This window comes from Lygodium microphyllum, chromosome 9, assembly GCF_053477565.2.
Source record: "Lygodium microphyllum isolate KBCC chromosome 9, Lygodium_microphyllum_v1.1.10, whole genome shotgun sequence".
Taxonomy (NCBI): Eukaryota; Viridiplantae; Streptophyta; class Polypodiopsida; order Schizaeales; family Lygodiaceae; genus Lygodium; species Lygodium microphyllum.
The window spans coordinates 51,058,522-51,130,610 of NC_141143.1; the positions used below are offsets into that span (position 1 = coordinate 51,058,522).

At 39.3% G+C, this 72,089-nt stretch overlaps 1 protein-coding gene across 2 annotated transcripts; it reads left to right on the forward strand.

The window, feature by feature from the left end:
- Window positions 1-39,000: 39,000 nt before the first annotated feature.
- On the forward strand, window positions 39,001-43,664 carry LOC148031026 (polyubiquitin 9-like). 2 transcript variants are annotated; one of them, XM_087685659.1, is made up of 4 exons: window positions 39,001-39,099; window positions 43,032-43,220; window positions 43,322-43,361; window positions 43,477-43,664. In XM_087685659.1, the coding sequence occupies exons 1-4, from the start codon at window positions 39,097-39,099 to the stop codon at window positions 43,539-43,541; spliced, it is 297 nt and encodes a 98-aa protein (XP_087541785.1). In that variant the 5' UTR covers window positions 39,001-39,096; the 3' UTR covers window positions 43,542-43,664. The 2 variants fall into 2 exon arrangements, with proteins under 2 accessions (XP_087541785.1, XP_087541783.1); XM_087685657.1 differs by lacking the exon at window positions 39,001-39,099 and adding an exon at window positions 39,646-40,302.
- Window positions 43,665-72,089: the final 28,425 nt, after the last annotated feature.

Below are 72,089 nucleotides of genomic sequence, written 5' to 3' on the forward strand. Positions count from 1 at the left end.
ATGCCACTGTTGGTTGCTTCTTACTAATCCAAGAGAAAATTCCTGAACCCAAAGAGAAACAATAACCAGAAACTGACTTCCTGGAATCAATGTCTCCTGCCCAATCTGAGTCATAGTTCCCCACAAGAGAGGTTCCAAAACTGTATGTGATACCATAGTCAAGAGTTTTCTTCAAGTATCTGAGCACCCGCATCCCAGCCTTCCAATGACTCTCATGAGGTTTGTTTGAGAACCTGCTCAAAACACCAACAGCAAAACTGATATCTGGTCTGGTGTTACACAAGTAGATCAGACTGCCGACCAACCTCCTATACCTCCCAATGTCTACTAGTGCTGATGTATCCTCGACGGATAACTTTGCATTCACCTCCATGTGTGTAGCTATCTCCTTGCACTCGGTCATGCCAAATGCCTTCAAGATCTCCCATGCATACTTCTTCTGAGAGATGAAGATCTTTCCTGGCTCTTGCTAGACTTCAATCCCCAAACAATAGTGCAGCAAGCCCAAGTCTGTCATTTCAAACTCAGAACTCAAAGCCTTTCAAGTTTGGTTGATCATATCTTCATAGTCACCTGTAATAAGAAGGTTGTCCACATATAGGACAATCACTACAGACTTTTTACCATCCCTGTAAACATACAAGTTAGCATCTGAGGCACATCTTTTGAAGTTTAGGTTTAAAAAGAACCTATCTATCCACTGGTACCATGCTCTGGGGGCTTGTTTCAGCCCATACAATGCCTTCTTCAGTTTACACACTTTGTTCTCAGAATGGGGGGCCTCAAACCCTGGTGGCTAAGCCACGTACACCTCCTCCTTGAGGTCACCATTTAAGAACGCTGACTTAACATCCATTTGGTACACTGGCCACTTCTTGTGGGTAGCCACTGCAAGTACCGTGCGAATAGTGGTCATTCTGGCAGTTGGGGAAAATGACTCTTGAAAATCAAACCCTTCAAGTTGTGAAAATCCTTGGGCAACCAGTCTAGCTTTGTACTTTTCTAAGGTACCATCAGCCTTGTACTGTACCTTCCAGATCCACTTGGTGCCAATAACCTTCCCCTTTGCTGGTCGATCCACTAGCTCCCAAGTGTCATTCTTCAGTATGTTGTCATACTCCGCCTGCATAGCAGCCTTCCATGATGGATCTACAAGTGCTTCTTCTAAGTCAGTTGGCTCCTTTACTTCTCTCATAATCTCAACCATCAAGGCCATATTGACTATGTGAGCAGAAGCCCTCCTTTGCTCCTCTATTCTCTGAGACCTCCTTGGTCCGTCTGCCTTCTCCTCAACAGATGTAGGCATAGGATTATTGTGGTCATAGAGCTGCTTCACCCAGCGCGGCAATGGCTTTTCCGGTGGGGTGATGTCAGGTTGGTGAACTTTTTCCTCATCATCTGAAGATGATGCTTCCTCCTCCTTAAGGATAGGATAGCTCTCAGGACAGGTTCATAGTGGACTACTTTTTCACTTGATGATAAAGTGGAAGAACTTGCCTTCTTCTCCTCCACTATATGCGGCTCCTCCTTGAACACCACATCATGGATCGCGATGATCTTCTTTGCCTCTTGCTCATATAATTTGTAAGCCTTCTGCTCATCACTATAACCCAAGAAGATACATTTTCTGCTTTTTGGTTATAACTTGTTTCTCTTCTCATCTGGAACATGTGCATAACATTCACATTCAAAAATTCTGAAATGTGAGACAGATGGTTTCTTACCAGTGTAAGCCTCATGAGGTGTTTTTCCCTTGAGAGCCTTTGTATAGCTCCGATTTAAAATGTAGACTGCAGTATTAACAGCTTTAGCCCAAAAATGGTTAGGCAATCCCTTGCCCTTTAGCATGCATCTTGCCATCTCCACAATGGTGCGATTCCTGCGTTCCACAATATCGTTCTGCTGAGGTGTGTGAGGCGTCGTCAATTGACGCTTGATCCCTTTGCTCTTGCAAAAGCCTTCAAACTCCTTTGAGTTGAACTCACCACCACCATCTTGTCTAAATTTCTTCACACTTTTCCCTGTTTCATTCTCAACAAGTATTAGCCATTCTTTAAACTTACCAAAAGCTTGAGCCTTATCATGAAGGAAGTACACCCACATCTTCCTACTGTAGTCGTCGACAATCAACATAAAATAAGAAGATCCCCCCAAGGCTTGTGTAGGCATCTTACCACACAAGTCAGCATGCACCAACTCTAGAGGAGCCTGTGCTCTGATACCATGTAAAATATTACACGGCGCAACAAACAGAATTTGAGAAAGAGATAGAGAGTACACAACAGATAAGAGGAGAATCAGTAAATTCTTTAACTCCAAACAACTGATACAAAGATGGCTCTGTCCACCCGTGCGCTTCCACTGTGTGAAGCTTAGATGGCGATCTAGACAGAAGATAGGTGAAGAGCTTAAGGCTAGAATATTGTAGGTAGGTGAGCAACCATACCTTGCTTTTGCATCTCCTTCAATACTGCAAATCCGATGTGTCCAAACCTTTCATGCCAAAGCTTACTTGTGCCCACTCCAGCGGTGGCTGTAAGAGCACTTAGCTCATACACGTTGTTCCTTCTTTCTCCTTTGCCAACAATTGTGCCAGCACTATCAATAATTTCTACACCTGTCTTCTTGAACCTCACTTCATGACCAAGATCAATTATGGCAGCAACTGATAAGAGATTTCTCCTGATTTCGGGAACATACAACACATTTGAAAGCTTTTTGACTTCACCATTTGCAGCAACAAAAGAAATAGTACCTCTACCTGCAGCAGGGCATTTAGCATCATTTCCAACCGTCATAGTGATGGATTCTTGTAGAGGCTACATAGAACTATATAGACCTTTCTTGTTGGTCATGTGATGGGAGGCCCCACTATCCAACACCCATGAGTCAGTGGTAGATTCTTCTTGCGCTGAGGAGCACACTTCCTCAATGGTCGCCATGAATAATTCCAACTCTGCTTCAGCCATATTGGCTGTCTCTTTCCCTTTACTTTTAAGGGTACCATTCTTTTCATCTGCCTTCTTGACACAACAATCTGCAATTGCATGTCCTTTCTTCTTATAGTAGAAGCACTCTCCTTGAAACTTCTTCTTGCTGCCCTTCTTCTTTTTGTCACCATCATTTTTGGTGGAGGAAACACCTTTGCCTTTCGCATTGGCAGAGAATGCAGCATCTCCATTGTTGCTTCCTTCTCGGGCTTTCAGCCTCAACTCCTCCTCCATTAATAATGCACAAAACTCCTCAAAAGTCAAAGCTTGAGGTCTCATCTGAGTATTAAGGGCAGTTACTAGTCCATCAAACTTTTGTGGACAAATCCGAAGACACCTCCGAGCTAGCTCTTCACTAGTCTTTTGTATCCCAACGCCAGCCATCTGGTCGCGCAGATTCTTAATCCGAGTGATGAATGCTTCAACCGTCTCTCCTTCAACAAACTTCTCCGCTGCTAGTTGATTCTCCAAGTTTTGAATCCTTGTTTGGTTTCGTGTTTCATACTGACTCCTTAGTACATTCCAAGCATCTGACGCTTTGGTTGTATGCTGAATCAGAGTCAAAACAGTGTCAGAACAGCTTGTAACTAAGGCACACAATGCATCTGCATTCCTTCATTTCCAAGCTCGTAGAAGATCTGCATTCGGAGGAATCATCACACTAGGATTTGATGGGTTGGGGGTAGGCTGTGGTTCTGCGTCAGTCCCTAGCACAGTCTCCAGAAGCTCATAAGAATCAAGGATAGTTGTAATTTTGAACTTCCACAAGGTGTAGTTTGTACCATCTAACTTGCCTTTGCTGAAGGTTGGTGGACGAATCCTCAGTGTTTGAATAGTCGGTACAGGAGCACCACCTCCTGCACCGCTTCTTGATGCGCCAGAACCGCTTCCCGGAGTCAACATAGTTTCTCTTTGCTGTTGAAGCCTTTGCCTCTTGCATGCTCTCCGATCTCTAGAGCCCCTTGGACTCTGATACCATGAAAAATATTACACGGCACAGCGAACAGAATCTGAGAAAGAGATAGAGAGTACACAACAGATAAGAGGAGAATCAGTAAATTCTTTAACTCCAAACAACTGATACAAAGATGGCTCTGTCCACCCATGCGCTTCCACTATGTGAAGCTTAGATGGCGATCTAGACAGAAGATAGGTGAAGAGCTTAAGGCTAGCTAGAATAACAACTCTGACTGGGTGAAAGATGAGTGAAAGATGGCTGCGAAGGGGTTTAGCTTTTATAGCCTGCGAAGGTCGTTAGGTTTGCTGACCGACCTACCATATGAGCCTCCACTAGTCGGCCAAGGAATATTCCAGGGAATATTCCCTTTACCATTAACCACTCCGTCTAACCCAAAGATTAGACCCACAACAGTCACCTTTTTGCCATCCGGTCACATAGACCTCATCTGATATAGAAGTCAGGACTCAACCAATGTCCAGGCTCACATTTGGCTTCTCCTCATAATGGGGGCCTTACAACTTTGAGCACCATGGATCATTGGTAGCACCTAATGAGGGTGGGGCATTGATCATATCTAACAGGCCGAAGAATCCTCGAGTCAAGAAGGCCAAGACTCAAAACACGCAACAGGTGGCAGCGCTAGTGGCCTGAACCCCCAGCTCATGCCCATGCCCCAGATGCTCAAGGGCAGAAAGGGCAGCTCAGGAAAGAGAAGAATTTAATGAATTATTTGAAGACATCCTGGAGACGGTAGTAGGACAGGATTACACCACGGGAGTCCCACACTAGCAAAGCCCCAATCACCCGGCCATCCAGACTCGCCCCGCCTTGTACAAATCGAGTTGCCCATAATGCACAAGGGGCTTATCAAATGATAACTGGCCATGACTTTTTGTTTTTAAATGGTTAAGTGTTCCCAACTTGTTAAGTGTTGACATGTTCCTGACTTGTATGAACTTATCATATCTGCGTTTAATATATGCTATGTCTTTAGCAAAAGAAAAAGCTAATCAAGCGCAGGTGATAAATGTCTAGTCAACACCATAGAATTCAAATAAGTGATGTCTCCTTGCATTGTACTGGTTTATTATAGTTGCGGCATACACAATGTATATGCTCTTATGAAGGGACAAGTGGATGCAAGATAATACAGGTCCTTGTGCGAAAATGTTCAATGCCCAAATCACCGCAACACCCACAACCCCACATCGAGCCGCGGCAAAGCCACGCTACCAAAAGCACCCTTGTCAACCGCCCACATTGCATGGCCCGCAAAACATTCCTGGGACACGCCCCCTTTCTGGGTCAAGCTCTATAGTTGGCTCACGGCAGTCGTTACCTCAATTGTACCCACATCACATATGCCGCAAGGAGGGTTGCAATATCTCAAGTGTATCTCTCCCTTTCACCAACTGCTTCTCTAACAACAAGGCTAGGGCACCATCATCATTGTACTATTCATTTTCTGAGCCTTCAAAGCTTGACATTTTTCAACCCATTGAAAGGTTGATAGCCTCAACAGATTGTAATGGTTGTACTCAAGCAAAAAAGAAAAAGAAAAAAAAAGAGAAATGAATAAGAAGCACCCACAATCACAGCACAGCACCTAGGGGTCCTCAAATTAGGTACGTCTGGTGACCTTGGTCGACCGGCTTCATCCCTAGTCCCCTAGCCCCTTACACTCACCCACAATTGTTCAGGGCACATCAAGGGCAAGACATACCTAGGGAGCTTTTCATGCCTAGGGTTAGACCTATCACCCTAACCCACTTGCACAATTTTCTTTTGCACTCTGCCTTCGTACCATTGCAATCAGTAGTGATAAGCACCGCACGATTGGCCATGAAAAGTACATCGTACTCATCAAGCAAGTCCATTGGTTTCTAGCTACTGAAAGTGCGGTGTCCTTGTATTCCATTATGCTACATCGTGCAGTCACAATGCAAAGGATGTCTCATATGCCTTCACCTGTACTCCTTCTCCACATGGACAACTTTGCTTCATCCACGAATTGTTATGAGAAACTGGTCCACGGTCTTCTAACTATGTAATATCTAAGTATGCACGAGCACTCACATAATATTTGCACCAAAGTATATCCACTGTTTGGGTCCTCAAGTGCAGGACAACACTCTAGGCTTGCTTAGCATTCGACCTGTCTCCCAAACTAATCAAAAGATGTCTTGTGCACGATGAGAAGCCTAGCACTACCCCTTAAGGAGAGATCACAGGTGAGGTTTTCCAATTGCAAGTATAAGGTGTTGTTTGCTCTTCATCAACACTCAACTTTGATACTTGTCCCTTACCATCCAACAAGCCCGCAAAGAATCGTCATATGCAGAATCCCCAACAAACCAACACTTGTGCTGGCCATCAATCCAATCCCCAACACAGCATAGCCCTACCACCAACTCCAACAACCTTCCACCAGCCACCTTGGCCACCACTAGACCCCCAGGACCTTCTGCCACACCACCACCAACACTCCTCCACGGAAACCACAGGCGTCCTTGTCACCTACGTCTTCGGTGCATGCTACAGCCTGCTACCTACGACGGTGAGTGCCATGGGACTGGCACTCGTCTAAGAGGGGGGTAATGTTAACCCCAACACGAAGGATGCAAAAAGAAGTGGAAAAGACGCAAGGCAAAGGCAGAAAAAAGGTAGCGTGACTGAAGAAAGAAAAGGAGAAAAGGCCAAAAAGTGCAAGGGCAACCTTAAAATTCCAAGGCAAAGGCAAAAGGGGAAAGGCACATTTTAAAATAAAGAGACGCACCCTGAAATCTTGTAAAAGAGCGCCGGCCTCTCGCCCATGCAATTTGTAAATGTAGACGGGCGGTGGAAAGGAAGCTAGGAAGATAGAAGGACAATGGGAAAAAGGGCCTAGACTACGGCCGGCCATGTAAAAAGGGAAAAAGGGGATGACCGCCCAAAAGGGATTTAGGGTTTTGTATATAAAGTTGAAAAGTGAATGAGAAGCTCATTCTTGTGTGTGGCCAAAAGTAGCTCTCCTCTTCTTCTTCTTCTTCTTCTTCTTGCTTGCTTGAGCTTGTGCTTGAGAGAGGGAGTGTGAGAGTGAGAGGGAATAAGTGTGTGAGGGTGAGGGACCGAGGAGGAGAAGCTCTCCATCTTCTCCTCTCTTCTTCTCTTCTCTTCTCTTCTCTTATCTTGCTCGCGGTAATGGAGCTTGGAGCTTGGAGCGGGAGGATTGAGCTTGCTTGAAGCTTGCACTTGGATCGTGGAGCTACCGGAGTGCGCGGGAGAGGAGATAACTCAAACGGCACGGAGGTAACTCGAACGGCACGGAGGTAAGCTCACTTCACCCGTAGATATAGATGGCGCGTCGGTTATGTGAGAGGTAGCCATTAGTGCTTGGCTTGGAACGCTTGAAACAATAAGCGGTCCGTGGGTCTTAGCGGTTGAGTGAAAACTCCCACAAGAGCGATTGGCCAAATGACGGTCTCAAAGAGACCCCACCTATGTGGCACCAACTGCTTTTTGAGTGCTGACTGCCATTTGAAGTACGGACTTAGCTGGATCTAGTCAAGAGAACTCTTTGGCTGATAAGATTCTCACTGAGGAAGAGTTACATGTTGCAAGTAGACTCGGACAAGGTACCATGCTACTCAATGTTACAAAATATCTATTGTTATTGAGAATGTTGCCATGAGTATTGGACACATGTACCACAATCTAGTACAATTCGAAGTTCTACAATTGGTTTTTATCCTCGTGAAGTGACATGGATTCGTAAATATGTATATAAATAAACAATGAATTTTGCGACCCTGTATAGATAACATCAACACACACAGGAAATGAGAGTCAAATACAGGGAGGAGAGTTGGGTTTGACAGGCTGAGCTGCTCAGGTCCTCCTCTCACCACACATTTAGAAGTCGTGTGACCATTCCTGCCTCCAGGTGGAGGGCATGCAACCCTCATTACTGCCGTAGGAAGCCCTGACCAACATCTCTGATGGTGTAGATGGGGTACCATCCCTTTCTATACACATTTTTCCCTTTTTGGTCTATCCTTCCGAGGATGAGTCTTGCCCCACTCCATGACAACCAGTCCACGCAACTTAGCATAAGCCAAGATCTACTAATGGTTAGAGGCAAAACAAACATCATCTTGGGGGCCATCCCTCTACAACAAACACTGCATGCCTCACCTCTCCCCTCCTCATCATATGTGCTTGATAACCCACTATATAATCCCTTCCATGCAAATAGTTTTATCCTACCTAAAGGCCTAATCCTTGGTTTGCATTTTGCTGGTCCCCCTATGGTAGCCAACATGAAGCACCTAGTGCAGCTGGCATGCAAGGATGCTATACGTTGTCGAAGGGAGCATACATCACAAGCTCCTCTACTGGAATGCTATGTACCTACCCTTAAAAGGTATTCAAAGAAATAAGGCCCCAAGCAACATCGCCCCGGACGACGTAGGCCAAAAAATCCCTAGGCCAGGGGAATAGAAGCTCAAGGGAGCACATGGGGCGTGGAAACATCAGTCGTGCGGGCCCCCACCAGACGCTCGAGCACCAGGTGCTCAAAAGAGGAGAGGGCGGCTCGAGACAAGCAAGAATTTGATGCATTGTTCAAAAGCATTCTGGAAACAGTTGCAGCTAGGGACTACACCATTTAGGTCCCGGCCAACATATTCCCTGCCCAACGTCACAGGAGACCCTCACCAGGAGAGCCTTAGTCGCCCAACCACTCGGACTCGCCCTGCCTTGTACAAATAGAGTAGCCCCACGTTGTGTAAAATGCTTATCAAATGCTATCTAGCCATGACTTTTTGTCTCTAAATGGTTACGTGCTGACATGTTCCCCCAATTGTACAAACTTTTCATATTTGTGTTTACTATATTTTATGTCTTTAGCAAAAGAAAAAGATAATCAAGTGCAGGTGAAAAGTATCTAAGTCAACGCCATGGAATTCAGATAAGTGATGTCTCCTTGTGTTGCACTGGTTTATTATAGTTGCGGCGTGTGTCATGCATGTACTCTTACGAAGCAACAAGTGGATGTAGGATGACGCAGGTCTTTGTGCAAAAGTGTTCAATACCCAAGACACCACAAGAAAGCCAACCCCACAAAGAGCTGTGACAAAGCCACGTTGCCGAAAGAAAAAATCACCCTGGCCGATCACCCACAGCGCATGGCCCAAAGCATGATCAAAACCACTTTCTTTTTCAGGGTTACACTCTACACTAGGCACTCATGGCAGCTCTTACCTCAATTGTACCGACATCGCATGTTCCAAAGAGGGTTGCAAAATCTCAAGTGTATCTCCCCATCTCAACAACTTCTTCTCCAACAATGAGGCTAAGACACAATCATTGATGTAATATCCATTTCCTGAGCCTTCGAAGCTTGACATTTCCTAACCCAATGAAAGGCTGATAGCCTCAACATATTGCAATGGTTGTACTTAGGCAATTCCAAAAAAAAAAAAGGAAAGAAAGAAAGAAAGAAAAAAAAAAGAACAAGAAAAAGAAATTTTTTTAAAAAAAAGAAAAAACGAAAAGAAAAGAACGAAAAAAATAAGAAGCACCCACGATCACATTACAACACCTAGGGGTCCTCAAATTAAGTACGTCCAGTGACCTTGGTTGGCTGACTCCATCCCTAGTCCCTAGCCCTTTAACATCACCCAGAATTGTTCAGGGCACATCAAGGGCAGGACATACCTAGGGAGTTTGTCTCACCTATGGTTAGACATGTCACCCTGACCCATTCGCACGATTCCCTCTTACACTCTGCCTTAATACCATTGTAATCAATTGTGGTAAGCACCACACGAATGGCCATGAAAAGTACACTATCCTCATCAAGCAAGTCCAATAGCCCGGAGCTACCGAAAGTGCGGTGTCCCTGTGTTCAATTATGCTACGTCATGCAATCACAACGCAAAGGATGTCTCATTCACCTTCACGTATCTTCTCAACATGGACAACTTTGCTTCATCCACACATTGTTACAAGAAACCGGCCCGTGGTCTTCTAACTACGTAATATCTAAGTATGAACGAGCACTCACATAATATCTACACCAAAATATATATACAGTCTGGGTCCTCAAGTGCAGGACAATACTCTCAACTTGCTTAGAGTTTGACTAGTCTCCCAAACTAATTGAGCTATATCTTGTGCACAATAGAGAAGACTAGCACCACCCCTAGGGAGAGATCACCTATGAGAGGTTTTCAACTGCAGGTATTGAAGACTCCAACGAAAGTGTCATTCGCTCTTCATCGACACCCAACTCTGAATTATTATCCTTTATCATCCTGCAAGCCCGCCAGGAATCGTCATGTGTAGAATCCCCAACAAACCAACACTTGTGCTAGCCATCAGTGTAATCCCCAATGAAGAACAACCCTACCACCAGCCACCTAGGCCACCAACATGCCTCCAACAACCTTCCTCCACACCACCACCAACACTCCTCCACAGCAACCATCGATGTCCCTTTCACCCATGTCTTTAGTGCAGGCCAAAGCCTGCTACCTACGACTGTGAGTGCCATGGGACTGGCACTCGTCTACTAGGAGGGGGGTAATGTTAGCCCTCAAATGAACAAGGTGGAAAAGTTGGAAAATCTAAAGAAGAAGTCAAGTCCAAGGCAAAAGTGAAACAGAAGATGAAGGTGAACCAAGAAAAATCTGGAAACACAAGAAGCGCAGAAAAGTCCTAAATAAGGGAAAAAGGCGCATAAGGAAAAGCGCAAGTCAACAGTTTTGTAAAAGTGCGCAAGCGTATCATGGTTTAATTTAAAGAGCGTTGGGCTCTCACCCGTGCAATTTGTAAAGGTAGATGGGCAATAGGAAGGAAGCTAGGAAGATAGGAGGACAATGGGAAAAATGGCCTAGGCCACATCCGGCCATGTAAAAAAGGGGATAAGGGGATGACCGCCCAAAAGGGATTTAGGGTTTTATATATAAAGTTTAAAAGTGAATGAGAAGCTCATTCTTATGTGTGGCCAAAAGTGGCTCTCTTCCTCTTCTTCTTCTTCTTCTTGCTTGGTTGAGCTTGTGCTTGAGAGAGGAAGTGTGAGAGTGTGAGGAAGTGAGTGTGTGAGGGTGAGGGACCAAGGAGGAGAAGCTCTCCATCTTCTCCTCTCTTCTTCTCTTCTCTTCTCTTCTCTTCTCTTGCTCGCGGCAATGGAGCTTGGAGCTTGGAGCTTGAGGCTGGAGCTCGCTTGAAGCTTGCACCTGGATCGTGGAGCTACTGAAGTGAGTGGGAGAGGAGATAACTCGACCGGCATGGAGGTAAGCTCACTACACCCATAGATATGGATGGCGTGTTGGCTACGTGAGAGGTAGCCATTAGTGCTCGGCTTGGAACGCTTGAAACAATAAGCAGTCTATAGGTCTTGGCGGTTAAGTGAAGGCTCCCACAATAGTTTGAAATCCTATCCTTCGTATGTATCATTGAACTACTATAACCCTACTTGATGAATTTGAGAGCATATCTCTTGAGCTGATTCCACATTCTTAGAATCAGTTTGCAGATTCACTAGCCAATTTTGCTTATGAAGAGGACCTCTTCTTCAACTGTGGTCCTAGTCCAGATGTTGCTTTTGATAAACGAGATAGGACCTGGTCATTTGTGGGAAATGTTATTAGACCACACTTTACATGGCAGGTGATGGTTGATATGGATAATGCAAAGAGTAGCCGAGACCCATCTACCACTATTATCCTGGACCCATAGGTTGGTCAGACGACATGTTATGCATACACCTCTTGCTATATATGCAAGAGGTATGGTTCACAACTTGATGCATTTAAATTAGGGCTGAGAGCCCTATTTTTCCCCTTGGAATAGAGTGTATTTTTGTGTATCTGCCTTCTTCCAAGGAGGGATATATATGAGCTGGTTTGTTTGATTTCTTTAGGCCAAGAGGGCCAATTAGTTTGCATTACAAATATGTTATTTCTTTAGGCCAAGAGGGCCCTATGTCTGTTTGGTGCAAGTATGGTTAATGGTTTGTTGTTTTAATGATTGCATCATACAGGTTGATGAAGTCGCTGGAGGGAGCCTTTGCTACGAAGGAGCTTCTTGTGGCCATTCTAGGTGATTTCATCCCTTTTCCGAGTTTTTTTTCCCTTAAGAAAATAACGCTACATGTGTAAGGGCGTACTTTCTTTTTGTTTGTTGGGGACCGGCAATCAAGGCACGAAGTCCCAGGTTTAGGTTATGTATGTCTATGGGAGGCTTGAGTAGTCATTGCCTCCTGTAAAGGCATTGTCAAGCACTGAAATACCTGTTTTCAAAGGGAGTTTTAGTGACCCTGTTCTACTGACCTACTAGATGGCCGTTCTAGTAGGTCCTATTAGTGTGAGGCAGTTAGAGAAGCCTACTAAAATAATGATATAAAGAAGCAAAATTCTAAATATCCGAGAGAAAATCTATGAATATACAGAGGTGTGTAAAAAGGGGTCTAACCCCTATAAAAAATATATATAGAAAAGGAAAGAAAGGAAAATCCTTGAGTAGTTGTTTATCACCTTGCAAAGGCCTGGTAGATTCCTGGGGATGAGTCAGACCCGGGCTGATGCCTTGTCTTTCGAGGGGTGGAAACTAGCTGAAGAGCAAAGCAAATAAAAACAGTTAGAGTAAAAATAAAAGTGAGCGTTAGAAAAGGATTAAGTGTCGCCTCGCGAGGGCTTGGTAGGTTCTTGGGTACCAAGATAGGACATGAGGCCGATGCCTTGTTCTCCTTGGGTAACTACACTCAGCTCCCTCCTTTTTACATGCCTGAGTATGGAAAATAAGATGCTAAAGGACCCATGTGCTAAAAGATACAATTTTTTATCAGACTATAGGATTCCTTGCCTACTAGCAGCTCCTAGTTGAGTTGTCCTTAGGTAGGTAGTTCAAACCATCACTTAGGATGTCCTCTTTGTAGTTCTTTTTAGCTTGGCTATATTCGAATAATTGATTAATGACTAGCTTGGTCTTTCTATCAGATTATGCTAGGCCTACTCCTTGTGGATGTCATGCCTTGGTTTTGTCAGGGGGTAAAGTGAGAGCTGTGATATGTTTTGATGCATATCTATTTTGTATCAGCTTGATGCTCGTTATGATTGTGTATGTGCAGATCTGTTTGTGGGATTCGATGGGCTGAGTCACCCTATCATATGTGGTCACCAATGACATATGATTTTTTACACCGAGGAGTTCTTAAAAATAGCCAAAATTTCCAAATTTCAGGGGAAAAATAGACTTCATCGAAAGCGGTAGTTGCAATCAGTACAATTTTAAGCGGCAAGGTCCAAAAGTGCTTTAAAGACCCACTAGACAACGGTTGGTGAATTTTCATAAATTTTCGGCATGTTAGACGAGACTCTGGGATATCTTCAATAGTGCAGGACTTTGAGACAAATGCCCAAAATTTTTCAGTGGCCAAACCCAAGGCTGGACACGGGAGATAGGCCAGAAGGTGTTGAGATGGCAAGCTCAACACGTGCGGACATTGATGATGGACCACTTGGCTAGATGAGTCCACATGTCTATACTTAGTACGTTGATGGTCATTATGATACTCACATGGCCACTAACTAGTTTGTTACAACTACCTACAACTGGGAAAGATATAATGTCAGTCCATTAGTGTAGTCGGTTATGCACTGTTTGACTTAGAAGGCCACTTTCCTTTTTGTTGTATCTTATCTATAAATTGTGTACATTGTATAGTGTGTGGAAGAAGAAGAAAAATCAGTAAGAAAATGTTTTGGTCTCCATCTCTCATCTTGTGTTCTTGAGTGAGCTTCCTCTTATGTATACAATGTGTGTTTGGCGCAGCAGTTCAAGCAAATCCCCCCATCATGTGATTCTTGACATGGTATCAGAGCCACGCCATTGAGAGGGGCTGATTTTTGAAGGTTGAAGTGAAGGAGAAGAAGCAAGGTTCGAGCAAGCAAGCAACGGGTAACAAGCTCTCCCATTCTTCCACTCCCACTCTTGGCTAGTGCCTGTGGAGGCACCGGAAGCAGGGTCGAGCAAAAATCTCAAATTGCTATGAGATTTGGTGTGCGAGAAAATCACTATGTATTCTGCAGTTATTTTCGGCGTCTAAAGCCATTTCAAGCCCTGTTTTAGAGTCGCAAGGTTGTGGACAGCAGTTTCAAGGTACACTGTGATTTCGGCTATATTGACCGAAAGTGAGTGCACATCTTACAGATTGCAAATCTGTAATTTTTGAGGTGTTTGTAGGAAGAAAACATAAGGTTTATCTACAAACAGGTTGCAGATTACATGTACTATTGAGCAATCAATGAAAAAGGTTGCTTAATGTAGTGTTGTGCACATGTTGTTAAAGATTGCAGAAGACTAGCTTGCTGTGTTGTACCCTTGTTTGTGATAATGACAGAGAATAGTGGAAATCCCATTATTGAGAAGCTCGACAAGAACAACTACCCTTCATGGAAGTTTCGTGTGACGAACTTCCTCATTAGAAAGGGCCTTTATGAATTTGTTTCAGGTGAAGAAAAGGAGCCAGAGCTGGGTATCCCTCCGACTGCAAATGAATTAAAAGCATGGAAAGAATGGAATGCGAAAGACAAAAAGGTGATGTACTGGCTATTTGCAGTCATTGATAATATGATGTTGGGGCAAATGAGGAATGCAGAAACTTCACATACATCTTGGACAATTTTTGAAAACATGTTTTCAGTAAATACAAAGGCACGAAAGATTCAACTCAAGCAAGAGTTGAATGCCTTGAAGAAAGGAAAAATGTATGTCAATGAGTATGTGTTGAAGGTAAGGAGCATTGCAGATGCTTTAGCAGCGATTGATGCAATGCCTGATGATGATGATTTGGTTTCATCCACTTTGAGTGGCCTTAACAATGAGAAGGCATGGAAATCATTTGTTACTTCAGTATATGTACGGAAGCCATTTCCAGATTTTGATGAGTTGATCTCTCTCATGATTACCAAAGAGATCAATATGCAGGGTGACAAAATGAGCTACGGAAGAAGCTTGATCCAAAGGCTGAAAAATGTATTTTTATTGGGTACTCTTTAGAGCAGAAAGGGTATCGATGTTATAATCCTGTAACAGTTGAGTTCAAAGTGAGCAGGGATGTTATCTTCAATGAGATGGGCAGTTGGTATGCACCTACTAGTGATGTATTAGATGATGATAATGATCATGACAGTTATGCGCAGAAAGAAAAATAAGAATAACAGAGTCTTAGTGGACCAAAAACATCATCTGGTACTATATCTACAGTGAGCCCTTGGTTTGGGAGACTAAGGAGTAGCCCACATCTTCAGGTGGATCTATAAGTGCTGCAGGGAAGGACAAAGGAAAGAAGAAAGTGCTAGATGGTAATGCTGCATCTACCAGTCATTTGGGATTTGACGAAGATTCCAGTGGTTCAGAGAGTTTGGATGATGAGCTTGGTATTCCTTCAATCAGAACACCAAGTGTACAAAGAGCTCAGAGTAATGTAAAGGCTCCATTGAGTGAACCGGTGGTACATAGATCTAGCAGGGTCAGATAACCTATTAAAATATTTGGTTTTGAAGGTTATGCAGCTCACCATTATGCTTATATAGTGAAACTAGTTGAGGATGTTGAGCCCACTTGTTTTGAGGATTTTGTTGGTCATGCTCATTGGGATGCAACAATGGATGAGGAGATGGTTGCATTAGAAGCCAATAAGACTTGGGATTTGGTACCGTTACCTAAGGTTAAGAAAGCTATTGGCTGTAAGTGGGTTTACAAAGTCAAGCATAATGCAGATGGTTCAGTTAGCAAGTATAAATCTAGGCTAGTTGCAAAAGGCTATTCTCAAACATATGGCATAGATTATGAAGAGACATTCAGTCTGGTTGCTAGGATGGCAACTGTTAGATGTGTGATTGCCTTGGTAGCAGCCAAAGGTTGGAGTTTGCAGCAAATGGATGTTAAGAATGTCTTCTTGCATGGTGAATTGCAAGAAGAAGTGTATATGGAGCAGCCAATAGGTTATGAGGATTTAGAGCATCCCACATATGTGTGCAAGTTAAAGAAGGCGCTCTATGGGCTGAAGCAAGCACCTAGAGCATGGTCTGACAAGATTGGAGAGTATATTGTCAATATTGGATTTTGTATTTCTGATGTTGATCACTCACTTTATGTGAGAAAGGAAGATGCAGGTTTGGTCATCATAGTCATCTATGTGGGCGACTTGATTATTACAGGTGACAGTGACAATGGGATTGCTGAAGTTAAGGACTTCTTGAAGAAGAAGTTTGAGATGAAGGATTTGAGTGAGCTGAGATAATTTCTTGGTATTGAGGTGATCAGATGTGATGAGGGTATATGGCTGTCCCAAAGGCAGTATGGCTTGGATATGTTATCCAAGTATGGTATGACATCATGTAAACCTCTTTCAGTACCATTGGAGCAAAATGTGGAGTGCTGAAGTGGGGGATGAGATAGAAGACCCTACTATGTTTAGGAGGATAGAAGAGAGTTTGATTTACATGACTATCACAAGGCTAGACTTGAGCTATGCTATTGGCCTTGTCAATCAGTTTATGCAGATGCCTAGAGAGAAAGCCTCATTTGGATGCAGTTAGACGTATGTTGAGGTATGTGAAGTCCACTTTATATTATGGAAATTTTTATGAGGCAAGTAAGGATGTACATGTCTTTGGATACATAGATGCAGATTAGGCTAGTAGCATATCAGACTGAAGATCTACAAGTGGATTCATGTTTTCCCTTGGTAGTGCAGCAGTTACATGGAGTAGCAAAAAGCAACCTTCAGTTGCTTTATCGAGTATAGAGGCTGAGTATAGAGGTGCTGCTATGGCAGCATGTGAGGTGGTATGATTTCAAAAGTTATTAGGTGATTTGGACGTGCAAGGAGATGGTCAAGTTGTCATTCATTGTGACAACATGAGCAGCATACAACTAGCTAGGAATCCATTGTTCCATGCTAGGACAAAACACATTGAGGTGCACTACCACTTTGTGAGAGAAAGGTACTTGCAGGAGAGATTGACTTGGTATATGTCAGCACACAGGATCAGATATCTGATATTTTCACAAAGACATTGGGTGCAAAGAAGCTACGAAAGTTCCGAAGCTTACTTGGAGTTGCAGAGATAGAATTGAGCTTGAGGGGGAGTGTGAGATGGCAAGCTCAACATGTGCGGACATTGATGATGGACCGCCTGGCTAGATGAGTCTGCACATCTACACTTAGCACATTGGTGGTTATTATGATACTCACATGGCCACACTGACTTATCACTTATTATATTTAGTTTGTTACACCTATCTATAGCTGGCAAAGATATAACGCCAATCGAAGTGTAGTCAGTTATGCACTGTTTGACTTAGAAGGCCACTTTCCTTTATGTTGTATCTTATCTATACTTTGTGTATATTGTATAGTGTGTGGAAGAAGAATAAAAATCAATAAGAAAACGTTTTGGCCTCCATCTCTCTTCTTATATTCTTGAGTGAGCTTCCTCTTGTGTATACAGTGTGTGTTTGGCGCAGCAATTCAAGCAAATCCCCCCATCACGCGATTCTTGATAGAAGGGAGGCCAAGGGCCAAAAGAACCAAGTGGAAATGGGCTTTGGAAGAGCCAAAGGGGTGTGACCTTTGGGGGCTCCCCTTAGAGCACCCAACTAAAATTGATTTTGTAGAGGGGGGCCAATTTTTTTGGGCACATCAGAAAACAACGCCATGGATGGAGGAGGCGATGATTGTTTTGGGAGGGGGGTTGTAGAGCTTCAATGTGCCCTCCCCCCCCCACAGATTACATACTTGATATCCCTCTTCTCTATGCTTCCAATCACCATTCTCCACGCGTGGAATGGCTCCCTGGATATGGAGGATGAAAATCATTATTTCTCTCTCCTCCCTCTCTCTCTTCGAAGAGTCAATTCATGTGGGAAGAATGAAGAAGAGAATTAGTTGAAGAATGCTTCTCCGGCATGGTACCAGATCACTCCCGAATCAATGAAGGGCTAGAGTTGGCTGTTTGGATGTGGGTTGAGCCTTGAATGAGGACTGATTTGCAGTCCCGCATCAGATTTTAAAACCCACAAAAGAAGGAAAAAACCGGTAATTTTATTTTACAAAGGAAAATTACTTGTTCTTGATATTTGATTGAGCCAATGTTATTCTTATGGAGTGAAAATTGGTAGACATGCTGTTTAGTATTTGTTCTATGCTCGCATAGTGAAAAAATCAGAAAACATAAAGCCAAAATGTTGGATATAAATTTTAGAAACCCGTAAAACACGGTTTTTATGAGAAAAATGGGAATTTTGGTGTTTTTGGGTGGGATATACCAATACACATGGGATAAAATGCCAATAGAATCTATATTTCTATTTTTCTAAGAATCAACAGCCATAGCTCTGAAAATATATCAATTTTTTATTAGAAAAATAGATAAAAATGGAAGAAAATAAAAGAAAAACATGAATATGCCTTAGAAAAATATGAAAAAATATAATAAGTGGTTGTGGACATGTGATAGTGGCAAAGCATGAGATTTGGTCTCATTTTGCAAAACTTAAACGGTGAGGGGGAGTAAGTTTTTGAGCAACAGTTTGAGGGCTGAAATAATACAAATTTGGATTGTTTTTCTTTGCATAGCATTTAGGAAATTGCCTATTTGGAAATAAGGGATCTAGTAGCACAAGGTTCGCGTTGTGCTAGATTCTTGCAATGAAGCGTATACATATTAGTTGGAATTCATGAAAAGACTGTTTGTGTACCAGCACATAGGCTGATTTCAAAACATAACTCTTTGTGCACAATGAGACATCCACTGTTGCATTAATCATACATATGGTATAAACTCTTGGAAATTGTTTGAATTATAGTTGACCCACGCTTGAGAGGGTGAGATTCCCCTTGCCATAAGTTAGCCATTTGTTACATGGGAAAATTTATTAGTGAGAAAACATGGTATCTCTTGGATCTCGCTAAAAAGGAGAGGAGTCTTGTGCGAATGTGTTTATATGTAAAAGCAGCGCATCTAGGGGCCAATCCCCAAGATGTAGGAGAGCTGTAGTGAGGCCACAGCAATCAGCCGATGGAGTGCCTCCTATGTCTGTGATACATGGCACTTATTGCCAATATGTGTGGGATACTACCTTTGAGGGATTTTGGGCAAGGTGACGTTGGACTCTTATCTAGCTACAAACGCAATATTAGATGTATCTAGTGTACATTTAGCTATTACAGGCGCTCCTAGCCCACGAGGTTGTATGGTGGTGGAGTTGTCTGTTGTGCGTAGGAGGTCCGGCTAGTGCCCCGGCTAGTGCCATAGCTAGTGTCGGCCTAATTTTGGTCCCATTAGTGGTGTGTTTGTTGGGAGCCGCCTCCAAGTAGTGGTTTCTGAATCTAGGGTCTCTTGGGACCTATTTGTTAGTTGATGTCCTTTGAAGACATCCACTATTGCATTGATCATACATATGGTATCAACTCTTGGAAATGCATAGCAATTGTTTGAATTATAGTTGACCCACACTTGAGAGGGTGAGATTCCCCTTGTTGTAGGTTAGCTGTTCGTTTCTTGGAGGAAATTATTGGTGAGAAAACATGGTATATCCTGGATCTCGCTATAAGAGAGAGGAGTCTTGTGCGAATGTGTTTATATGTAAAAGCAACACATCTAGGGGCCAATCCCCAAGATGTAGGAGAGCTGCAGTGGGGCCACCGTAATCAGCCAATGGGGTGCCTCCTATGTCTGTGATACATGGCACTTATTGCCAATATGTGTGGGATGATGTGACAGGTCCTCCAAATTAGATCTTAGTGCAATAATGGCTTTGCACAAGCATAGATTCTCACTTGCAAAATAGCAAAAGCCCATACCCCAACAAAGACAAAAACAGAGACCCTAGAACCTTGATGGGCCAATCTAGCCAACAATAGCAAAAATTCCACACCATAAAAACATGTATATGTTTCATTCGGACTGTATCTATAGTCAAAGCCTAATGAAACAACATCAAGCTATGACTGCGAGGATGACTAGACATGATAGTCCTAATGATAGATTCACCTTGAATGGCGCTGCACAGAGGACCCATGACATCAGTAGAGAATCCACATCTAGTTGTGTAGTTGGGAACTCAAAGGAATGTATTAGAAGGCTTGAATATATAAGCCAAGACTTGGAAGATTAAGACATAGTACCACTTGCTTATCTTAGGATCAAACTCACCACAAAAAGAGAGCATAGTGTCGATGCTCTCATCGATGAAGGAAATGATTTTAATATCTTCACCTATGAATCATGGACCCTACTAGGCCAACCAGAGCTCACATAGACTAGCACAAAACTTAGTCCTTATAGGGGACACCCACAAGCACTTATAGAGAAGTGCAAAATCCTTATAGCTATTGAAACTGAAAGCTTGCCTATCCTATTCCATGTTCCTCCAAATAGTGCAAATTGTGGAAAGAAAACCCTCCTAGGACGACCCTTCAAAAGGGTGACAAAGTGTGAGGTTGATTATGTAGCACATAAGATACACTTGACATTACCAAGTGTGAGGATAATCACAACCTTTTTAGCAAGGGTGACCTCATCAAACCTTGAGGAAAAGACAAGGAACATTCTAACCAAGGCAAGCCTAGTAACAAGAGCAACGACTTGTTGATAGAATTGGTATAAGCGCATATTGAACATAGAGAACCAGTGAGCGAGGCCATACTTGAAACAAGATGGTCAAAAGACAATGCCGAGGATAGGCTTAAACTTACAAATATCGTAGAAGACCACAAAAGAAGCCCAAGCCTTATAGACGAAAGTATCGATGGAGAGCCAAAATAACGTTGCGATGGATATCCAAAGCATTGCTACGTGGTCAAGGGTATTATGTAGGTAACCGATGGATTTGGGTATCAAAATCCCGTGCTAAACCACCTCTATCAATTGAATGCCAAGACATATCAAGAGCAAAGAAGTGCACAAGGAAATATAAATGAAATAACAAGTCTCAAGTCAAAAAATTTGGAGCAACCAAGCCCCTCACAGTTAAAATCAAGAAACCAAACGGAACTATTTGAAGGATACATCCTCAGCCTAACGTGCTTAACAAGCGAATATTATATGTAATCATTGCGTGTGCACAAAAGCCAAAGCCACTATTGTCCAAGGAGCCTTTTATTTCCCAAGACGATAACGAGCATCATAGGCATAACGCTACTCGTGGTAAGGTTGATTTCTCAACAAAGCAAATGGCAAAATCATCTAACAGTCATGAGAAAATCTTCCAGTCCACTTAGGAGTCCCAAATCTCGTACACCCTCTTTCCCTAAATGGACATAGGAAGCCCAATAGTAGTCGTCAAGTGCAACTACTCAATTCCAATCTCTATCTCCATCTAAGCTTCAAATGCCCACCTAGAGGTGGGACATGACACCACACTTAGCTCTCAGCCTAAGAATATACATGTGCAATCCATTGTAGGTCGATTGATGCTTGATCTACACTAGTGAATGCTCAAAGGGCAACAAGAGACACGACCACTTTCAATCTACCTAAGGACATGACATAGCATTTTACCAACAGCAGCCAATCTACTGAACTAGCTGCTACTACTTCCAATCAAGAATCACGGCAATCACAGCCCTTGACTGAGATGATGCCCCTTGCAGAATGTGTCATTAGCAATTCACCTATAGAAGAGATGTCACGACAAACATCCTGGACACCTTTAGCACTTTCAGAGCACCTAATGTCTAGGCTTGAGGAGAAATCTCTCAAAGATTTTTCCAAGGAGATGGTGCCTCTGACCAATGAACCAGAGATGAAGTGCCTGATGAAGCTTGATCAAAAGCTAATTGCCATCGCACATGTATATGTCAATATGGACATCATAAGGCCAACACTAGATTGCATAAAGCTCATAGCCAAACCCCTAACTTGGGATGAGTAACAACATGTTTTCTCCCGCTATGTAGCTGTCACTAAAGAAGTCATAAAGGACATCCCAAAAGCCACAGCTAGAGAAATGTGCTTGATACCCTCTCTCTATACTAGTCAATGTGGGACAAACAAGGAAAAGCTCAAAGCAATCAAACGAAAAGGGAAAGGACAAGGTCACTTTGTGCAAAAATGGTACTCCAATCAAATTTTGGCAATCGAAACTGGCCGCCAACTAATGACACTCGCTGAGCAAAGGAAATCCCTTTGGACATCAATACATGATCCCACATATGTGGCCCCAACCTCATTACGAGTGTTGGCAGTGGTCCATGAGGTTGAGCTTTTTTCCACTTTCCAAAAGCATCCCTTGTATGATAACTGCTTCTAGAAGAAGATCTACACATGGCTAGCAGGGAGCATGGTTCTTGATGTTAGTATATATGTCTTCTACCTCACTCAAGACCCTGCAATCGTAGATCTTTATGCTTCCCATCAATACAACCTTGACTTCTTCAATTGGTTTTGTCCAAGCCTACATGATAGGAACCCTAAACCATCTCTTGGTTCTACACTCGAGTCACCCATACCTCCAGAGCAAGAGAAAAACGGCTCTAAACACAACACCCGTTGTGATAAGAAGAAATGGAGGCATGTTCCAATGGGTAAGGACAAGAGTCTAGAGCAAATGCCCGACTAGGAGCAACTACCAATTCAATTGAATGAGGAGCTAAACATAGGGGATTATCTGAAGATCTAGTCTCTCCAAAAAGAGAGCGAGTTGTACCATGACAACATAGCGAGGCTATCTAGCAGGCCCCGGCTATGTCCTAGGATGACACACCACAAACAGAGAATATTGAGGCCCGACCAAGCACATCAACAGCAGCTGACCTAGTTTAGGGTCGCGAGTCTTCAAGGGATACACCTCAATTGGCCAAGAAAAAAAAATGAGAAAACAACAAAAACAATGGCAGTTGCAAGTGGCTGTAGACACCAAGAAGATTGAGATCAAGAATGCTGAAAAACTGAGAAATAAAGCATCGAGTCCACCCACGAATAAACCCATTGACATCTCTCCTAACAATGGTGAAACCTCAAACACATCCGTGTGTTCTAATAAGTCAAAGTAACCATTACCATCAATGGTTGCTTGTAACACTTAATCTATCAAAAAACAGAACTTACATTGACCAATCAAGAGTAGATACAACAATGTCACAATAGGTTGACAAAACTATACCAGTCACATCGAAGGAGAACCATGACACAATAGGAGCAAAGCCGCAAGAGAAACATGAAAATCCCGAGGACATAAGCAATCCTAGCATTGATCAATCTTGCTTATCTAGGCCTGAGCCCCTAGTTATGCTAAAGCCTAGGGAAACTCCCAGAACCTTGCATGAGATAGCAACCCATAAATCCTTCATAGAACATAGAAGTGTTAGAGAGTTCTTGAGTGAGCTGGATGCTAAACTCAAATTATTCGCATGTGTCTACGTCCTTAAAGCATGAGGAATACTTGCCATATCCACTATCCTAGCAAGAGTAAGAATATCTTAATGAGCATTATGACAAGCTCCTACATGAACACATGCAACTTATCTTTGACTAGGAGGCCGACGAACTACGCTTAATTGTGACATTCAATGATGTGCTTTGCCAACCAAATCTCTTAGAGATAGAGCAACTAAAGTGACAATCAAAGGATCAAAGTCAATTTGAAAAATGTTGATTTGAAAACCGTGCTACAATGGCCAAACATGGAGCCCAAATTATGACAATATTAGAGGAGTGACTGACCAAATGAAGGTCTCAAAGAGACCCAACCTATGTGGCACCAACTTCCTTTTGAGTACTGATTGTTGTTCAGGGTATGGACTTAGCCAAAACTAGCAAAGAAAACTCTCTGATTGATAAAATTCTCACTAAGGAGGAGCGACATGTTGTGAGTAGACTCGGACAAGGTACCATGCTACTCAATGTTGCAAAATATATGTTGTTATTGAGTAGGCTGCCATGAGTATTGGATGCGTATGCCACACTCTAGTACAATCTTGAGTTCTACAATTGGTTTTTATCCTCACGAAGTGACATGGATTTATAAATGTGTACATAAATAAATAATGATTTTTTTGACTATGTATAGATAATACCCAATATAAAAAAATCCAGCACACACACAAGCAATGATAATCAGGCACAGGTGATATGCATCAAAGTCAACACCATGGGATTCAAATAAGTGATGTCTCTTTGAGCTGCACCTATTCGAAGCATATGACTTGCATGTACTCTCACGAGTTGTCAAGTGGATATAGAACAACATAGGTCTCTGTACAAAAGCGTTCAATGTCCAAGTTACCACAAGACCACCAACCCCACAAAGAGCCATTCCAGAAAAAGTAACAGAAATACCAAGAACAAAGAGCCATGACGAAAGCCCCACTGCTAGAAGAGAAAATCACCCTTATAGAAAGCCCGTATTGCATTTGAGCATGGCCCAAAGCATAGTCATTGGCTACTCTCTCTTTCTTGGCTAAACTCTACATTTGGCTCACTGTAGTTGCTACCTCAATTGTATCGATATCTCACATATTACAAAAAGGTTTGCAAAATCTCAAGTGTATCTCTCCATCTCAACAACTACTCCTCTAGCATCGAGGCTAGTAACACAATCATCCTTGTAATATCCATTTTTCATAGCCTTTGGATCTCAACATTTTTCAATCCAAATGAAAGACTGATAGCCTCAATGTATTGCATTGGTCGTATCCATTTTATCCAAAAAAAAAAGAGGAAAAAAAAGAAGAAGAAAAAACAAAAAGAAAAGAAAAGAAAAAAGTACCCACAATCACAACACAACACCTAGGGGTTCTCAAATTAGGTATGTCTAGTGACCTTGGTCGGGTGGCTTCGTCCCTGATCCCCTATCCCTTTTACATATCCCCCACAATTGTTCAAGGCACATCAAGGCATACCTAGGGATCTCGTCTTGCCTATGGTTCAACCTGTCACCCTACACCATTTGCACAATTCTTTTTCACACTCCATCTTAGTGTCATTGCAATTAACACTGGTAAGCAAGGCATGGAAGACCATGGAAAGTACATTGCACTCTTCAACCACTACACGTAGCCACCAGCTACTAAAGCTAAGGCATTAATGAGCTCAATTATGCTACATCGTGTGGTCAAAATCACAAATGATGTCTTAAGAATCCTTCAAGTGTACTTCTCCTCAACATTGACAACTTTTTCCACCCCATCTAACCCTTGCTTCATCCACCCATTGCTATGACGAACCAGACCAGCAGTCTTCTAACTACGTAATATCTAAGTATGCATGTGCACTCACATAATATCTGCACCACAATATATACACATTTTGGGTCCTCAAGTGTAGGAAAATACTCTTAGCCTGTTTAGAGCGACCTGTCTCCCAAACTAATCAATCTATGTCTTGTGCACGATAAGAAGACTAGCACTACCCCAAGGAGAGACCACATATGAGAGGTTTTCAATTGTAGGTATTGTAGACTCCAATGAAAGTATCGTCAACTCTTCATCAACACTCAACTTTGAATTCTTATCTTTCATAATCTTGCAAGCCCACCAAAGAATCATCGCCCATTGCAGCATCCCCAGAACATCAACACATGTGCCAACCCATGAATGCAATCCCAAAAAAAACCAGCCCTATCACCAACTTCAACAACCCTATCACCAATCAATCAAGCCAACAAAGTTCCACCAACCACCTTCATCTACACCACCAAAACTCCAAGGCAAATCACAGTAGTCCCTTCCACCCACATCTTTGATGCATGCCAAAGCCTGCTACCTACAACGGTGAGTGCCATGGAACTAGCACTCGTCTAGGAGGGGGGTAATGTTAACCCTCAGACAAACAAGGTGGAAAATCTAGAAAATCTAAAGTGGAAGACAGGGCCAAGGAAAAGTGAAAGGGAAGACAAAGGCGCTCCAAGAAAAATATGAAAAAACAAGAAGTGCTAAAAAGCCCTAAATCAAGGAGAAAGGCACACAAGAAAAAGTGCAAGTCAATACTTTTGTAAAAGAGTGCAAGGTGCACCATGATTTATTTTAAGAAGGATGGGTAGTAGGAAGGAAGCTAGGAAGACAGGAGGACAATCGGAAAAAGGGCCTAGTGGCCATGTAAAAAAGGGGATAAGGGGATGACCGTCCAAAAGGGATTTAGGGTTTTGTATATAAAGTTGAAAAGTGAATGAGAAGCTCATTCTTGTGTGTGGCCAAAAGTAGCTCTCTTCTTCTTCTTCTTCTTCTTCTTCTTCTTCTTCTTCTTCTTCTTCTTCTTCTTGCTTGCTTGCTTGCTTGAGCTTGTGCTTGAGAGAGGGAGTGTGAGAATGTGAGGGAGTGAGTGTGTGAGGGTGAGGGACCGTGGTGGAGAAGCTATCCATCTTCTTCTCTCTTTTTCTCTTCTCTTGTCTTACTCGCGGCAATGGATCTTGGAGCTTGAGGATGGAGCTTGCTTGAAGCTTGCACTTGGATTGTGGAGCTACCAGAGTGCTCGGGAGAGGAGGCAACTCAATTTGGCATGGAGGTAAGCTCACTACACCCATAGAGATGGATATTGTGTTGGCTATGTGAGAGATAGCCATTAGTACTGAGCTTGGAATGCTTGAAACAATAAGCAGTCCGTGGGTCTCAGCGGTTGATCACCTCTACAGTGCAAAAGTCAAGGACCACTCATGCTCGTTAGTTTGATGGCTAACTTATACAATTGAATATTTAGAACAAGTTTTCAAAGGAAGTATCTACACCATGTACACTACTTTTTCTTTTTTCTTGTTTTTACCATGCTCATTTTCTTTGAGTTTTGGGCAGTCCTTTTATTCATGAGGGCATAAGAAATTGAAGCATAACTTCTCTTTACATACTCTCGCAAGCTCTTTGCTTGAGATTGGCCCTCTAGCCCATTTGGGCTTCTTAGTATTCTCCTCCTTGGATGTAGCATTGAACTTTCTCTTCCCTACTAATGCCAATGTAGGTCTTGAAGTGAATATGCATATAATGAAAGATTTTAAAAACTTTCTTTGTTATTTTGAACAACTCCAAGTAACTTGATGCTTACTTGCCTTGTAGTTAAGCATGATTGGGTGTAGACAATAGTGGGATGGGTAATCTCTCGGGAAGTTTTGTCTTCAAGTGAACACTTCCACCTCATGCACAACCAACCACACCAACACAACCTTTGTAGCCTTATTGCCAAGTAGGCCAAGGTTTATGCCTTGGTCATTGCCTTAGTTGTACACCATGGAGGAACACTGATGCACAATCTAATGGTCATGAACATCTATGTCATGAACTTCCTTTGCTACAATGTGTCACAAACTCCCTAATCTTTCACAATCCAATGGTCATGCATGTCATCGAGGGATGTCGATCTACTATAATAGTGTAGGGACATTAGTACATAGTCCAATGTTCATGGATATTGGTATGCTACAATGGTGTCGTGCGTGCAGTGGAGGGATGTTGGTTTGTTGCAATGGTGTTGCAATCTTCCTAATCTTTCATGGTCCAATGGTTGTGCATGCCATGGAGGGATGCTGATCTACCATAACGATGTCACAAACTCCCTGATCTTTTGCTGCAGTCTTGCTCTCTGATACCAGTGTAGAGCACTCATGGATGACTTTCTTTAGTGAAGTTAGGAAAAGCTGATTAACCTCCTAACCACTCAAGATGGTAGCCTCTTTTAGCACTACATTGGTATCTTTAGACAGATTCATGGACTATTTTTAGACCCCAGCTTTTAGTGAGTCTAGTCACATTGATTGTCTATCCTTTGATCCTTTGGTCCATGTACCCTTGTGCCCTAATATAGGCTATCTCTTGACCCCTTAACCCCATGAATACCTTAGCACATTGGTCCATTTTCTACTATTACTACTATGGTCGAGCTATTCTACAAACCATGTCCACTTAGGACCCTTGTCTTGACACTTGGTTCAAGCCTATGAAGTTGAGATAAAATGTGATGAGTGAACCATCCTTCTTTTGGGAAATAACAAGTGCTCCCCAATGTGAATTTCTTAGGAAGATGAATCCATTTTCAAAAAATGGTTGCCTTAACTGTTCTTTGATTTCAATGGATTCAAGTGCATATGTTTTTAATGGCCTTTTGGATACTTGTTTCATACAAGGACTAACTCTATTTCATGATTGAGTTCCTTTCTAGGGGGTAATTTTATCATTTCTTCTAGAAATACATAGTTGAAGTCATTAATCTAAGGAGAGACTTTTCTTTCCTTGTACTCCTCTTTTCAACAACACCAAGTAAATTGATTGTCCTTTTCTTTTAGTCAGCTAGCTTTGGCCAATTGGACCCTTGTGCTTTCAACCTTGCCCTATGTTTTTATAAGTCACATTCAATGTTCTAGAAATGAACTTTCTCTTCAATTAAAAAAATCTAAGATTTGTTTCATATAAGTCAATCCATACCCATTATATATCATAAAAACCTAAAGGTAGTCCTCAAAAGTTGGCTATCATGGATTCCTTGTCTACTTCAAGTTGGACTTGCATATAGTCCTAATAGAAGTGATTCCCATTCCACTACCAAATCTATAATCATTTTCCTTGTAATGAAACTGAGCAATGGTCATTAGCACCCGTGTTTTCAATGGTTGTATAAATTGATCCCCATTTGGACTCTTCTCCTAAGGTGATCTCTTCTTCTAGTGGTTTCCCTCTCATGGAATTTAGTTGAGCCACTACTACTCTTCCTCTCCTCTTCCCCACATGAAAAGAGGATATGGTAGAAAAATTCCTAGTATCACTCAAATGAAAACTTCCCTCGAAAGTGAGAAAATAATGTGGAACATGTAAAAGGCAATAAGAACTATTTCAAATGAAGTTATGATTTCTACACAGTAAGAATAGACACACTTTTCGTAATAATTTCTTATTTGGGCTAGATGTAAGACAATGGTGGCATAACACAAGGTGATAGGGTGCCTAATAAAAAAAGTGATTCCAATTATTGGCATATACTATTGCAAACCACCCATTAAAAACTTGTTTTGATTTTTATTGGGTGAATATCCAACAAGTTCTTTCATTAACTGAATTATTGAACCAAATCAAAGAAACGGTAAAGCTTTTGAATAGGCATGGATCATAAGGTGAAACAAGGTGAGTCAAAAGCACAAAACTATTATTCCGCCCACCCAACAAATGGCATTTGAGCTTAAAGTAGATTGTCAAAAAACATATTCATTTGCACTAGTAAAAATTTCCAACGGCTACTAGTGTAGCCGTAACTATCAGAGCAAACAAGGGAGTGTGACCCTCCAATGCATTTGGGAGGCATACATGAACAAAAAATTGATCGAATTTGGCCATGTCCCTACTAACAAAAAAATAGTCATGGATTAATCCCATTTCTTCTACCTCTAATTATTGGTGGTGGCTAATTAAAGCTTAGTTTCATGGGTAGTCACGACAATGCACCCTTAGGTGATAAGTTTTTTTGCACTAGAAATATTGTTTTTTGACTACCACTTTTGGCTCTTAGATGATTGGAAAAGTTCTCTCATTGGTCTTAACAAGAGTTGTTCATGATGCAACCTCTTTGGATAATCATAAAGATATCTCATACAAAGAATTTGGAGTGAATGAGGGCATCTTCAAGCCTTTGTTGTACCAATTTAAAGGCCTTATTGCATCAAGTGCTTTATTCAAAATATTAGACTAAATGGAAGATACTACAAATCAAATAATTCAAGTGAAGAAGAATGTCAATAAGGTTCACAAATTGGAGAACATGCTTCAAACTAAACTCTCTAACACATGAATACTCATACTTTTTTATATGCTTATTTTATACTTTGGGTTTTCGATGGAGAAGTCACATGCATGAGGTAGGTGGTGATCTACAAGAGGATGAATCTAAATCTATTAACCAACCATGGAAATGAAATAAACTTAGACTATCAAAAGACTACTTATTCAAAGTTCACATTTCTTACTTCAAATTTCTAATTACTTGGGGTTAAAATTGCAAATGAATAGAGAATATGTAAATACCATTCCTTACAAACCTCACATTTTATTCTTCATATTGAGTAGTAGATCCATGTACATTGGCCTATGATAAACACAATCTAGAAAGTTAAACATTCATTTAAGAAGAAAAAATTCAAGGGAAGATGATCAAAAGATATGTATCAATATTTCATGTTCATTAATCACTGCCTCTAAAAAACAAAATGCTATTACACACTATTCTAATATTATGGTGGCCAACCATCTATCTGAGAATTTTCTTATTATAGAAAGCAAGCTATAAGTCATAGTAAAGCAATTATACATCTCAAAGGTTTTGGAGAGTGGGATCCATAACTAGTGAGTTAACAAAGTTTGTCGTACATGCCCTCATCCTTAGTAGAGTTATGTGCCCTTAATCACAATGAAGTTATCTCCTAGAAGCATGGCTTATAAATTAGATGCATTTGAATCGATATTGTAGCACAACTTAGTTCTAATAGCAAGTGTGTTTGGGTATGCTCCCATGAATCAATAAGAAATAATCAATTCATCACACGATGCTTTTAAATGAAGTAGTTGGATCATTTTAAACCAAAAATAGATCAAAAATACCTTGAACCATGTAAATTTATATAGAATAACTATGATCAAGCTACTTCTCCAACAATCCCCTATATTTTATGTTCTTCAAGACTTAAAATATCAACCTTGTTTGCCTTAATCTTTCATCAAAGGTGACATGGTTTAATGCTTAGATTGGATAAATGGACTTTTGTAGGATATGGAGAGTTATGATGAGGATAATCTTCCTTATGAAAAGTCTAAATTTAAAATTTATTTAAAAACTCATTTCCATGCCAATAATTACCAAGGGCGGAAGATACAAAAATTTCATTCATACTATATCTATCTTTAAAAGATGGCATCAAGATGGAGATAAGATTTCCACTAGCCACGATTCATATTGGTCTTCATTTCTTTGTGGACATCAAATGTGTGGGTGTTTTTGAGATCACAATTGAACACTCGAATGTGTGTGTGTGTGTGATGGAAAGGGAGAGAGGTGATAGAAAAAACCACACAAAAACTACTCTAGATAGAGGAGCCATCAGACTCTACAACAACTTCCACTCAAGACGCCATTATATAAGCCATAATGTCACATACACCACAATCTTGTTGTCATATAGGTGATACAAACTTAGTCTCTTACACGACGCCTTTTGTGTCACTATAGTTTATGCTTATGTGATGTACCATAGCATTGCAAGTGGTGATGCGATCTCCATCACATACATAATGAAAAAAAGGTGTCGCTATAGATCCTATATGTAGTATTGGAAAGTATGGTTATTGTGATGTACCATATCACTGCATGTGGTGATGCAATTCCCATCGCATACATAATGAAAAAAAAGGTATCACTAAGATCCTATATGTAGTATTGGAACGTATGGTTATTGTGATTCTAATGTGCAAATATATGCATGACTAAAAATTCAAGCTAAATAATATGAACATCATTGAATTATGTACATGAGTGAGCTCATTATTCACATGTTTATGTGTCATGGCTACCTTTATAACTCTTAAACTTGGTAGAGTGTGTCCTTATTGACCTGCATGGTATTTCTAGTGCTTTGGATAGAAAAGCTAGTTCTTTTAGGATTCCTAGGCATTTTCTCGAAAAGTTAATTGTATCTTTATGAAGTGGTCATGCATATTTTACTTTTAATATACCTCTTGTAGTACATAAAGGAAAATCTTGCCATGACGTGTCAATAGTTGGAACCTCAAAAAATTCCTTTGACATTGAGGGTCAAGGACATTCTAAAACAAGTCATTACCATTGAATTGAAGAATATATCTACCTTTTACTATTGTCTTGAACCACTTCTCAAATTCTTCTCACAAATCAATTGAAGTGTAAGAACAAGCTCCATGAAGAGGGATGCTAGTATTTTGACAACCTTCAAGATACATGCACTATATTCTCTATTAGAATAGCTTGCTTCAATTATCAATGCAACCTCATAATTAATGCTTTCACACGTCAAATGTTTGCTTTTTGGTGAATTGACAAGGCTCAACGAACATTAATAATATGAAAGTATGGATAGAATGTGGCATGAATCAATTAAAGGTATTGTTCTAAGGGGTCCTTTGTGCCAATTTGTACAACAATATTGAGAAATCAACTTCTTTATTTGAAATAGGAATAGGAAACGATGGATTTTACTTTTCATGTTGATGAATATGAACAAACTGATCATAACCTTTTTCCCTTATGCCATTTGGGTCATCTTCATTGTTTGTTCATCAATATCTTTTTGCCGCATGCTTTTCTCATGGTCAATTTCAATAGCCAGGCATCCACTTTTTGTAAAAACATAAGTTTATGTTAAATCTAGCAAGTAAAGCATGTATTGAATAACTCAAAATTAAGATCACCTGAAGCCATGATAATTGATGTTAGAATTTCCAATAGATACTTTTCAATATAGACCGACACATAATAAAAAGAGACGTTTATTCATTGTGCTAACTATGCAAACAAGTGAATGTCTTATTCGCATGCTCTATCATTTCTATATCAAGGAGTTTATCACTAAATTAAAGTGACTTCCTTTAACACCCCAAACTAACAATTTTATAAATAACTCACAAGCACACCTCCATTTTAACATTTTCCTAAGCTAGTTTTGGAATTCCTCTTGTGAACTTGACCTTTTCCATGAAGTATAAGCCATATCAAGAGAGATCATAGTACCTTTGACATATTTTCAAGTTAGACATATATGTAAGTGTGCATGGATACATATACATATGCATGCACACATGCATGTGCACATTGCACATGCATGCACAAGTGCGAGAAAATGCACACACACACAAAGGTGGACACACACACATGTCTAATATCCTTTTAGAAGTAAAGCTTGCTTCTTACCTCGTTTTCAATTCAATCTCATAATTAATAGTCTTACTAATCATTCAAACTCCATGTGTGCTCAAATACTTGCATTGCTCCTAAGCTACTTGAAGATTCATTCCTCATGCTTTGATCCACCTCTCATAGCTTACTCCCATGTCAATTTCTCACTTCCCTTGTTGCATATATTAAGCTTTTATGCACCAGATTGTATGGTTTGAATGTTATGCACAATCTTTGCAACAATGAAGGTTCATCATCATTATAAACGGAGGTTCATGATTGCCACCCACAAGTACAACACTTCACTTAATCATGTGATATATCATCTTCAAACAAACTTAAGCAAGGCTACAAAAGTAAGGCAATGCGACAAGTGTGCCTTTAGTACACTCATTTGTATCTTTTCCATGATTGGAAGAGCTTATTTAGTTTTTTTGGTGTTCCACATTGCCTTAAACCCCCTTAAACAAATACATGATTTAATACATGTGTACTTTCACATGCTCTCTATTGATTCTCTCTAACTTCATATATGTAACCTTTTATAAACAACATATCTTTCCTATGATACTTTTAGCATAAACACAATATTTTGGGGGGGGGGGGGGGGGGGGGTGTGTGTGCACGTGTGCGTGTGCGCGCGCGGGCGTGCGTGCGTGCGTGCGTGCATTATCATATAAACAAATCATTAATTTCCAACTTTTAGAATAATGGCAACAAAATAAAATTTTGGATAATCATGGTTACATATACATACATACATACATACATATATGTATATATGTGTGTGTGTGTGTGTGTGTGTGTGTGTGTATATATATATATATATATGTATATATGTATATATGTATATATATATGTGTGTGTGTGTGTGTGTGTGTGTGTGTGTGTGTGTGTGTGTATACATACATACATATATACATATATGTATATATGTATGTGTATGTATATGTATATGTAGGAGAACAATGGGTCGTCCTAAGTAAGAGGAATAATTATTGGAGTCCTTAAGTATGATGAAGATTGCATATACTGCATTTTTCATAACATAAAATTTTGGTTTGCATTATCCAACCAGAGTAATAAATGCATGGTGAAGAGGTGATCATGTTACTTGTGAAACTAACCAGAGACACTAGTTAGTGAGGACTAAGGTGTACCAATGGGTTGGAGGTGTCGAAGGATCACCTGGGTTGTCATCCCCTTCAGATTATCCAAATAGTACGTGCTTCGAAGGCAAAAGAAGACATCAAGATAGATTGTGGTATACAAAGAGTTTCATTTTGGTCTCTTAAGGATGCATTGATCCAAGTGTAGTTGCAAATAATCGTGTAGTATGAAAGTTGCCATAGCTTATGAGAAAATTTCCAATGGGTGTGTATTTATAGAGTTCTCAAATTTTTAGCTTTTGGCAGTCCCAATCACGATTACCTTCCTTTGCATGTTCGTGGAGCTTGTTTGTTTTTCCCGTCGTTGTCCACGTTCGATGGATAGCAACCGTTCACGTTTATAAGCCTTTCTAATGCGTCGTCCACGTAAACATGGTCGTTTCATAGGCTGCCTTAAGGTCTTATGCATCAATAAGGGCATGAACCTTAAGGCCTCATGGATCAATAAGGGCATGAACCTTTTTGATTAGTCATCGCGTGTTTCACATCCTGCATAAAAAAGAAAATGATTAGCCATTAGGTGTTCAAAAAGAGAAAAAGAGGCATTGAAGTGGCATACTACACCCCCCCCCCCCCCCACATGTATTTTCAAAGCTATAAGTGATAGGGGATGTTATATCTTATAGGCCTTCCAATTTGACAAATCGATCACACACTTTATCAACATCAATAATGTTCCCTGTAGAGGCATTCATTGTCTTCCATGCACCAATGCTTCTGAAGAAGTAAAAGCAAGCATATTCTCAATAGCAATCGAGCGAAGACAATTCTCAGGAAGTAAAGCCACCACATTCTCAAAAGCAACTATGGCTAGATGCAAAATTTCAATAGTCAATTTAAACTGTTTGACATTTTATATGCTTTTGATAAGCGTACCCATCTTATCTCCATCATTACATGCTTTTGAGACTAGTGAGTCGATGGAATAAAGAATTGAACTTAGCAAGCTGGTCACTACGTCTCTCATTGTTGTCCCTTTGCATATCGAAAAGTTTCAGGTTTAAGAGACATTGAATTTTCTTATTTATTTGCAAAATTCCTCAAGATTTCTCCAATTATGATTTTAGCCAAGCCATGCTTGTGATGAGTGGAAGATCTAATCTAATTGCTCCTATTGTATTGTCATACCAAAGCTAAATTGTGACTATGCATCAATTAGTATAAATGTTATACTAGTGGTGATATTGTGTACTAGTGCTAGGTTATGTGTGCAAGAGTATTAATGTGCATGAATGGACTACATGTCCTGCATGGACAAGTGATGTCTTATTGTAATTTATGTGTATGAGTACTTTATCTTAGGGAAGCTACTATATGTATATTCTCTACATCATGTGTGTTCAAGGCCTATTTATAAATATCTTTATCCGTGAATTTTTCTTAAATAAAATATAAACCCTTTTTATTCAATTTGTACATAACCCCTTTATATTACACCCTTTTGTATGTAAAAAATGTATAAAAATAGTATTTTAAAAATATCTTATTTTAAACCTACGTGATGCACACATATATTCATGAGTAACTTACCCAAGTACTTTATTTGGTGTGCATGAGTGTTTTAGTTCATGGTAGTGTGTTTTTCCTATGTGAATGAGTGCTTTCTAACTCACCTTGAGGGCCCTCATACTAACAAACCGATGCACAACTAATTGCATGAAACCTATTAAATGCAAAAATAAAAAAGCTTAAGCTTTAAGAGGCATTGTGTGTGTGTGTGTGTGTGTGTGTGTGTGTGTGTGTGTGTGTGTGTGTGTGTGTGTGTGTGTGTGTACATATTATAGGCGCATAAATAAAAGCTCATCAATACCTATGTGCATATTCTATGTGTAAAGGTATACACCTGCTTACCTACATCCATACATGCATACAACTAGACATACATGCATACATATGTACATACATGCATACATTTGTGTGGCATAGGTATATACATTTATACATACATGCATGTATCCATGCATATGTATTCATATATCCATTGAAGGGCATATATCTATGACATACAAATGCATATGACGTACATGCATTTGTATGTCATAGATATATACATTTATACATGCATGCATGCATATGTGTTCATATATCCATTGAAGGTCATAAATCTATGACATACATTCATTTGTATGTCATAGATATACACAGCTATACATGCATGTATGCATATGTATTCATATATTCGTTGAAGATCAAATAAAAGAAACCCAAACTAGTTTTTAGATTTTATTTTAACACATTTATGACATAGGTCATACATAGCTTACATTTTTGGAAGCAATATAATTATCTACTCAAAAGAAAATTAGGTTTGCAGGTTAGTGGCATTCCTCATTATTATCATCATCAATGATTACATGTGAGAGACCTATAAGCTAAGTTATTATCACATTAAGTGCACATTTATAACACTAGCAATCGTTAGATGATAGAATAAGTTACATTACATAGGTTAGAATTTTGACCCCTCATTTCGAGTGTATATAGAATTTAGGATACATATTGTAAGAACCATGTATCATGTAAAAAAAATAGGGATTAAGCATCACTATTATAAATTTAGGCACTTCTTTGTGTGATGTTATGTAGCATAATTGAGACGTTGCCTTATTGTGCTCTATTATAAGTGTCTCTGCCTAATTACAAGATTTTAATGATAAAATATCGATTATTAGTTGTATGCTAGTGTATATGGTCAAAAAGATTGACAATGCTTTTATCATGTGCCACATTTGTGTAACTCTCACGACCAATTTATGGTTACAACTTTTCATTATGCTTGTCATCTTGCATAGAATCAATTTCAATCATTTTCCCTTACGCTCATTGCATCTGGCTCAAAATCAATATCAACAATCAAGCATCTTGCAAATAAAAATTTTGACAACCAACCAATGTTCATAAAATATAAATTTATGTTTAAAAGGGATTCTTGAATTACCTACTTCCTCTAAGAACATATAAGCACTTTAAGCTAAAGCCATGATTAATTAGATTCTAAATTTTAAAATCCTCATCAAGGAGGAAGGATGCATAATAAGAGAGACATGTTGTCTTTGATGGCCCTCTAGAATATGTAAATGGGTAAAACGTTTATTGCAAGTTCATGTCATGTCTACCTTTATTTCATGTACCACTTAGTACACCTAAAGCATCCAATTTAACTTCCTCTCAAGAATTTTTTTTCTTTTGAAGAATATTGAGTAGCATGCATGCATTATGAATTATTACTTGATGTTGTTTTCAATAAATATCTTTACGGTGATAGCAACTGCTTACCTATGAAGATATACACAAATTCGTGGTTCTAAACTTGTACACGCATCACCAAAATACTTTGTGTATCATGTGTGCTGCAAGCAATATTCTGAAATTCCCTTACATTAACATATTATGATGATTGAAGAGATATTTCATGAGCGTTTCATTTGAAATAAAATAAAAGCGTATCCTACTAATGTTTTTAAAAGTTAGTTTTCCATATAATTTGATTCTTAGAACTCCCTCCTTTTGAAGTTGATGGTATATTACCATGTACTTAAGTCTCACCCATAATAATTTTCAATTAGGTTTCCATATAATTTGAAACTTACAACTCTCTCCTTTTGAAGCCATTGGTGTATTACCATGTATAGAAGTTGCAACTCCCTTAGTTTTGAGAAATAATTTACTTCTGTTTTTAAATCTTACCATAGGAAAGATGCATGTGTAATATGAAAGATATGAAAAGTACTTCGAGATGGTTGTATATTGTGATTGACCTTAGGATTTTGTATTCATGTCCTAGGAAAGAATAAGTGCTAACAATTTAGAAAAACAACTAAGTTCACAAACACAAAGTTCAAGATATTTAGACAAATAACAAAGCTAGCTATCACAAAGTTAACCAATACAAAGACTAAGACTGATACGGCATATTTATGACCTTAATTGTTCCTTGAAAAAAGGGTTTAGTTAATGGTAATTATTTTTGGTAGCCATCAACTATTTCTTTTGGGTTACAAGTGTTTGGATTTTTGAACGAGTGGGATCAAATAGGTGTTTATATATTTATAGAAAAAATTGGGAAAATCCTATTATGTGAACCCTTTTGGTGTGCATGAAGCTTTTGCTAATACAGGTATTATCTATGAGGTATGATCCTCATAAGGAAAAAAAATTAGAAATCAACTCTCAAGATACTATATGCTCATGCTCACATTTCTTTCACTATAGCAAGTGCTTTAAAGATCACCATCACCATGAAAATGAGAAAAGTTGCTTAAATTTTTCTCTAATATCTTTGTTGTATTCGATTGGTGCCATTGGTTCTTTAGAATGGAAGAAGTATGGAAAAGAAACACAATGATTGCAATAATATGTGAAGGTTGTAGACTTATGATGTGCAAATGAATTGTGCAAAGTTATTGTACAATATGGCTTTACTAGCAAATGCTTGAGTAGAAAAAGCACGATTTGAGGTGTAAGGAAAAAAGCGTTATATGAGTCTCATGTTCGTACAATGCATCATAAAATTTTGATTTATATAACGTCAACCCCAAAAGGGCTAAATTTGCAAGTGAGACTATTTAAATGTTTGATTAGTCTAAATTGTGAGTTAGTCACACATTAGCTATTAAATATAGGTATTGAAACAACATATGTGTATCATAATGTTGTAAAGCCTAAACATTGTGTACTGTTTTGCATGTATGCTAACCGTCTTTATTTTCAACATGTCGAGATATCTACATAAATAATTTGGGCATGAAATTCTAGTCCAAACGCCAATATATGAGGAAGCATTTTTGTTCATTGTTCTCGATTAACAATGAGATATTCCAATCTACTTTCTTTGAGGGAGATGTTCGTGGTGCAACATTAGGGTGGGATACAAGTGGGCTTGATAGATGGCATGTACCTTGGTTGGATTGAGAACTAGGACGGTGGGAATACACACCCCCTCTTCAAGTCTATAAAAGGGCACCCACATAATATTGAATACTAAATCACACCTTTTCAAGTAGTTATCTCTTCCTATACTCACATTGAAAAGCCATTGAAGCGATAATACTCAATATTTTGGCAATTGTTTGGTTTTACAAGCTTACTTCCCAATGGTGAGAAAAATGATGTGGAAGAAAAAAATTTAAGCTTGTTTGGTAATTTTTTGGTTTTAGAAGGTTGCTTCCTAATGGTGAGAAAAACTATGTGGAAATTTTTTTAAGGCATTTTAAAGTTCGTGTATTAGGTCATCATAGAAAAGGAAGAAGCACTTGATGTTTTATGCATTGAAAGAAATGCAAGATTTGCAACGCCCCAATGCTTGAAAGGAAAACGAGGAACTTTAGAAGCTGGGTTACTCTATTGTTGACGTGCCTTGAGCTATTGCATATGCTTCAATAGTCCTTTGTTTAAAGGAAGTGCCACTCCATATGTGTGTGTAATGCCTAGTTCACTATGTGGTCAATAGGAGTAGCAATAGCATATTGTGGGTTAGTATACTCCTTAATTCACAAGGAAATAGATGGGCATATTCTACAACCAAGGAGCACATTATTAATCTAGGCTTAATCCTAAGGAGTAGGCGATTACAAAGTAAGGAGTATATGAGTAAGATCCCGGGGGGTTAAGGGACGCCCTAGTTTACTCCTTGGGCTATTGGATTGGGTGTAAGTCTACATACCTCTCTCTCTCTCTCTCTCTCTCTCTCTCTCTCTCTCTCTCCTACGTCTCTACCTGCCTATATGCTCTCATTCTCTGGCTGCCCTCACTCTTCCCGATCTCCTCCCTTCTTTTGAGATATTAAGGGTTTATTACGTGAGTCTCTCGGGGTCTTGGTAAATGAATAAAAGACGTTGCAGAGGCGGCGGGCCTGCTGACAGATCAGAGCATCACCATCTTCTTCGATGCGGCGGCCATGCATATTTTGCCTTGCCCCCTCACCATATTATATGTGGCCATCTCCTGATGAGTACGATCTGCTGCAGCTGCAGGCGAAGCTGGTAGCTGTATGGGCATCGGAGTCGGAGTAATCCTGCTGTAATTGCAGATGATCATGTGCATGGCGGCTGCAGCAACAGCTAGCTGCATGGATCCCCGTACTCCTCTCCTTCTCCTTCTCTCTGTTTAATTCTCTCTGCGATGATTCCGATACTGCAGCGCTGCTTCCCGTCGCTCACAAACGTGCGAAGCGAATGAGGTGAAGTCTCATCAGCTTTGCAAGTATGCAAAGCGCTATTAACGGGTTAGAGCAGCAACCAGCTAGTATGCGTATAATGAAGACTCAACATCAGCCCGCTTGTGATATTGAAGGAGACGATGTAAGTGGGCGTTACTATATTCCATCACTTATAAGGGTTAGCATGGCTAAATCGTGCATGGGTTGCATAGGGCTTCCTTTGTTGCATTATATTATCCTTAGGTCTTGCTCCGTTTTCATAGGTCACAACATTAGGTCTTGTTAGTGCCTGGATAGATCTTTGTTGGAATAAGACCAACATATCAAACACAATTAACAAAGGCCTCATTAGGTATAATGATGATAGGAGTCACTTCACACATGATAATAAGGACATGGCGTGTCGGATTAGATCTTTGTTGGAATAAGACCACCATATCAAACACAATTAACAAAGGCCTCATTAGGTATAATGATGATAGGAGTCACTTCACACATGATAATAAGGACATGACCGTTTTCAGAGGTCACAACATTAGGTCTTGTTAGTGCATGGATAGATCTTTGTTGGAATAAGACCAACATATCAAACACAATTAACAAAGGCCTCATTAGGTATAATGATGATAGGAGTCACTTCACACATGATAATAAGGACATGGCGTGTCGGATTCCAATCCTAGTATTCGTTAGCTCTTTTGTTCTAAAATCCCTCATTGAATTTATAATATTATTCGGAGAATTGTATCACAATAATGCTAAGCTTTATTCATGTTTTATTTCTTTTCAAGCTATCTCAACTAAATAGGTCCATATATTCTATGTCTAATTGCACATACCCGTAGAAATGTAATGTACCTTGTACCTTCAATGCAATTAAGCTGTGAAAAATACATGAAGTTCTAACCCCTACTCAATTTTTATCACATTTCATCTATTTATCCTAGCATGGCTACCATCTACAATAACTTTTACTAGTAGTTTCACTTCTATCAAATGTCAATCACAACAAAAACTACTTATGTATGAGCTTTAAAAACTCTTATATCACATGGATATGGCTCTTTTTTTTGTAATTGAAAACTAATGTGCACTCATATATTTTGTTGGTACCATCATACAATACCACATTATGGGTATGAGCTTAGCAATTAGATATCGTATTTATGTGTGTAAATGGGGCTTTAATCTAGAAGTGTGCAAGTTCGTGTTGATCTAAGGTGCTTTAGATGAAATATTATAGATACATATACTCATTAAGTCAATGCTAACTAGTGAGTGGTATATAAGCTCAATGCTACAACAAGATTTTGGATTTTCATGTTTTTGTAAACGACACTCCTATATCTAGGTTGGAAATTACACATAGTGAGAAATGTAGTGTTGTTAATACACCCAATTTGGAAGAAATTCTCTTAAGACAGTATCTTTGGTTCTTGGTTATGTCCATAAAAAATATAAATATCCATATTCATGATGATTCTATATTTTAGTTAAAGCAACTTTGTGTTGTCTAGAGGTGTCGTATAAGAGGGGCAACGATCAAAACGATATGGAGTGAAACACTTGTCTATGTCATTACTCACCAAAGTGTTCAAGAAAAGAATAGAAATATGCATCTATTTGAGAACTTTCATTCTTTAAGCACCAAGTATGAAGCTCACCTTAAAAGCATCAAAAGGTTGACCAGATACTCAAGAATCACTATAAAAAATCATTGTCTATATTTATCTTTATGTAAGAGGATTAATGGTTGAAATAGAACCTTGAATTCTAGTTATGTATGCTAAGTTATATCACTTTTAAAATGAGTAATTGAATATTTTCACGAGATTTCAAATTAAAATATGCAATTTTAACACCTAAGTTCATATGTAGATTTTTAAAAGTTCCTAATTTAAGAAAATAAAATGGAATTGTGTTTACATTAAAGGTTTTACAAATTACTTTTGAAAAACACTTGTAAGTGTCTAAAGTAGAAAATGTCACAAAATTCACGAATTTATGTTAGGGGTTTTCAAAATATCTATTAATGCATGCCATATGTATAGAAGATCTATTGAGATAGCAGACATTGGAGCATTTCCATTTAGTTTGGTGATTCTTGCATGGTACACATAAGTGTCCCTTCACATATGAGGGATAGATCACCTTTTAGATGATGTTAGTTCTTTACCACATCAATTCATATGGAAATTCTTACTTGAAGCTATATGGATTTCATCCCCAATTTGAAATTTGATGAGCATATTGTGAGCCAAACAATTATCGTAGAACAAACAAATTGATCAATTCATGAATTTATGTAATGGGTTTCTAAAATACCTATTAAATACTTGTGATATGTAAACTGTATATCAACTGCACATGATATGTAGAGAAGATTTCTTGATAGTGGACCCCATTGAACCATTTCCATTTAGTTTGGTGATTCAAGCATGGTACACACAAAGTGACCCTTCCTAATTGATGGATAATAATCTTTTAGATCATGTTAGTTCTTTACCACAACAATTGACATAGAATCTCTTGCTTGAGCCCATGCGCATTTCATCCCCAATTTGAAATATTATAAGAAATATTGTGAGCCCCAAAATTTATGGTATTTTTTACATAGTCATAGTTGTGGGGTTTAACTTTGCTTAAGGACCATAAGCAAAAAAAGAAGTTATATGTTATTGAGGATGATTATGGTTGTATCTTTGTAGTTCTAATTGCTTTCCTTGATCTCTTCATCATTTGGAAGAACAAATCACTATAAACTCTCAAATTAACTACTTTGTAGTTCTAATTTCTTTGATTGATTTCTTCATTATTTGGAAGCATGAATCACTATAGACTCTCAAACTAACAAATTCATTTTGGGTGAAGGGTGATATATATATTAGAGTGAAGAGACAAAGGTCAACCTATTTTATTCATTGCAACTCTTCCGATACTATTCGTGACATAAAGGTTAAGATTCAGAATCTAACTGGCAATCCCATGAGGAATCAACGTCTTATCTTGCTTTCATCTCATCATGTTCTTGATGATAACCAAACCCTTTCTAATCAACAAGTAAGTTTCAAACATCAATTTTTTGACAACATAAAGGTTATTTGAACACTAAAAAGTGAGAAAGTAAATCTTAATGCTTTCTTCTCTTAAATGTTTTCCAGGTTGAAAATGATGCAATTGTAGCCTTAACTCTAAAAAAGAGTAAGTGATTCATCAAACACATATAGTCATACTAGTAAAATATTTACGTTAATGCTCAATAAAATGCCATGTGATTTGAAACATAATGCATTTACTAATGTAACTTTCTTTATAGGTAATGGAGAGTGGGAAGACATCAACATTGATAATTTGAGTGAATATAGCTCAGATAGTAATTGATCCTCAATCATTATGCAACATGTAAGACTTTGCTAAATTACTCATCTTAAGGCATTCTATAGAAGCAAGGACCAAGTGGGACAACAAAGCTAAACATGAAATCATGAGAAATTGGAAAGTCAAATATGGATATCTCAATTACATATTGTTTGATTTCATAGACTCAATGGATTATTGGCTCTTTATATGAGATGCTTTGATTGCAAATTGACAAGATATGATGAAAAATAAGTTGTCTAAAACTATCAACTTTGTGTTTGTGGGGGGGGGGGGGGGGGGGGGGGGGGAGGGGAGGGGGTTTGGTGTCAAAAAGTTATTACTTATTTTCAACAACAACAAGCATAATCAAACCATAACTTTTTCAAACTTCTAAACCTCACATGTGTAGTTACTCTTCATATTTGGAATCACCTTCATGATGTTTCCTCTTTACAATGTGATTATGAAATCACTTTCCTAATAGTCCCTCTTTATGATATGGCAAAGTCATATGGCTACCACATATCAAGTTGATCTATGTTTTGTAAGTTTCATTCAATATTGGCACATTTGAGTAAGTACTAAAGTTGACTGATGTTTTCTAAAGTTTCATTGGATATTTTCTATTCTAAAGGAATATGTGGTGGTAGATAAAATACATTCTAACAAAGCAATGAGGTGGTGTGGTATTCGTGAGCTTAGCAAAATATCTACACACACAAGTGCTTTTGCATGAGAAACTTTCTAGTGCATAGAGATGTCATTGCTTAGAAATATTTAACATCAAAATATCCCACATAAAAGTGCATGTTAGTTAAGGAAGACATCTTGCACATGAAGGTGCTATTCACTTGTATATTCTATTTTTTATACACATGTGTGTGTGTGTGTGTGTGTGTGTTTATAGTGAGTTTATGCTTAAATGAATTAGCCTTTTGTCTTTTTGAAGGAGATATCTCATGTTGCATCACCAATAGCTTTGGAACTCAAATAAATCAAGACCATGCATATGTGTGACTTTTGGTAAGGGTGGATGCCTATGAGGGGTATTGAATAAAGCATTAGGAGGTTGAAAGGGAAAATGAGCTTATTGGCTAGAAGTAACTAGTTATGTCATATTGTCAAGAGACTTTGTGCATATTGTGAAGAAGAAACTGAATCTCAGACAATGAGGGTCCTTCTTAGGAAGAGACAAATTTTACTAACACAAATAAACATATGGTTCAACTTTGAATATTTATGTATAGCAAGTCCCAAGCTATGATGACCCTAATCATTTATGACTAGCCCTAAGTGTTTATAAACAATCATGTATGCTTCTACTACCCGAGAACCACTTTGTTCTTATCTATGAATAGCATGCTCTTGTTTAACCTATCTTCTCTTGTCTTACCCTACACTTGATCAAGAATGACTCAGTGCAAGACATCCTTCATTTTTACAACAATAAACTTCTCTTTGAACAATTCAACCTTGCAATACTCAAAATTCAAGACAATAATGTATGCCTCATTCTTAATAGGTCGAGTGGCTTGCTCTTATTTATGATAGTTTTGCCATATTTTATGTCAATTCAACCCAATTTCAAACAACCCTATATATCTTAGAATTGTTGCTTCAAATCTATCTCTCTTCAACACACTATAGACTCTTCTCACATGCACATTGTTGACATTTATTTCTAGCCCTTTTTTGCTTGGTGTCGGTGCTTTTTCCTAGTCCAATCCAACCCAAAAAATATGCTACTATCCATGATTTTTGGCATGTTCTATAGTCCAAGATTCATGATAGTCTCTTCCTCAAGTTCACTCCTTCTTCATTCTAAAATACCCCCTTTTACCTTTTGAGTATTAAGGTTTAAACTTTGTTCCATGACTTTACAACTTGGGATACATTCACACAAAAAATAGTCAATTTGAGTGCAATCCATACTCAAATCCTACATGACAGCATTAATGCCAGGAACTCATAGTACAATAAACTCCAAGATGCCAAGTTTAGTGTAGCAAGATCAAATCCGTTCATTTGAACCATATGAATTATCCAAATATGTCTCCTAATAGACGTTTCATGTTCTATTCTCAAAACCATATGACATCCCCCTCTAAACTTGCACATCCTTTGACATGTGCCATATCTTCTAGTGTTCAATATGATCAAGTTCCTTATCTTCATCATCTTCTTCACCTTCTAGGATGTTATGAACATGCTCAATGTCTTACTCCTCTTGTTCATATGATTGATATTGGCATTGCTTCTTTTGGAAAACATAATCCCTTTTTTTGCAATCTAAACCTTCAACTTTGTACTATCAAGTTCACATAGAGATTAAATAGCATTAGCATGTATATGCTTCATAATATATGGTCCAAACCAACTCTTTGAAACCTTCTTGATAGTGTTATGTGGATTATCAAGACTATTGTCATAAACTAATACCCAATCTCCTTCTTCCATTGTTCTAGGATGAAGCTTGTGATTCTTATCAAATCTGTCTTTGTTTTTCAACCTCCCTTCTTTCAATCGCATCATGCAAGCTCAATAACTTTAGGCTTTCTTTCTACCTACCAAATTTGGAATACAAGAAGGTCTTTCCTACTCATATATTCCTCCCAAGCCAAGTGAGAACATTCCAAGGAGTAGTAACATCCTCAATGGGCATAATAAATTTCTAATGACAATACATTAATTCTATAGGCATATATGCAATAGGTGCACTATGTGTAGTATGACCACTCCATAAAGTATAAGGTAGCAACCTAGGCTACTCGCAAATCTTTCCCTTGCATGATTTAGACAAAGCTTTGAAAATAGGCAAGTGTCCTTTCTTAATTTTTCCATTACTTTCACGAGTATAAGTTGTAGTGGGAGTAAGATTTATTCCCATCATTTAGAAGAATTTCGTATCTTCTTCTGCATCCAACTCACCTCAATCTATTGCCACTTTTCTCACACAACCATAATAACATATCACATCTTCCAAAATAAATTTGTATACAAAAGTGGTAATATTCACTCTCAAGGCTTGTTCTTCCACTTGATTCGTGAGGCCTCTTGCAAGTGCAATGTATCACATTTTCCAAAGACCCACAAGCATGGCCATCGAGTCAACCTCCTAGTTATAATGCATTGCCAATGAATATGCTGGATCTCACAAATTGCATGGTGGGGAGTCTTGCTTGAGCAATATTGCATTGAACACATACAATACAAACAAGAAGAATCTTACTTAAGAATACAATGGGGATGGAGGTCGAAACATTTTCTTGCTAGTTTTTTTTCCTTCTTCCTTACATAGTACAATGTATACAAAGTATAGAAAATATATAATATAAAGAGAAGTGGATAACTAAGTCAAAGAGTGCATAAGTAACTATAATAGTTGATTAGTGTTATAACTATGCTAATTGTAGGTAGGTGTAACTAAACAAATACAATAAATGGTAAGTTTGTGGCCATGTAAGGATCATTATGACCATCAATATACTAAGTGTAAATGTAGGCCCATCTAATTGGGTAGTCCATTCTAAATGTTTTCATGTATTGAGCTTGCCATCTCAACACTCACCCTAAAGTTCAATTGCATCTCTACAAATCTAAATAAGCTTCAAAACCCTCAAAGCTTCTCTGTGTACAATGAATTCATGAAAATGTCAACTATCTGGTGCGAGGTTGAACTCACTTACAAGTATCTTCTCTCTCACAAAATGGTAATGCATCACAATGTGTTCTATCCTAACATGGGATGACAAAGATTCCCTAGCCAATTGTATACTGCTCATGTTATCATAGTGAATGACAACTAGACTATCTCCCTACACATCCAAATCGCCCAATAAGTTTTGCATCCATACCACCTCACATGCTACCATAGTAACATCTCTATACTCAATCTATGGACTTAATAAAGAAACTATTGGTTGCTTTTTGTTACTCTTGTACTCAAGCAATTTTACAACTTGACCTCATAAAAAGGTCCAAAATGTAAGGTGGACTTCACATATCTTGATATGTATCTAACTCCATCCAAATGAGGCTTTCTAGGTACTTATATAATCTAACTCAGACGTCCAACAACATATCTCAAGTTTGACCTCATCATAGTCATACAAATCAAACTCTCTACTATCTTCTTAAACATAGTACAGTTTTTTGGTATCATTCCTATGATTCATACTTAACTTTACTTTATCATTATCCCTTGTAATAATCAATTTATCCACATAGATGACTATGATGACTAGACCTACATCACCTTTTCTCACATAGAGTGAGTGATATGTAAGGTGTTTGCTTCAACCCATAGAGTGCATTCTCTAACTAGCACATATATATTAAATGCTCTAAATCCTCATAACCTATTGGCTACTCCATGCACACCTCTTCTTGTAAATCACCATGAAAGAAGCCATTCTTCACATCCATCTATGCAAACTCAAACCTTTGGATATTGCCATAGTAACCATCCTAGTAATTGGATTCAATGTCTCTTCATAGTCTATGCCATATGTTTGTGCATAACCTTTTACAACTAGCCTAGCTTTATACTTGCTAGTAAAACCATCTAGTTATGCTTTAACATATAGATCCACTTATAGCAAAAAGCTTTCTTGCCCTTACGAAATGGCACTAGATCTCAAGTCCTGTTGGTCTCAAAATGCAGCCATCTCCTCATCTGTTTACTAAATGATAATGAGCATGATCAATCATCTCTTCAAAAACAGTGGGTTCAACATCCTCAACCACCTTTATCATACAAGTATAATGGTGAGATACGTAACCCTCAAAACCAAATATTCTAACAAGGTATCTCGCCTTATTAGACTTGCATACCATTAGATATCACTCAATGGATCCTTTATATTACCATGTGTTCTAACTAAAGGAATACCGAGCTCATTGCCCAAACTCTTTAACCTATAAGAGTCTACATCAAGATAAATAGTATATAGACTAGTATCATTTTATACCCTCTTCTTTTCTTTGTCATTACCTATAACATTAATAGAAGAATTTGAAGATATGGGGCTACTCCTAGTTTCCAAAACCACCAAATGACATTGCTGGTCCACTGAGGATTTGTGATTCTTGTTGTTTTGCCTACAATGACTATTATGGTCATCTGCATCATACAATGCATCTCTACTATATGCATACTAATTGTTCATCTTATCCAAAATGACATATTTTCTCACTCCAAACTCACCATTGACAAGCTGGTTATAATGGCAATAATCTTTCTACTTAGTAAAGTATCCATTGAAGATATTTTAACATTTTAATCTAATTTCTTCCTCAACTCATTAGACACATGAACATATGTAATTCAACTAAATATTGTTAGGTGTGACACATTAAGTTTGTAGTTTATAAAATATTTTTCAAGGGACATATCATGAACTATAGCTATAAGACTTTTGTTCTTAATATAGATACAGTATGAATATCCCTAAAGCAAAAATATTTAGGCATTTTTTTTGCATCAGTGCTTGTGAAACTTCTATAACATGTTTTTTTTTCAGCAATCCCTTTTTATGTGGGGTATGCCTCCATGAAAATTGTTGCTTTATCCCATGAGACCTCAAAAAATCACTAAAATTGTTAGAGATATATTCTCCTCCTCTATATAATCTCAAGCACTTAACTTTCAAGCTTGTTTATTTTTCAAAAATAACCTTGAATGTCTTGATTTTATCAAACACTTTATTCTTTTCCTTCATGAAATATACCAAGAGCTTTCTAGGATAATCATCAATAAATGTAACAAAATACTTTCTTCCACCAAGAGATATATGTTGCACATGTCCCCAAACATATGTATACACAATATCAAGTATATTCTTGCTTACATCTTTGTCATGAAAAAAGGGTTGTCTTACCTACTTCCCAAACTAGCATACATCATAGATCTTATATACTTCTACAACTCATGTAGGAAAATTTGTAACTAACCTTTCGAGTGTAACCAACTCATGTAACCAGCCTTGGCACATTTGCATGTCCAATATGTTTGTACTATATTTCAATGTATATAATGATACCTTTACCTTTGGTATATATAGCAACATTTATTACAAGAGTTCTAGCATCCAAAGTAAACATACAACCAACTTTGCAGGCACCTCTACTTTCTTTTACAATTGTTAACAACAAGAAGAAGCTAAAGAAAGGAGGCCCATAATTTTTTGGACAAAGACAAATTTTTGTAAAACTTTTGTGCTATTATTTTAATGAGAAAAAAGCTTCCTTCCATGCAAAATATATTCAATAGCTACCACCTTGATCATAACTCATATTTGGTCTATATTCTCATCAAGACTAAGATTTGATTGCATGAAAAAAAAATGGAGCCATGGTCAACTAACTAGACCACAAAAGGGTAATATACCAAAGGGGGATGGAAAAAACCTAACCCTAATTTTCATATATTTAAAGGATGAGAAAAAATAGAAAAATCTATTCTTGTGTATGCAAACTTTGTGTACTTTGCTTATTACTTTTAATTGTGAGAGAGGAAGAGAGTGAGAGTTTGAGAGTTTGAGAGAGAGAGAGAGAGAGAGAGAGAGAGAGAGAGAGAGAGTATGTGAGTATGTGAGTATGTGTGTGTATGTGAGGGTGAGGAACCATGTGGGTGAAGCCTCCTTCTTTATCTTGAGCACTTTCTCATGCCTAAGATCATGCTTCTTCCTTGGATGCTGAGGCCCCAGAGGGTTGAGAACAAAAGAAGTACATTCATGGATTGTGGAGCTTCACAAGAGAATACATCATACTTGAGGGAGGGCCATGCAAATGCATTCCATTGGTATTCATGATGCATTGTCAGAGGGGTTTTACTCAAAAGGTCGTATTTTTAAACCTCAAATGAACAAGGTGGAAAAAGAAGAAGATAAGGCTAAGGCAAAAGTGGAATGGAAGACGAAGGTGTGCCAAAGAAGAATCCGAAAACACAAGTGAAAAATAGTCCCAAATCAAGGAGAAAGATGCACAAGAAAAAGCACAAGTCAATACTTTTGTAAAAAAGCGCAAGGCACACCAGGATTTATTTTAAGAGCACTCGGCTCTCACTCGTGCAAATTGTAAAGGTAGATGGGGGGTGGAAAGTAAGCTAGGAAGATAGGAGGACAATGGAAAAAAGGGCCTAGGCCACAGACGGCCATGTAAAAAAGGGGATAAGGGGATGACCGCCCGAAAGGGATTTGGGGTTTTGTATATAAAGTTGAAAAGTGAATGAGAAGCTCATTCTTGTGTGTGGCCAAAAGTAGCTCTCTTCTTCTTCTTCTTCTTCTTCTTCTTGCTTGCTTGCTTGCTTGAGCTTGTGCTTGAGAGAGGGAGTGTGAGAGTGCAAGAGAGTGAGCATGTGAGGGTGAGGGATTGAGGTGGAGAAGCTCTCCATCTTCTCTTCTCTTCTCTTGCTCACGGCAATGGATCTTGGAGCATTGAGCTTGAGTATGGAGCTTGCTTGAAGCTTGTTCTTGGATTATGGAGCTACCAGAGTGCTTGGGCAAGGAGGCAACTTAATCAAATATGGAGGTAAGCTCACTACACTCATAAAGATGGATAGCGCATCGGCTATGTGAGAGGTAGCCATTAGTGCTTGGCTTGGAACACTTGAACAATAAGCCATCTGTGGATCTTGGCGGTTGTCACCTCTACAATTTGGTTCCATTGCCAAGACCAACAAATTCAAGCCTTGAGTGCTTGCGCGCTTCGAATTGAGCATTGAAGTAGGATTTTGCCCGGAGTAGTGCTTGAGCTAGATAGGTAGAAAGCGAGGGAGTTTGAAGAGGTATTCGATCTCCTTAGCAAGTAAGTTTTTGCTTTTTTGGATTTGGAAATGTAAATTGGAGTAGTGTAGGTTATTTCTTTATAATTTTTGTTTACATTTAGGTAGGATAGGAGCAAACAGTGTGAGCACACAGTAGGGTTTTTGTTGTTATATAACAGGCTGAAATAGGGAAAAGAAGGGCAAAAAATAAAATTTTGGGTTAAATGTTGGTAAGGGGAGAAAGGCTAAAGTGAATGCAAACCTGGGCAGGGTAATAAGAGGCCAAGAGGGAAAGGGAGACTTCATTTTGCATTTCAAGGATTAGGGAGACCTAGAGAGAGAGAGAGCTTCATTGTGTGAACCTACTTTAATCTCATCGCTGAGGAGTTCTTGCCCACTATAGGTACTCCCACACCTTCTCCTGCATGTGTAGTTAGGATCTAGAGATGCTCGAGTAATGCAAAGGCTTCAATCACTCGGCGTAGCAAATTTTTTTGTTAGCTCTGGCAAAAATGCATCGTGTTCAGCTTGCCGTCTAAGTGATGGTGATTCGATGATGAGTCCCAAAATCAGCCCTCAACCCACCCTATATTCGGCCACTCGGCCAAACCCATTTGGACAAACCACCCGGCCTTTAGCACGGTCAATTGGCCCATCCAAATGGACCATTCGGACAAACTTGATGTTCGGCCCTTGGTCTTGACGACTCGGACCAACCTCACTCAAACAAGCTGACATTCGGCCTGGCTAAAATCACCACTTGGACCAACTTTGCATTCGGCCCACCTAACTCAGCCCTCAACGCAGTCAATTCGGCCCACTACCGTTTGGCCATTTGGCCCTCAAAAAACCACATTCAAACTAGCCAAATTTGACATTCGGACGAGTTGCATTCGGCCCTCGATCATTCAATCGGGCTGAATTGGGCATTCGTCCCCTGCAATTCGGACCTGTTGGGCCGAATTAGGATTTATTCAAAATTTTAACTTGTAGACCCTGAAACTGATTGAAATACCATACAGACCAAAAAGCACATCATAGATCTATCACTAGATTGAAATCTTGAGCTAGTAATTCAAAACTTAGCTATGAATGGTCCTTCAAATTACACATGGTATTTATCATAACGGCCCTGCCGGCTAGGGGGGACTACCCCCATAGTGCCCCCTTCACACCTCCCCCAAGTAGGCTAGAGAGAAAACGTTGTCGCAGCGTGCAGGGTTGAAGGTCACCACAAGGGTTTGGCAAGAAAACTGAACAATATAGATGGACATGTGTCTTCAAGAGATAAGTAGATTACAGTGAATGTTTAAAGGTTCAAGAGGTACTTCATGGTCAATCACAGGGGTTTAAGAGAGAAGAATGTATGGGGGTTCAAGAGCTTAGTCTTCGAAGATGGTAGAGATAAGAGAAGTGTTAAAGGTTTCAAGCCAAGTTCTTGAAGATGTTAATAGAGCTTCCAACTGCATATTCTTAGCAAAGATCACAAGAGTATTATCTCATAAGTTCTAACTCAAATCAAGCTTGTTTTCTTGACTGTAAGAGTAATCACCAATTATAAAATCAAGTACAATATGCTGTCATGTATCATAAACAACTCTGCATTCCATCATTCATACATGATGCCATAGCATGAATCAACTTTGCATGATTACATTCAATGTAGACTGCTAGGGACAAAAGCTTATGAGTCAATCACAAGGCTTGTAGGGCAAAGAGACTTGCTTCAAGAGAGCTTCAAATTGAGTTTCTGATAAGGATAAGTTAGCACATCCAAGAAACAAAAGAAAAATATCCTCTTAAGTCAACTCAAAGCATCTATGAATGATCTACAAACATTGCCATGCCATAGGGGAACATAATACTTGCATATTTTGACAAGATGTCTTCTATAGAGTAAGAAAGACCATGGACACTAACACTAATGTCGAAAATGACATTGGCTCTCTAAATCAATAAGAAAGAGACACTCTAGATTTTTTTACATGGTGTGCGCGTAGTGGCACGACATCCACCCCCTCCTAACTTGCACATCCTCTGGCATGTGCCAAAGTATTATGGATTTGCAGTGTTAGAAGAAGTATCTTCTGCCATGTCAATGTCTTCATCCTCTACCTCTTCTTCTTCCTCTATGTCTTCATGCTCTTGAATTATATCCAAGTCTTCTAACTCATATGTTGAACTTTCTCTTCATTTGAAGAGCTTGATTCTTTTTCCAGCTACAGGTATCTTTATGTTGGTCCCATCCAATTCAGCCAATGAATATGTGGCATTGCCATGAATGACATTTACCACATACGGGCCAAACCAATGCTTTACCATCTTCCTAGAAGCACTGTATTGATTATCTAGGATGCTGTCATAGACAAGCACCCAGTCATTTTCTTGAATAGCTCTTAGCTGAAGTCGATGTTGCCTATCAAATCTTCTTGTGTTTTTTAGTCTTGTTGTTTTTAACTTATTAATAGCTGCTTGAACATCTTCATGCCTTCTTTCTAGCTGCCATATGCACAAAGTCAGTAACTCTTCTCTACTGATGCCTTTCTCCCAAGGTAGAAGAATCCATTTGAGAATAGATTCTTCAATTGGCATAATTGGTTATTGTCCATGCATAAGTTTAGCTGGCATATAGCCAGTCACTATACTCTGAGTAGTGCGGGTCAGCCCATAATGCAAAAGGTAGCATTTTAGGCCATTCTTTGATCTTTCCTCTACAAGACTTTGCCAGAGCTTTGAGAATAGGTTGATGTCCTCTCTCACTCTTTCCATTTCCTTCAGGGTTGTAGACTGATGTTAAAGCCAACTTAATACCCAATTAAGCAAAGAAGTTGTGTGCCTCATCAGCATCCAACTCTCCTCTATCTGCAGTTACTTCACCCACACAACCATATCTACAAAACACTTCTTCAAGAAAAAAACAACAAACAGCTTGAGTGGTCTTGGTTGTTAAGGATTTTCCTTCAACTTGATTGGTTAGATCCTATCTTGCAAGCACTAAATATTGCATATTCCATATTCATGTAGGCAGAGTTATAAGATCAATAACCCATGTATAATGTATAGACAAAGGATAAGTTGGTTGTAACCCATATTGATGCTTGACCATAGAATACATCTGACACACATAACAAGTTTCAACAAAATGTGCTATGTCCCGATACATGTTTTACCACCAATATTTTTCTTTGACTTTACTAAAGGTTCCCCATATGCCTCTATGGCGAGCCCACAAGCTTTCATGAAATTCCTTCATTACCTATTGTTGCAATCTTTTGTTACTAAAACTCGGACAGGTGCTCCTTTCTTCTTCTTTGCATGCTTCCATAGATACCATTCTTTAAGAAAAAAACCATAAGCTTTCCTCTTAATATGCTTGAACTCTTCATCAGTCCAAGACTCATCCTTTTTCATTGTGCTCAAATATTGGCCAATCTTAAATCTTGTTCATAATCTTCTTCAAAGTAATGAATTAGAACTTGAGCAACGCAATGAGCATGTTGGCTTCTAGTTGACCATCCTTCTTCCATAGATAACTCTTTGATCTTTGTTTCTGTATGTTGATTTACAGCATTACCTTCACCTGTTCTTACTATACTTAACGCTAAACCATTAAAAATATCAACTTCACCTTCAAGATTCAGCTTTGGGTTTGTATATGCAGCAACTAAAAAGGTACTTTTAGCAACCATGGAATGAAATTCAGCAAGTATAGATTTTTCAGCTTCATCTTCTTCCATAAGCTCTTCTTCATTGTCATATCTTGCACGTGATATCATGTCAACAGCTGGATTCGCCTTTCCTACAATATGCTTTAATTCGGGGTTGAGAGATTTAATATATGCAATCCATCTTAGCATAGCAATGTCAGGTGTAGAGGAATTGGCAATCATGCCCAAGAGTGGAAGACAATCAATTTCTACCACTACGGAAGCACCTATAAAGTATTCATGATCACACTTTTATGATGTTACAACTCCCAAAAATTCCTTTTTTACTTGTGTATACCTTCTTTGACGTTCATTGAGAACCTTTGCTCCAAAACGAATTGCATACATGTTACCTTCAAGGTCTTGTTGGCCAATAACCCATCCTATCCCAATGGGACTTGTATCCACAGTAAGGATGATGGGTTGACCATTTGAATAATCAGTCCTTTTGAGAGTGGGGGCTGAGATTAACAACTTCTTTAGTTTGCGTACAGTGAGAGTATGCTCTTCCCCCCAAGAGAATCTTTGGCCTTTTCTTAATAATTGATAAAGATTTTTGGCTACATGAGTAAAATGTGGTATCCATATGAGATAGAATACACATGCACCAAAAAACCTTCTCACCTCTGAAGTACTTGTGCATTTTTCTTGCATTCTGCTAATGGCATCTATCTTGATTGGTGAAGCTTTACGTCCGTAGGGGCCATATAGATGTTTGACCACTAGGACTTCTTCTACTCCAAAATTTTGACTTAGCTCCAAAAAGGGTAAGATGTACCTCTTCTAGCCTTGTCAAAATCCTGTCACAATCATGAATATGGTTAACTACAAATGTTCTACAACCAATGTTTGTCAAGCTCCTCATTCTTTTCATTGACTTCACATCCCATCATCAAGAAATGGAAGAGTAAGTTGTGGAATAAAGTCCCTTAAGACTTTGTGCATGGCATTCATCATATGGGCTATGGAGTTTGTTGCACCTTGTGGTAGAGTGCACATGCGGACCAATCCAAGAGGTGTCTTCATTGTGGTAATGTCTTGGCTTTCAAATGGAAGCTGAAATTGGTCATATCCTGAATATAGGTCACCCATACAATAAATTGCTCTACTTGCAAAAGCTTCAGCAAACTCGTCAACAATTGGACCCAAACCAACATTTTGTGACACGATTAACACGCTGTAAATCTTGGATGAATCGTAATGGTACATTTTTCCACAGTATGATAAACTATCGATTTGAGTAAGGTGCTGAAGAAGGTTCTAAAATATTCATTCTAATCTTCTCATTTAGAAGTTCCAATAATTTGGGCAAATGCGCTCTTGGAAAGGGAATGGGCTTGAGGTTCCAAGGTACATGTGGGACCGTAAAAATGACCATAGAAGCCACAATATTTGGATCCACACAGCCTATTTCACTTGGTTGAAATGCAAAAGCTTTTCCATGTTTCATTCGCATTTGCATAAAAGAGTGTTTTTCAGCTGACGAAAGAAAATAAACTTCACCTATTTTATTTGAGCTCTTTTATACTTTTAGATGTGAACAGGTCACCAATGTTGTAAGGATCATGAAGACTTGGCTGATTTGCTGACCTATCAGTCAACCCTTTACTTTCAAGAGGCAGTGGGACTGCCACAGGCTTGTCTTTCTTATCCACCGTCTGGTATTTTGTCTCCACTTGCACTTCAGCCTTGTTGAGTAAACCAATGTCTTCCTGCTCAACAAATTCTTGAATTGTTTGATAAAAATTCAATGTACATACTTCTATGGACTGATTTTCAACCTGATTTTCTTTATGAGCAGTTGCATATATTTCAACCAATGTTTCAGTAGTAATCGAGCTTTTAAAAATGCCCAAAATATCTTCATTTTTAGCCATCCTGTCATAATGTTTCAGCTCCCTTTTTACATGACATAAATATTTTCTTTTAGCTTTAGTCATGGCTAGAAGAGAGACTTATAACAGTCCATACTATTGGCTGTACATACATACAAATTTGCTAAAGACAGTTTCTATAGCATAAGGAGGTTCAATATTTTTACATGACGCACTACTATAGCCTCACCCTTGAATTCTCAGGCATTAGGAGGCATAAGATAATCACACAGTCGATCTCTGTTTCAATGATGGTTAACAAACATAGGAAGAAATTGGACAACTCGTTCATTATCCTTGCTTTGGATTCGAGCATAGAAAGAACCATCATCAAGAGCTTTTGTTTCCAAGCGGGCTTTGCAAAAGGTTGCCCAAGAATGATAGGGTAACTACAAGAGTCCGGAACAAAAAAGTGAAAATTGTCTTTTATGTCTCCAATAGTTACCTGCACATTAGGACATGCAGCATATAATTCTCCAAAAGTGTTGTTTGCTTTCTGAGCCATGATCTAAGAGTGCAATACATGGTTTTTATTTTTCTCCAATTTTGACGACTATCTCTATTGTTGCTCTTGCCCAATGCGTATAAGAGTAGCGACTTCTTGGAATGAACCAAGCCTCTTCCTCCTCATGCATGTGCTATAGACGACCTTCTTTTTGAGAGGTGGGATGCCCAACTGGTTTGGACCAGTCAACCATTACATTTTTAGCTTTCACTTCTTTAATCTTTGCATTCATGCTTTCCTTATTTTTAGCTTCAATTGCTACAATTAATTCTTTAACTGCTTCAAGATGAATTCCTTCTGAAGTTAGCTTCTCTTCATCCTGCACTAAAACTCAAAGAACTTGCAAAAAGGCATGCACTATTTTTTCAGCTTCATCACCAACATATTGTCTTTTCCTTTTGATTACATTAATAATTACATCATGGAATTCATGTTTGGAAATTCCAAGAATTTTGCCTAAGGTGAATTTAATTTTGCTTCCCAAAATTCGTTCTTCTAAGACTCGTTTGAGATCAGTTGCAAATTCTATGTCAAACTGCGATTTGTAGCCTAGTTGATTGCCTTTCTTCTTTCCTTCGATCTCCTTTGTTTGTGGCACATCTTCCATCTCTTGATATGAGGTTATATTTTCAGCAAGCTTTGGTTCAAGTGTTCTTTTAGTTACCCGTTTCGGAGGGCCAGAAGAGGAAGACCCTAGTTCATATTCTCTTCTTCTATTTTCTTCAGTCAAGACTTCTTTATGATTAACGTCATCCAAATGTGCAAAGGCGGAAAAAGAATCTTAATGTTGTTAACCATCATCGAAACAGAGATCGATTGGCTAGTTAACACACACGCGGTTCATCTCTGTTTAAATCTCTGTCCAACCAGTTATTCTTCATGCACTGACTAGTGTTATCCAAATCTTCTTTGGCTACATTACCACGTTTCATTTGATCTAGTGCCTGCATCAATTTTCCTCCATCCATACTTTAGATTGCACATTAGCTTCACATGCTTTTAAACTTGATTTAGTTGGCTCAATTTACAGCTCATAGGTAGTTGTATCAATTGTTGCATAGGCATTCTTTACAACTAAATCTTTTCTTCATTCCACCATTTCCAAAATTCGGCTCCAGTGGAAGACCAGTTTCAGCTGCATGAATTTTTTCATCTTTCCAAAAGACGAGCTTCTGTGCTTTAGCCTCACAGAACGCAAAACACTCCCTCTTGTCATGTTGTTGCCTGTCACACTAAATACAACACCTCTTAAAGCCTTCTCTCATGGGTCTTTGAGTTAATGAACATCATCGTTCTTCAACTTTGACATCCAGCTTCTCCACCTTGGAACTAATTTTTTGTAAGATTCAGATGAAGGTCATGCATGTTTTTAATGAGTTCATCCATGACATCATTTTTAGAAGGAACAGAAGAAGAAAGAGTTGGTTGATTAGTCAAAGGAATAGGGGATTTTGAAGGTGGACCAAGCTCCATCAATGGAGTTGTTGAAGTTGAAGTAGAGCCCAATCTTAGTCGCATCCCCTCTCTTTAAACAATCATGTTAACTAATTTTTGTAAGATTCAGATGAAGGTCACGTATGCTTTTAATGAGTTCATCCATGACATCATTTTTAGAAGGAACAGAAGAAGAAAGAGTTGGTTGATTAGTCAAAGTAATAGGGGATTTCGAAGGTGGACCAAGCTCCATCAATGGAGTTGTTGAAGTTGAAGTAGAGCCCAATCTTAGTTGCATCCCCTCTCTTTAAATAATCATGTTAACTGCATTAGTAACATCTATCCATGTAGTCTTGACTCCTGATTCAAAGGTAGCATCTTCTAGGCGATCAACAAGCTTCTCTTACATAATGGGATCTGCAGCTTTAAGGAATAATTCAATATTCTTACCTTCCATATTTTGTTGGTCTTCAGCACCAAGTTATCCAAATTTACTTTCAAACTCGTGGTATAAAGCTGTTGCAGCTAAACCTTTGTTGGGTTTCTCAACCCAATCAATGAAACTTTTCTTTGTCATTAGGCTAGAGTCTTCTAAGAATAATTCTTTGCATAGTGCTTTTTTGAATGCAGCCCAATTCGCATCTCGCTGAAAAAGTCCATGGATTATTGCTTGAAGATCATGCTTGGCTAGTCTGGAAAAATAGCGACTCCATGCATGTTGCGATACACCAAAAAAGAGCAATTTCTCAACATACAAGCGAATAAAAATAGAAACATTTTGACAATTAAATTGTTTTAATTCCTACCCAACTTCCTCTAGGGCCTTGATAGTTGTGGAATCAATCTTCTCTTCATCTTGCCTTTGTTGTTGTTGTTATTGTAACATTTGGATTTGTCGTTGTCGAGTCTGCTATAGAATGCACACCAATTGTTGTAGAGTATCTCCTGAAGAATCCCCCATCTTGGAGTTCTCTTACACCAACCTTCACGTCGGGTTCATCAATGTTGCAGTGCATAGGGTTGAAGGTCACCACAAGGGTTTGGCAAGAGAAGAACTTATGGGAGTTCAAGAGCTTAGACTCTGAAGATGGTAAAGATAAGAGAAGGGTTGAAGGTTTCAAGCTGAGTACTTGAAGATAAGAGAGAGCAGGGTGAAGGTAGATTCAAGGAGAGGAGTAGATGGAAGAGAAGGGGTTCAAAGAAATTGAAGATGTGGAAGAACACTCACAAAAAGAAATAGAAAATGAAGAAGAATACTAATAGAGATGAAGCCTATCAGTTTCTTTTAGCATTATGAGAAGATATAACTCTAATAGACAAAAACGTATACGAAATAATACCTTCCTCTATGCTACTTAGATCACCAATCTGATGCTTCCATTGGCTCCAAAAGGGGGGGTAAAATACCAACACACCTGGCCATAATTCTGTCAGATTACTCCTTCATCTTTCCCCTTCGGAGTGTTGTTCACTGCTTGAAAATAGCAATCGTGCGTCGCGTGATTTTTCCAATCTCTCTTTTTACATAAAATCCTCTCAAATTGGCTAAAAGCTACATGCTTTCTTTTACATGTCATCCTAATCTAGAAGTTGTCTACAATTTTATGGATTTTTACAAGAGATAATATCTAAAATATCAAAAATGGACTAAAATCTAATATTTTTGAACCATGGACACTAACACTAATGTCTAAAATTGCATTGCCTCTCTAAATCAATAAGAAATCCACACTCTAGATTTTTTTTACATGATGTGCGCATAGTGGCACGACAACACGCATTGCAATAGGTCCTCCAAATTAGATCCTAGTATAGGAATGGCTTTACACAAGCATAGATTCTCACTTGCAAAACAACAACCAAAAGCCCATACCCGAACAAAGACAAACAGAGACCCTAGAACCTCAATGGGCCAATCTAGCCAACAAGGGCAAAATGGCCACACCACAAAAACATGTATAGGTTGCATTCAGACTACATCTAGTCAAAGTGGGATGCAACAACATCAAGCTACAACTGCGAGGATGACTAACATGAAAATCTAATGATAGATGTATCTTGAACAACACTACACAAATGACCCAAGACATCAATGAGGAATCCACATCTAGTTATGCAGTTGGGGACTCAAAGGCATGTATCAGAAGGTCTAAATTTATAAGCCAAGACTCAGAAGATGAAGACATAGTACCGCCTGCTTATCTTAGGGTCAAACTCATTGCAAAAATAAAGCATAGTGTCAATGCTCTCATCGATGAAGGATCCGATTTTAATATCTTGACCTATGAAGCATAGACCCTACTAGACCAACCAGAGCTCACATTGACTAATGCAACTCTCAATCCTTATGTGGGACACCCACAAGCAGTTATTTATGGGGAAGTGCAATATCCTTGTAACTATTAAAACTGAAAGCTTGCCTATCCTATTCCATGTTCCTCCAAATAGTGTTGATTGTGGAACAAAAACCCTCCTAAGAAAACCTTTCAAAAGGGTGACAAAGTGCAAGGCTGATTATGTAACACAAAGGATACACTTGACACTATCGGCTGTGAGGATAATCACAACCTTTAGTAAGGGTGACCTCATCAAACCTCAAGGGAAAGGCAAGGAACATTGTGACATACCAGGCAAGCCTAGTAACAAGAGAAAGGACTTGTCAAAAGAGTTGGTACAAGCGCATGTTGAACAAAGAGAACCAGAGTGGGCCATGCTTAAAACAAGAAGGTCAGGAGACAATGCCAAGGACAGGGTTTAGACTTACAAATATGGTAGAAGACCATAAAAGAAGCCCAAACCTTATAGACAAAGGTATAGATGGAGAGCCAACGCAATGTCGCGATGGATATCCAAAGCGTTGCTATGTGCTCAAGGATATGACACAAGTAATTGATGGATTTGGGTACCAAAACCCCATGCTAAACCAGCTCTGGCAGCTGAAGGCCACCTCATATCTAAAGCGAAGAAGCACAAGAGGAGGAAATCTAAATGAAAATCTAAGTCTCTAGTCAACAACATTGGAGTGACTGAGCCCCTCTTGATTAAAATCAAGAAACCAAATAGGACTATTCAAAAGTTAGATCCTCAGCCTAGCGTGCTTGACAAGCATATATCAAATGTAACCATCAAGCGTGCATAAAGACCACTAGTGCTCGAGGAGCCTTTGACTTCCCAAGAGGATACTGAGCACCACAGGTGCAATGTTGCTCATGATAAGGCTGATTTCTCAACAAAGAAAATGGCAGAGTCATCAAACAACAACGAGCAAATCTTCCAGCCAGTGCCAAGTTCACCTAGGAGTCCCAAATCTCCTACACTCTCTTTCTCTAAGCGGACATAGGAAGCACAATAACAGTTGTCAAGTGCAGCTACTCAATCCCAATCTCTATCCTTGTCTGAGCTTCCAAATGTCCAAGATGCAAGACATGACACCACCCTGACAGCCAAAATTGGCCATCGACTAATGACACTCGCTAAGCAAAGGAAGGCCCTTTGGACATCAATACATGATCCCACGTACGTTTCTCCAACCTCATTACGAGTGTTGGCAATGGTCCATGAGGTCCAACTTTCTGCCACTGTCCAAAAACATCCCTTATATGATAAACTACGTTTAAAAGAAGATATACACGTGGCTAGTAGGCTAGGAGTAGGGAGCATGGTTCTTAATGTTAGCGCATATGTCTTCTGCCTCACTCAAGGCCCTGCAATCCTGGATCTCTATGCTTCCCATCAATACAACGCTAACTTCTTCAGTTGGTTCCATCCAAGCTTACATGAGAAGAACCCTAAACTGTCTCTTGGTTCTACACTAGAGTCACCCAAACCTCCTGAGCAAGAGAAAAATAACTCTAAACACAACACCTACATTGATAAGAAGCAATGGAGGCATGTTCCAAAAATGGGTAAGGACAAGAGCCTAGAGCAAATGCCCCCGACTAGGAGAAAATGCCAATGCAATTAGATGAGGAGCTAAATGGAGAGGAATTGGCTAAAGAGCTAGAATCTCCAAAAAGAGAGGCAGTTGTACCCTCACAACCTAGCAAGGCTATTCAGCAAGCCACAACTACGTCCCATAAGGACACATTAAAGGAAGAGAGAGATGAGGCCCTACCAAGCACATCAACGACTAACTTAGTTTAGGGTCCAGAATCTTTAAAGGATACACCTCTATTTCCCAAGAAAAAGAGGAGAAAGCAACAAAAAAAATGGCAATTACTAGTGATTGTAGATGCCAAGAAGATTGAGACCAAGAGTGTTGAAGAGCTAAGGGTAAAGCATTGAGTGCACCCACAAATGAACCCATTTCCATCTCTTCTAACAATGGTGAAACCTCAAACACATTTGTGTGTTCTGATAAGTCAAAGCAACCATTACCATCAACGGTTGCTTGCAACACTCAATCCACCGAAAACAATAGAACTTGCATTGACCAATCAAGAGTGGATACGGCACTATCACAATAGGTTGACAAAAGTATACCAGTCACATCAAAGGAGAACCATGACACAATAGCGCAAAGCCTCAAGAGAAACATGAAAAACTTGAAAGTAGGAGTAATCCTAGCATTGACCAATCTTGCTTATCTAGGCCGGAGCCCCCAGCTATGCTAAAGCCTAGAGAAAATCCCAAGACCTTGCATGAGAGAGCAACCAAGCATGCCTTCATAGAACATAGAAGTGTCACAGAATGCTTGACTGAGTTGGATGCTAAACTCAAATTATTCACACGTGTCTACATTTGCAGACACATGCACACTCCCTAGGGAGCAACTTAAGGAATACTTGCCATATCCACTATCTTGAGAAGAGAAATAATATCTTAATGAGCACTATGACAAGCTCCTACATAAACGCATGCCACTCATCTCTGAGGAGGAGGCCGACGAACTACACTTAACTATGATATTCAATGAAGTGCTTTGCCAACCAAATCTCTTAGAGATAGAGCAACTAAGAAAAAAATTAAAGGGTTGAAGTCAATTTGAAAAATGTTGGTTTGAAAACTATGCTACAATGACCAAACTTGGAGCCTAGATTATGACGACAGTCTCAGAGGAGTGGCTGGCCAAATGGCAGTCTCAAAGAGACCCAACCTATGTGGCACCAACTTCCCTTCGAGTACTGATTGTTGTTCAAGGTATGGACTTAGCTGGAACTAGCCAAGAAAACTCTCTGATTGATAAAATTCTCACTAAGGAGGAGCTACATGTTGTTAGTAGACTTGGACAAGGTACCATGCTACTCGATGTTGCAAAATATATGTTGTTATTGAGTAGGCTGCCACAAGTACTAGATGGGTGTGCCACACTCCAGTACAATCATGAGTTCTACAATTGGTTTTTATCCTCATGAAGTGATAGGGATTTATAAATGTGTATATAAATAAACAATGAGTTTTGTGACTGTGTATAGATAATACCAAAATAACAAAGCCAGCACACACACAAGCAATGATAATCAAGTGGAAGTGATATGCATCAAAGTCAACACTATGGGATTCAGATAAGTGATGTCTTTTTGAGATGCACATGTTCATTATGGGGTCGAAGCATATGACTTGCATGTACTCTCACGAGTTGCCAAGTGAATCCATGATGACATAGGTCTCTATACGAAAGCGTTCAATGTCCAAGTCACCACAAGACCACCAACCCCATAAGAACCATTATGGAGAAAGCGAAAGAAATATCAAGAAACAAAGAGCTATGACAAAAGCCCTTCTAGAAGAGAAAATAACCCCTGCAAAAAGCACACATTGCATTTGAGCATGGCCCAAAGCATAGTCATTAGCTAGTCTCCCTTTCTTAGCTAGACTCTACATTCGGCTCACTATAGTTGCTAGCTTGATTGTTCTGATGTCTCACAAGTTACAGAGAGGTTTGCAAAATCTCAAATGTATCTCTTCATCTCAACAACTATTCCTCTTGCATCGAGGATAGTAACACAATCATCCTTGCAATATCTATTTTTCACAGCCTTTGGATCTCGCCATTTCTTAGTCCAAATGAAAGACTGATAGCCTCAATGTATTGCATTGGTTGTAATCATTTTATACAAAAAAAAGAGAGAAAAAAAGAGAGAAATCAACAAAAGAAAAAACAAAAAAAAAGAAAAGAAAAGAGAAAAAAAAGCATTCACGATCACAACACATCACCTAGGGGTCCTCAAATCAGGTATGTCCAATGACCTTGGTCAACTAGCTCCATTCCTTGTCCCCTAGCCCTTCACACATCCCCATAATTGTTCAGGGGCACATCATACCTAGAGAGCTTGTGCCGCCTATGGTTAGACCTATCGCCCTGAACCATTCCAACAATTCTTTTTCGTGCTCCTTGTCAATCAATAGTGGTAAGCAAGGCATGAAAGACCATGGAAAGTACTCTATACTCTTCGAACAATACAAGTAGCCACTAGCTACCAAAAGTTAAGGCATCAATAAGTTCAATTATGCTACATCGTGTTAAAATCACAAATGATGCCTCAACAAACCTTTGTGTGTACTTTTATGCTTCAGCCTCACGGAAGGTAGAACACTCCCTCTTGTCATGTTGTTGCCTGCCACACCAAATACGACGCCCTTAAAGCCTTCTCTCATGGGTCTTTGAGTTGATGATCATTGTCGTTCTTTGACATTGACATCCAGCTTCTCCACCTTGGAACTAATTTCTGTAAGATTCATATGAAGGTCACACATGCTTTTAATGAGTTCATCCATGACATCATTTTTAGAAGAAACACAAGAAGAAAGAGTTGGTTGATTAGTCAAAGGAATAGGGGATTTTGAAAGTGGAACAAGCTCCATCAATGGAGTTGTTGAAGTTGAAGTAGAGACCAATCTTAGTCGCATCCACTCTCTTCAAGTAATCATGTTAACTGCATCAATAACATCTGTCCATGCAATCTTGACTCCTGATTCAGAGGTAGCATCTTTTAGGCGATCAACAAGCTTCTCTTGCAGAATGGAATCTACAGCCTTAAGGAATAATTCAATCTTCTGACCTTCCATACTTTGTTGGTCTTCAGCATCAAGTTGTCCAAATTTACTTTCAAACTCATGGTATATAGCTGTTGCAGCTAAACCTTTATTGGATTTCTTAACCCAATCAATGAAACTTTTCTTCATCATCAGGCCAGATTCTTCTAAGAAGAATTCTTCATGTAGGGCTTTTTTGAATGCAACCCAGTCTACATCTCGCTGAAAAAGGCCATGGATTCTTTCTTGAAGACCATACTTGGCTAGTTTGGCAAAATAGTGACTCCATGCATGTTGCGATACACCAAAGAAGAGCATTTTCCCAACATACAAGCGAATAAGAACAGAGACATTTTGACCATTAAATTGTTTTAATTCCCACCCAACTTCCTCTAGGACCTTGATAGTTGTGGAATCAATCTTATCTTCATCTTGCCTTTTTTGTTCTTGTTGTAACATTTGGATTTGTTGTTGTTGAGTCTGCTGCAGTATACACACCAACTGTTCTAGAGTATCTCTTGAAGAATTGGCCATCTTGGAGTTCTCTTACACTGACCTTCACATCGGGTTCACCAATGTCGCGATGTGTAGGATTGAAGATCACCACAGGGCTTTGGAAAGAAAATTGGACAAGATAGATGCAGATGTGTCTTCAAGAGATAAGTAGATTATAGTGAATGTTTGAAGGTTCAAGAGGTACTTCACGGTCAATCACAGGGGTTTTAGAGAGAAGAATGTATGAGGATTCAAGAGCTTAGACTCCGAAGATGGTAGAGATAAGAGAAGGGTTAAAGGTTTCAAGCCAAGTTCTTGAAGATGTTAATAGAGCTTCCAACTGCATGTTCTTTAACAAAGATCACAAGAGTATTATCTCATAAGTTCTAACTCAAATCAAGCTTGTTTTCTTGATTATAAGAGCAATCACAAATTATAAAATCAAGTACAATATACTGTCATGTATCATAAACTACTATGCATCCCATCATTCATACATGATGCCATAGCATGAATCAACTTTGCATGATTACATTCAATGTAGACTGTTTGGGACAAAAGCTTATGAGTCAATTACAAGGCTTGTAGGGCAAAGAGACTTGCTTCAAGAGAGCTTCAAATTGAGTTCCTCATAAGGATAAGTTACCACATCCAAGAAATAAGAGAAAAATCTCCTCTTAATTCAACTCAAAGAATCTATGAATGATCTACAAACATTGCCCTGCCATCGAGGCACATAGTACTTGTATATTTTGACAAGATGTCTTCTGTAGAGTAAGAAATGAATTAAAGGAATACTATTTTAGCTAATTATTTGAATATGGCTGAAGATATCAGCCCCAAATCAGCCCAAATATATTCCAAAATTCACCTCTAATGATAGCATAATCTTCCCCTAACATGATGTCAGAGCATTTGAGGTCGAAAATCCACCACGGGGGTAAGAGAGCAAGGTGAAGGGAGATTCAGGGAGAGGAGTAGACGGAAGAGAAGGGGTTCGAAGAAATGGAAGACATAGAAGAATACTCACAAAAAGAAATAGAAAATGTAAAAGAATACTAACAAAGATGAAGGATGTCTGTGTTGAGATATCGAGCTCCACTCGTGATATGCCAGGGTGACCGTTGTGCATTTATGTCACCAACTTGTCAGTTGCAGATGCGGTTGGTACATCGCCCATGAATAATAGCTACATGATAGCTATCCTTATCTACTCTAGTTCGTGGCTCAGTTAGTATGTGTTGAGAAATCAAATGATGTATGCCTAGAAGAGGCTTTGTATAAGAGAGATGACAAAAGTTGTATGCTCCAGAAGAGATGTCCAAAATCCCATAAGCACAGAGAGGAAGAGTGGTACTATCCAAAAAGGCTATATAAGCATGTACTTGACACTCATTTTAATGTAATGGTACTATCAATTTGAGTTACTCAAGATTGTCTTTATGAGTCCAAGCTAATCTATCTTGGAACCTAATTCACTTGAGTTACAATCTCTTGTCTCTATCATGTATCGGTTCTATGATTTGCATCCACCATAGCTAACTAACTCTAGATCCGTGTTTCTCAACATGGTATCAGAGCCATGGCCGAGCTAGTTGGCTAGTGTGTGGGCACTTTCTCAATCTTCCTTTCTTCCATTCTCTCATTCTTTCCATCTCTCAAAGTCATCCAATGTTTTTTTTGTTCCTCATTTCAAGATTAGGAGGTTCGAGTATTGAGGCTTTGCCAAGTTTTTTTTTGGAAGTGCTGCAGTTCAAGAAATCGTGGAGAAGAGATCAAAGTTTATTACAAAGAGGCATCGCTTTTCTAAGGAAGAAGTTTTTAGACCATCTTTGAAGTGTATTCCTGTCTACTGGGGCCGTGAGCTGTTGCAAACACCATAGAAGTGCATTTGATGTATGCAAGAATGAAGAAAGGTTACAGCACAGATCGTGTACAATGACACGCCACGAGTCATGCCATTATGGGGCTCTGTGTCAAAGATTCGCCGGTATAACAGTGCAGTTTATTCACTGTCTATGTCCAAGCTCAGATCTTGAAAAATGCACACGAGCTAGTCAGAACATTGGGCTTTCTTAGGATTAAAGAGACAGAGAAGAAAGATAGATCTTGAAGCTCTGAAGCTTGGCGGCGATTGCTGCTGCCTTGGGTGGAAGAAGAAAGCTTTCCATCCACGATGCGCCATCAGATCAAGAGGAGGAGACAAAATCGAGGGGCATCCACGACGCGCCATCAAATCGAGAGGAAAAGTTAGAAAACGGCGCCAGAAGCTGCCGTGGAATCAATATAAAGCCCTATTTACTAAGGTCAAAGCTGTCAGATCCTTTCTTTTCTAAACTAAGGTTAAAACTCTCCCCTCATTTCAACCCCAAATCAATATAAAGACCATTCACACATCCTTCTTCAAAACAACTCCTTTCAAATCAGCCTACTCATCTCACACTGCATTATCAAATTACCTTCACACTATATGTGTCTGAACTCGGCTTGAACTAAAAGAACGGATTGTTAATACGCTTGACAATTAGTTATAAAAAATCCTAAGAGGTTACTTGTGATTAGAATTTCTATTCTTGTAAGGGATTAGACACTGCCATTGAGCAAGATTGCCAATTGGTAAGACCTTCCTGGATGAAATTATTTGCTTGCACAATTATCTTGTAAATCTCAATCTTCTTGTAAAAGGATAGACACTGCCCGAGAGTTCTCGTGGTAAGACCTCCTACTAAAGATGACTGAAGTGGAACATATAGCAAAATTTAATGGTGAAGGCTTCCATGCCTGGAAGGAGAAGACCATGTACCATCTTATGCGGAAAGACTTATGGGACTTGTTTGAAGATGATGCAGATAACAAGAAGGAAGATGATGAAGACGAGTTCGTTGAAGAAGACCAGTTCAAATCCAAAGAATGGAGGAAGATGAATAATAAGGCACTAGGCATCATTGCCTGGGGACTAAGCGATGATGTGTTGCATCATATATCTGGCATTAGAAATGCTAGAACCGCTTGGGAGGAACTTGATAGAATGTTTGGTACTCAAGCAAAGAATTCAAAGGTAAAACTTCTCATGCAGTTTTATAAACTGGATATCAAAGACAACACTTCTATGACCATACACATTAATAAGTTTAAGAGTTTAAAAACTCAACTTGCATCTCTTAAAAAGAATATTGAAGAAGATGAAGCAATAGCTGTACTACTTGCAAGTGTAAACAAGGATCCATATGAGAACCTTGTATCCACTCTAAGTAATGTTTCGAGTCTCTCACTCAAAGATATTGAGCACTCACTGCTTGATGAAGAAAGCAAGTTTAAAAGCAAAGATGTAAAAGAAACTAGCCCAAGGGAAAACCTCTTATACACTAGAGGAGCTACTGGACCCAAAGGAAGAGGTCGAGGATTCAACACCGACAACAGGAATCGGATGACATGTCATTATTGTGGTAAAACTGGCCATATTGCTAGTGAATGCTTCCACAAGAAAAGAGCACAGCAGATGCAGAATAACTACCACCAAAATCAATTCATGAATGAAGAAGAAGAAAAAGATACTTCTGCTACCATCAACAACTATGACAAACTGTTTTAAGGAATTTGTTCCCATAGTGGATATTGTAAAAAACCCTACCAAGATGTAAAGTTTCAAGCCTTAACTTGACTAGGCTGCCAAAGAGCTAGTCTCCTGGTCCATGTTTACATGCAGGGGGGGCAAAAGCCAGCAAGGGTAGAGACTCATCATTTGAGGGGGGGTGTTGAGAAATCAAATGATGTATGCCTAGAAGAGGCTTTGTATAAGAGAGATGACAAAAGTTGTATGCTCCAGAAGAGATGTCCAAAATCCCATAAGCACAGAGAGGAAGAGTGGTACTATCCAAAAAGGCTATATAAGCATGTACTTGACACTCATTTTAATGTAATGGTACTATCAGTTTGAGTTACTCAAGATTGTCTTTATGAGTCCAAGCTAATCTATCTTGGAACCTAATTCACTTGAGTTACAATCTCTTGTCTCTATCATGTACCGGTTCTATGATTTGCATCCACCATAGCTAACTAACTCTAGATCCGTGTTTCTCAACAGTATGCCACCTTAGTTAGTTGAGTTTGGTTTGAGACCCATATATAGGGTTCTTCTATTTCCTTGTACTAGAGTTCTTTTGGCTTACACAACTAAGAAGAGGAAAACTATTTTCAGCCTCCACCTGTGTGTGTATTCCCCCATTGTGCAAGCAAGAAAGTGTAAAAATATTACACGGCGCAGCGAACAGAATCTGAGAAAGAGATAGAGAGTACACAACAGATAAGAGGAGAATCAGTAAAATTCTTTAACTCCAAACAACTGATACAAAGATGGCTCTGTCCACCCGTGCGCTTCCAATGAATGAAGCTTAGATGGCGATCTAGACAGAAGATAGGTGAAGAGCTTAAGGCTAGCTGGAACAACAACTCTGACTGGGTGAAAGATAAGTGTAAGATGGCTGCGAAGGGGTTTAGCTTTTATAGCCCGCGAAGGTCGTTAGGTCGGCCTGCTGACCGACCTACCATATGAGCCTCCACTAGTCGGCCAGGGAATATTCCAGGGAATATTCCCTTTACCATCGGGCCGGGGGCGCTGCCCCCGGACCCCCGCCAGGGGGGCCGCTGGCCCCCCTGGGACCCCCCAGCCAGGGGCCGCTTCCGCGGCCCCCGGACCCCACAATAGGGGCCCCTTTTAACTCCCTTACCACGCAACTCAATGCAATGTGCCTCGAGTTGCTACCAGCTTAACCACTCCGTCTAACCCAAAGATTAGACCCACAACAGTCACCTTTTTTGCCATCCGGTCACATAGACCTCATCTGATATACAAGTCAGGACTCAACCAATGTCCGGGCTCACATTTGGCTTCTCCTCATAATGGGGGCCTTACAACTTTGAGCACCATGGATCATTGGTAGCACCTAATGAGGGTGGGGCATTGATCATATCTAACACCCCCCCTCAATGTCCACCCATAGGTGAACTATCTCCTCGGCCCAATGCCGAGTCTCTGAAGATGAACTTGAAGCAGATCCTTCGTAAGTGCTTTGGTGAAGATATCTGCTCCATTCTCCTCTGTTGGACAGTAGACCAATTCCACTATCCCATCCTCCATCAAATCACGCACATAGTGATACTGGATCTCTATATGTTTGGTGCGTGCATGAAACACTGGATTTTTGGCAATGGCGATGCAACTCTGATTGTCACATCTCAGCACAGTTGGTTCTTCATCCTGCACTCCCATATGCCATAGAATCCTTCTCAACCATACGGCCTCACATGCAGCAAAACAAGCTGCCTTGTACTCTGCTTCGGTAGAAGACAATGCCACTGTTGGTTGCTTCTTACTAATCCAAGAGAAAATTCCTGAACCCAAAGAGAAACAATAACCAGAAACTGACTTCCTGGAATCAATGTCTCCTGCCCAATCTGAGTCACAGTTCCCCACAAGAGAAGTTCCGAAACTGTATGTGATACCATAGTCAAGAGTTTTCTTCAAGTATCTGAGCACCCGCATCCCAGCTTTCCAATGACTCTCATGAGGTTTGTTTGAGAACCTGCTCAAAACACCAACAGCAAAACTGATATCTGGTCTGGTGTTACACAAGTAGATTAGACTGCCGACCAACCTCCTATACCTCCCAATGTCTGCTAGTGCTGATGTATCCTCAACGGATAACTTTACATTCACCTCCATAGGTGTAGCTATCTCCTTGCACTCGGTCATGCCAAATGCCTTCAAGATCTCCCATGCATACTTCTTCTGAGAGATGAAGATCTTTCCTGGCT

Coding starts and splice junctions, on each gene's coding strand:
- LOC148031026 (XM_087685657.1), top strand. CDS start 40,207: ATGCAAAGCGCTATTAACGGGTTAGAGCAGCAACCAGCTAGTATGCGT. Junction 40,303..43,031: donor GTGATATTGAAGGAGACGAT/GTAAGTGGGCGT, acceptor TTTTGGGTGAAG/GGTGATATATATATTAGAGT. Junction 43,221..43,321: donor AAACCCTTTCTAATCAACAA/GTAAGTTTCAAA, acceptor AATGTTTTCCAG/GTTGAAAATGATGCAATTGT.